The sequence below is a fragment of the Lagopus leucura genome, unplaced genomic scaffold (assembly GCF_019238085.1).
Source record: "Lagopus leucura isolate 7727_CA_CO unplaced genomic scaffold, USGS_WTPT01 Super-Scaffold_73, whole genome shotgun sequence".
Classification (NCBI taxonomy): Eukaryota; Metazoa; Chordata; class Aves; order Galliformes; family Phasianidae; genus Lagopus; species Lagopus leucura.
The window spans coordinates 60410476-60482564 of record NW_024962252.1 but is presented as its reverse complement, the minus strand read 5'-3'; the positions used below and the strand labels follow the sequence as shown (position 1 = coordinate 60482564).

Here is a 72089-nt window from a genome sequence, read left to right as displayed (position 1 = left end):
CTATCTCCCTCTTGCTTCCTATAAAGACTCCTTGCTTCTTCTTTTCTATCTTTTCTATCGCCCTCCTTCCCTTCCCCATTACCCTAATTCATAATAGTGTCCGTCCTCCCCTTCCCCATTCCCCCTGATTAAGATTTGTAATAAACTGGTCGGACCAACATTTGAACCGTTGCTTCTTAATCTCACACCGGGTATATAGATAATAAAAGAACCTCCTCTCCCTCCTATAAATTGGAGCGAGACAAACACATAATTCAGTGGAAAAGAATCATGGGAACATTCAAGTTTAGCAGAAAGCGAGACAAGTACAGAAATTTCGATGCTACATAAATGGACTACACATTCCATTTTAACCAAGGCGTGTTAGATGCTTGCAACCCGGGAAAAGTTTTGAAACAACAGCAATCAAAAAACAACCTTCCTCCACTCCCACAAAAAAAAACCGAAAACAAAACAAAAAAATGCTTTACTATCTATGTCTTACACATTGACATTTTAGAACTTCATTCCAGCTAATCCTGAAATTTTTATATCAATTTATATTTTATATTTTTATATTCTAAAATAGTCTATTTATTTATCTAATTTTTATTAATTTATTTCTTTATTTGTTTTAAACCTGTAGCTCTTTCATTATGTCTCCTGAGGAAGAGTACAATAAGAAGGAGAGTTAGGGAAATGTCTCCCTGGCACCATCTCCTACCTTGTAGTGAACAACTTTTTGTTTGAATCTGCCATCTTCCACCATCCATGGTTGAGAGCAGCCAAACAAGCCATAATGAAAAAAGAAGGAAAGTATATTATGTTCCTGATTTGCAGCCCAAGTTTTCTTTAGATGTAGTTACCAAGATTTGAGAAGGGTAGGGCTTCCTACAGGTAACAGAAGTAGTCAGAATTATAACATTTACTGTTTTAAAACAGAAAGAGAGTTGGAGGTAAGCCAGAATCTCTCAATAATATCTAACCTATGGAAAAAGAAGCGAACTTTATATAGCAACATATGGTACTGCTCACTGCTGGAGACGTCATTCTATGGAAAATGCTTTCTGAATTTGGATCCAAGGTGCCAATTCCTATGTTCTGTTTTAGGGATGGAAAATTGAGAGCTGCTGCAATTGCCCAGGAATGTACTTTAAGATGGTAAAGTAAAATATAGTAACCACAAAGCCCTAAATTCCAAATTTAATCTCTCTCCATCTCTCTCTCTCTTGTTTGGAGCCTATCTGATAATTTCAGTGGAATCATGGCAGGAGAAAAGGGTAGAAATGTGATTTGAATTTTCTTCCAGAAACAATGTATACATTAATCTCTGAATATAAAATGGCCATTGATCCAAGACTGATCTGTATTCATATATGAGTACTAGCTGGTATTCTGTGAACTACATGCACATTTTGAAATCACAAATTATTACAGCAGATTTTTAAGAATTCTCATAAGCCTTGATTTCTCTTTATTGCATTTACGAAATAAATGTAGGGACTCCCAGAAGGTGAATGTAATATTATTTTATGCTCATCTCTCATCAGAGACTCTGCCAGAAGTTTACAAACGTCAGTAAAATTTCACTGTGCTGCCACGTGGGAAATAACTTTTCTTACACCCATGTTACAGATAGGTAAACAGGAGTTAAATAACTTGGTCTGAGTCATGTAGCAAATTGGGAATCGAGTTCTGACACTGTCTCCCAGTCCCTCACTCAGGACTAACCAGAGAGCATGTTGCCTCATGTTTTATTTACACCGTGAATCTGTTTTATTGGAATAAGTTGCTGTTTCTTTCTTCTGAATCATCCAAAATTTGGCAACATTTTTTTTTTAGTAAAGCTTTCAGATACTCAGGCTGGTATTTTTAGCTTAAGATTATGTTTATTTTCACCTTTGGTTGTTTCTAACATTTGTGTACATATGCTGGAAGCTCAGAGTGATAACAAAGCACAAATAATTTTTTGTGATTCTTTTTAAGATACGCTCCCAACTGAAAACAGGACAACCATGGCTTTTGGATCAGTTCCTCATGGTTATATTTCTCCATCATACTCCTCCATTAATTTTATTTTTCCTTGCACAGTAGCCTTTCACTTTTCTAATATTTTTACAGTTGATAAGGCATGCCCAAGAGAATGAGGATCTTTCTTTTTCCTGTTGTGTATTCTTACAAGATTGTCAACTCAGGGTAGACTGACAAGTAACCAACCTAACACAATCTTCTTAGTAGCCTCTTCCAGCCCAACTATCATTCTCCTTCCAGTCCAAAGTGTGGCATCTGACAATTAAAATGCATCCATGGAGAAACTTTAAAGGTAATCTCATTTCTCTTTTATGTGTGATATTGTTTATAAAGGCAGAAGGAGCACTGCTTTTGAGGGCCTTACTTCCATGCAAAAAAATAGGTCATTATTGTCTCACTATTGGAAATTTCAGAAATTATTTCTATATTATATATATATATTTCTATTATTTCTATATTTATGGCAAAGAAAACTTGCTATGTTACTGTATCAGTGACTGTAAAAATTTAGGGAGATTCTTTCAAGAGAAAGCCGCCAGTACTAACATGGGAGACTTAGATACACCAAATGGTTTTCTCTGAATTTGGCACTGAGAGGGACAATTGTTAGAACAGATGGGAAGGTACACTATGATAATTCTCTCTGTAATAAACAGCATCATTATTTAAAATATATATCCCAATTATACTTCAAATACTTGTTTAGGGAGCAGTCAGTGGAGGTCCATTATTGAATACTTACTGTTAAGTCTGTTCCCAGATGAAATCTAGTCATATGATGCATTAATTAATACCAGTGAGGTGACTGTACAAAGCAGGATTAGCAACGTTATCTGTATATGAAGCAATGTAAATTAACAAAATGGAGAAAACATTCATAAAGACTTGAAACTACCCAGACTAGCTGTTTGCTTCACATGGTGCCTCCAGTTTCTTCATGGATTAGTCAAGCATCACAACTGTAACTAGATAACTGCTTACTATTTGGGCAAGTGAGAGTCATACCTAATATACCCAGGAGACACAAAAATTTATAAAGCATATGGGAGCAGCCAGAAGATGGGAGATTAAAGACATTTTTGAAGAAAGAAGTGAAAGGAAAAAAGTAAATCTGAAAGAGACATTCTGAGGTGTCGGAGAGAAGCAGGAAGTAGATGATCCCCAAACAATTTATCCTCAGGTTTAGAAATATGATTTCCTTTATGTTAAGTGATTAGATCATGGGATCCAACCTTATTGGTTTCTACACCGCATTGAACAAACAGGAATTGTCTTAGGCCACATATAAAACTTATAATACAGTTAAAGTATTTAAGTAACAAAACTTTATTTTTAAATGTATTTTTTTATTAAAATAAAAAAAAAACAACAGAGATCAACAAAGGTATAAAACTGAGGAGATATTTGATCTGCGAAACTAATGCATCAGTGTTCGGATTGCATATCGTAGTAAGTTCTCAAGGTGTTGTCAGAGATTTTTGATGAAATTTTACTCCTTCTGTGATTCATTCTGGACAACAATTGTTCACAAACATACGTACTACCAAAAAGCAATGAACCAAATAGGGCGTGACTGCGAGGAGAAGGATGCTTTTCTCTCTTAAGATAAGGCTGATAAACATCTGGTAAAGAGAGATGACCAAATTTTTCTTTGAGTGAATGTCTGATTGCAACTTGTACATTCCATTTGAAAATTCACAGGTAATGTATTTATGTCGAGTGAAAATGGAGACACGAGTATACAAAAGAAACGGATGATTTTTTTAGAAATGTTGAAACATATTCCCAAACTCTTTTATAAAAACAGAAAGAGTGGCTGCATATTTTTCACTGTTCACAGGACTGTGTTTAGTCAACACATCAAAATACAAAGCATTATTTGCCATCACTTGAGCTTGCCATAATTTAAGTTTCATTTCAAATGCTGCTCTGTTTTGAAACATAGAACAGATAAGTTGATTTCCGCTTTGAAGATACCTTTTAGCTCATTTAAAATAATGGTGAAATCCACAAAAAATGCTAACTCTGTGAGCCATTTTTAATCTTCACATTCTGGCACAAATTTTCCCTTTGGTTCCATAAAATACTTGATTTCAATTTGCAAATTATAAAATCTTTTTGCCATTTTACCCTGACTTAGCCACCTCTCTTCAGAAAAGTAAAGGATGTCCCCATAATTAGCATCCAGACTTTTAAGGCACTCCTAGAATTGGTAATTAATCAATCAATCCCTTGAACTTCATGAATTTCACAGTTTTGATAATGATTTGCATCACATTATTAATTTTTAAGGCTTTGCATATAAATTTTCTTTGTATACGATGCCATGATATTTCATCGAATATAAGTCAGTGGTAGCCATTGCATTGCCCTCTATTAATTTTATAAGTCCTTCTTTTTTACCAATCATCACTAGGGTGCCATCAGGAACTGTACAAAATATGTTGACAGAAGTTATAGAAAATTAATTCAATGTACTTGTTTACTGCAAATTAAGAGATTTAGTTGTGTGTTTGCACCAAAGAAGATATTTCTTCAGTAATATATTTGTTATCAATACTTCTAAAGAAAATGGCAAGTGGAGCCATATCTGTAGCATCAGTACACTCATCTATTAAAATGAACAGCTTTACTCTCTTAATATCTTTTGATTGATTTTCCCAATTCTTCTATTTACCTGTAAATAGAAGATTTTAGAAAGATCCATTTTTTAAAGTCAGGACAAATTATACCTGCCATGCTTTCCATCCATTGCTTAATAAACTCATCTTCAGTAAAAAGCTTTGAGTGTTGGGTGGTTTTGTTTGTTTGTTGTTTATTTGTTCTGCAATCAACAGAATATAACAGCATAACTAGCTTTTACAATAGAGTCTGTTTGAGTTTTAACATTTTTTAAAAAGATTTTGTTTTAACAAAATTAAGTAGGTGATACTCCCTTTTCTTATCCTTGGAAAACATATGCCAATATTTATGACATTAGATAAAGAGGGTAAGCTGAGGAAGAAAATTCTGATAAAGGTAAGAGGGGAAATATGCAGTCTGAGATGGAAGTGTGTATTGAAGACACTGCTCTGATACATTCTACCAGTAAGAAATCTATTCTAGATCTGGAAAAAGTTTAGAGGAAGAAAAAGTGAAGTCAAACATTAAACATTAAGGAACAGATGTAAAATATTCATATTTCAAAACAAAATTTTTGGAGCAATCAAAGCAAAGTAGATAGAATCTGGAATAATGACTGTTGCTTAGAATGTGAATGCATAGTAAGTCCTGTGTATTCTAGCCAACTTTTTGTTACCTTAATGGTGAATCAAGGAACTAAAAGCCACTTTTGATGTGGATGTGGCACGCTCTTTTCCTCCCGCATTTATGGTGTTTGTAATACTATTTGTAATATAGGTGCTATTTCCAGGATACCAACTTACTGTAAAATGGAAACGATGTTTCTTTTTTCATCTGCATATGCTTGTACATCTTATGAAGTATCTTTTGTTATGTTCCTGTTCGACTGTATGATTAATGCTTTCTACAAGTGAACTCTCAAGATTACAGTAGGTTTTCCCAAGGTTCTTAAAATAGAATATTTCACTATATCAAAGGAGAGCAGAACTAATGCAGGGTACTGTTGGAGCTCATGTTAAACAAAGATATTTCTGTTTAGCTGCAAAATTGTTTTCTTCTCAGGTGTATTGTTTTCCTGCATCCTGAAATATAAATATACAAATATAAGTATATAAAACACATACATGCTACGTAAATGTTATCTTATTTCTGTTCTACTCATAAAATGAGAAATCATACTGAAAGAAGGATAAAATTTTAAAGCCAATTTTATTTGCACAGCGGTGATGATGATGCAGCCTTAATATAGGTAGTTTTTTGCTTTCCCCATTCTATTGTAGTAGGGAAAACTGTCTTTATCCAACATGCCTAAACTCACAAAGACTTTAAATCAAAATAGCCAATCAGGTGCCTGAATCATACAAACATAAACCTGAACGACTGCTCATGAAACTTAACTGATCCCATTACCTTCTATCTTGTTCTTAAAATATTAAAAATATAGGGAAGTAGATTTTCACCCTCTGTGGCTTGCCTCATCATTTGTTTCATTTCCTCCACTGTTAGATAGTCAGAACAGTTTTCTCAAACGCAACTGTAAGTCTCAGGAGCACATCTGTCTAGTTTCCTTCACCAATTGCAAAAATGGAATTACTTTCCAAGAGGTTTCCATTGTGAACTTTGATGGAAGGGAGAAGACAATGTCCTTTAGGTGGAGTGTCATTTGAGTTACACAAAGTAACATGGCTTCTGAGTATTCATGAGAATACATAAACAATGGACAGTTTGCCTTGAAAACAAAACCACTTTAACTGACGAAGCTCTCACCGAATGTGCCCATAATAACAGTACAATGATTTCATTTTCAAGTTTAGTCATCATAGGCCAAATGATGCAGTCTGTGGTTGCTGCCATATTGTACACTATAACAACAACAAAAATACACACATTGAAAATGAAAAGAACAGTGGCTTCCAAGGGCAGAATCTCACATAGAGAACACTGGAATGAGGATGGCCATTCTTGCAGGGAATGAAGTCACCTTTCTTTGATATAGGATTATCAACCCATTTCCATTTTGTATCCATCTAGAAAGGAGATTTTTTTTACAAATTTTGTGTTATATAGTGCATATATTTATACAATGTCATGAGTGGTTTCTAAGTTCTGCAATTATACTCTCTTGGTCAGGAAATGTTTGTTTCCTGTTCATAAATAAAATAAAGGTTACTTCTGAGATGGCAAATTGCATCGGGGGCAAAAAAAACCTTACTCTTCTCCATTATGTTACAGTGATGTACTTTATACGAGTGAGAGTCTAGCACAACACTGCTCTCAAAGGAGTAAATAATGGGTTACTTGTTGGAAGTTGCTGAAATTTGGACACGACATACAATCAAAGCATTGCATGTATTCCTTCCATATTGTTTATCTAGTTAATTAAGCCATTATCCAAAGTAATTAAATTATTTAACATAGAACAGTTGAAATATTCAGTCTCTTTAATTTTTTTTTCAATAAACCACATGTGAGAACTGGGTCATAACATGATATTGTAATTGATAGTCATTTTGTTATCAGGAAGAAAAATAACTGAAACATGATAAAATTAGTCATAGTTACCTTAGTGAATTGGAAATAGAATGCGTAGAGATGCCTGTGTATGCAGCAAAAATCTAGTCATTAAGACAATGTGAGCTATTTGACAAAACAGTGATGTACTTTTTAATGTGGGTATAACTACACTAATATGTCTTAAACATTTGCGTATTTTTGTTGAGGAATAGATTAAAAAAAAAACATCTGGTCCACTGACTTCTGATTGGATACAAAATTTCATAATGATTCAAAATATAGAATCACAGAATCTCAGGGGTTGGAAGGGACCTCTGGAGATCATCTAGTCCAACCCCTTGCTAAAGCAGGTTTCCTACAGTAAGTTGAGCAGGAAAGCACCCAGATGGGTCTTCAATATCTCCAGAGAAGGAGATTCCACAACTTTCTGGGCAGCTTGTTCCACTGCTCTTTTGCCATCAAAATTAAGAAACTTTTCCTCATGTTTATAGGGAACCTCATGAATTTCAATTTTTGTTCATTGCCCCCTTTTTCTACTGTTGCATGTCAGTGAAAGTCTGCCATTGTTGAATTGACTCTCACACTGAGATCTCAGGGAGCTTCTCTTCTCCAGATTGAAGAGCCCCAGGTCTCTTAGTCTTTCTTCAAAAGGGAGATTTCTGCCATTAAAAAAAAACAAAAACAAAAACAAACAAACAAACAAAACAAAAAAACCTGAAAACACAAAAAAACAACTGAATCTATGAGCATGGACTTTGCCTGATACTTGTAATAGTCAGATTTTTTTGTCACAATTCTTGGAATGCAAGACTTAATACAACATCTTTAAACTATATCTCTTCAATGTTTTCCTCCACTCTGTCAACAGGTGTTTAATTCTCAAAATCTGTAGTTGTTTCCATTCTACTTTCTTCAAGTTAGGTTCCAGAGGTAAAAGCTACTGATATTTCTTCTTCCAGTAAATTTTACGCCTACACTGGATCATTTGTTTAATCAGGAGCAGATTCAAGTGTCTAAAATATCCACCATGCTAATCTCTTTTCTTTTTTTCCTAAGGTGTAGTATTTTGAGATAATGTTTCAACTAGGAAATACTACACAGGATTCAGAAATAATGCTGTATATTTTTCAGGATCCTGTGAACCAGACCTGGTTTAGCTATCTTGGAATAAGAATTACAATCTAGGCATTTCAGAACCTACAGGTGAGCAGGTAAAGGACTGGCATAGTGCAGAGGAACAGTGATAGGGGAGCAGTAGTGGTATTTCAGGAAAGGCTGAATGTTGAAAGGGTTTTAGGAGGCTGTGGACAGAAAATACACGGTTCAGTGAGACTTTCGAGGCCTCTGAGTTGTCTCCTCTTCTTCTAACTTGTTTACTTCCTTTCTCCCTTTCTCTATTTGAGGTTTTAAAACTTATATTCTACATCTTCTTGTAATCTATAAACAATTCCTTCTCCATTGGTTCTACCTTCACATGCCCTCTTCTTCCTCCTCCCTGTTTCAGAGGTCACACCAGCAGACAGTTTTCCTGATTAACTGCTGGGGTTGCCCTACCTGGGCCTGCCCTAATGAAGCTTCCTTGGCAGCAGCTGCTGGGGAAGACCATAACATAAACCAAGAGCAGTGAGGTTGCATTTAGTGTGTCCTGATATTAGGCCTGTATTGTATGTATGTGAGACTGTTATAATGGTTTCCCCTGATGCGTGTCTGGTGGATGTGATCTTGCTATAACATGGGATCAAGCTGGAGAACAACTTTGTTCTGGAGGTATGCTATTCCCACAAAAATATAATGAGGAAAATGTGCATTTGTCAAGGGTGAGTTGTGTTAATGAGAGCATTCATGGCTAGCTCGCAGCTGAAGTAATATAAATTCCAGGCATAAAGCTGTTCTTTGGAATAGGTACACTTTTTTGTTATACAGAACAGGTACAAGTAAGAAAAAGAAAACCCATATAGACAAAGTGTAATGGAAGAAGGGTGGCAGGAAGTGATGTGAGCAGAGAAGCAGAAGAGTTTATACTTCAGAGGAAAGTATAAACCCACAAAAAGTGGACAAAACCTGTTTTCTCTTTTTTTGGATTTGTATTTAAGTACTTTGGGGTTGGATGCTGGGATTTGATGCGCAGAAGTGGAATTGTGTCATTTTATGGTTGTGGGTCACATTTAGTTTGATGTGCAGTGATTCAGAGTTACTTGCGCTGTTTTTTTTCCCTCGTGTTGTCAGCTATCTGCATATTTTGGCCCTTACTTGCTACTATAGTCATCTTTGGGCAGCTGAGTAACTCTCTATGGGATGTCAAACAGACAAAGAACCTCTTGAAGTAGACTCCTGGTGCTATTTTAGGCTGTTGAATACAGGAAAGTGGTAATGCTTTTTTTTTTTTTTTTTTTTTTTTTAATAAGCATGTCTAGATGAATTTATGAATAATGTTGAATAGAAATGGAGCTTCAGAGAAAAATATCTCTTTTAAAAACTTACTGTGTCTGGTAGAAATGCTAAGTCATAGTTTGAAGTAGTGATTGGGCACCTGGTAGGAAGGCAGGGCCAATCCAGTGAAACTCAGGTGCATTCAATATGCTAGAGTGATCAGAAGGGGTGAAGCCAGAATCCACCTCTTCCCAACCCTTAAATGAATTGGCAGTAGAGGCAAGAATATTTTGCTGGAGATCCCTGCATATGTGAGGCCTTCCAAGTCTAAACAGACTTTTTTCCCTTTATTTCTGTGGCTGCTGTGTTCGGCCATGTCCTCGCTTGCTGCAGCATAGGACTTTGCTACTCTGCTCTCATTGCTGCACTTTCCATGGCATTACAGCATTGTATTATGTGATATTGGTAGTTGTCTGACACCTCTACAAGACTGTTTTGAGACTCTCATCTGCAGAGATGTTCAGAAGAGCTCTTTTTGTGAGAGGAGTTGATGCTGACGGATTAAGTTTTGCCTGTGTACGTGGAATTCCGAAATTCCTCCCTGCTTCAATGAAACTGCAATGGCAATTCTGATGAATCCTGACAATATGGTTTGTTTACCCAGTAATTGGAAATGAAGATTTAGTTTGTGTTGATAAGGCAATATCTTTTGATACATGGTGTTGCTAATTCTGTCCCTGGCTGGAAAACACCATAAACTGCTTAATTCACTCTTTTTGTAAGTCTAAGACCTGATTTCTGTTCCATGCAAATAAGCATGAGTATAGTCCTACCCATCTACACTGACATCTACAGAATCTACCAACGTAAAACCAAAGGCAGTTAGTTAATAGACTCTCTTAGCTGCTGACAGAAGTTTCCATGTTCCCACAGTCTGTCTTAAATGTTGCCTTTAGTGAACATTGGTTGTATGCAGAGGAAAGACAGGCCTTCTAAGCACAGCTATGTTTTTCCAGAACCCTACTCTGATTAAGGCAGTAAGAGCACCCGAGTATCCACAATATTAGGCAATTGGTTTATTTTCATGATTGTAAGAAAAGAGGAAAAATAGGTGTTAGGAATGTCAGAATTTAGAAAATAATGTGATAGAATAGTTTTAAAGCTATTCAGAGAAACATAAGGCTACAGAACTTCTAGATCATCCTGTTCATTCTGTGCTTTTCAGGATCTACAAGCAATGTGGGTTAAGATAAACAAGGATGAAAATATTACCATGTCCTCTGCTTGGAAAGTAGTTATCAGTACTTAATGGCAATGGGCTGTTAAGCAAACTAACAACTGTTGTTTAATATGAAGTACAATATTTCTTTTTTTTTTTTTTTTAGATGTGTGCTGTGCTTCAGTCTAGTTCTGTGTTAACATGAAAAGCACTTATTTGAAAAACAATCATGCTATTATTTTAACTAGTGTTGCTATTTGATGCAAAGTCAAAGTACATTTGGAAATAAGGGCGCTTTCAACATATTTATATCATCCTCGGGCAACAACGGGGAACTGCTAAGGCTGTGCCACCCTTCACCATGCTTAACTTCCTTTTGCAAACTTCCTTTATTAACTTCTGTGACCAGAACATGCTGGATGTGAGATGAAACACAATAAGTATTTATTGAGAATTCTCCAAACAGAATTCTTGCCTGTCTTCTTACAGGCTTTCTCTAAAAAAAACAAGGACTGGAAAGATGAGCCAGCTTGCTGGAGACTACTGGTAACACTGAAGGGGTGAAAAGAGAAGGATAGTAAAGCTGTATCTGGAAACTGTTATTCTCTGATAAGGCACCTATGTTTGCATAACAGTGTTTTAGAACCAAACTAAAAATTCTCCCTGAACTGAATCCTCAAACTAAGATGAAGTTATTTTTATGGTGAGATTCATGTATTTCAGCTGACACTTTTGTATTGCATAGATGCTGAATAAAACCTGACATTATGTCTAGAGTCAGTTGAAGTATTGGCAGTGGCATATGGAACTAGTCAAAATTCTGTTTCTGGCACTTCTGAATGTAAGATTCCAAAGTAGTTAGAGCAATTGACTATGCCACCTGATTACTAAACTGTACGATGAAGTCGCAGGACAGTGGGGGAAAGAAGAGTGATGATGCTTTTGCTGTAAGAGATGATATATGTGCATATATCTGTATATTGTTATTGACTGTAACCTTACTGGGAGTAATGTTTGCCAAGCCAGAAAGGACTGCTACACACCCAAAACTGATACTGAAGTTTTAAGTAGAACTTCAGTGGTGTCCATTTCCCCCCTGCTTCCCTTCTTCCTGAGATCTGACAACCAGATGAGTGATTTCTCTGCCCCTAGCCCACCAATACTGTTATAAAAACCATGGATGCTCTCAGGGAGAGGGAAAACCTATGTGCATGAGACCTGAATATATTTGTCTAATTCTATTTGATTTTAATTGTTTTTGACTATTACTTTTCTGTGTGTGTGAAAAGTAATTACTTTCTAGAGAAAATTTCAAACTCTCCCCAGAAAAATGAAAATACTTTATGAACTGCTTGTTGTCAGCTAAAATACTTGGCTATTCAGCTACGATGTGTTGATAAGTTGTAATTTTGCTTCTTATTCCCTTATGCGTGTGGATGTTTCCAACACAAATAAAATCCCACACTTCATAGAGGTCATAAACTTGTTAAGTATGGAGATGTTGGGGGCAATCTGGCTCAGGAGGGCAATATATCTGCTGTGAATACCCCCTAAGGCACTTAATTAAAGCTCCCAGCAGGCAACATCTGCATGCAAACAATTTCATTTTTGACATGGACTGGAAATCTCAACTTACTGATTTTTTTCTTCCCTTTGTAACACTTTATTCTCTAATGTATATGTAAACAGGCCCCAAGAATTCCATTAAAAATGTCCAAATTTCCTTTATAAATAATGCCACTGTAGTGTTCTCACTATGTCTAGCATGAGGTGTCAAAATTCTAATGCTAATCGTTTATGTAGGCACGTATGCTTTAGCATCTTAAGGGCAAGCAGCATATGCCTTTACGTGTCGTTGAAATGAGTAGCATGTAGTAGAATTGGCAATTGCCAAGTTAAAGAAATACTTTGTGATGGTGATTCAATTGCTAGTTTAAAGGTATTATGGGGACAAAAGCAAAGCTTCACAGGCAGAGTAATTACTAAATAATATTTGTATTATACTCCAAACTGCTGCTTTAAGGCACCATTCACAAGTTGTGGGTGTTCTTCCTGTTCTCACTTGGTATCCCTCTGCCCTTAGAAGTTCTTATTATTGACATGGGACTGAGTACAATTACAGTTTTTTCTTGTTTTCTGTACTCATCTTTAAGCTTGATGGGGATTCTTATTATTGGAAATTGGAGAAACGGGAGAAATTACTGTTCTGAAGTCTGGAGTAGATGATTGTATTTGCTGAAAATGAAAGAAAATACTAATTTAAGCAGCAGTAATTATTTTGAAGTATCTCCTTTTTGGATCTTACATAGCATAGACTGATATTACAGGTCTCAGAACCTGGTTTTCACATTTGTTGTGTTAAATCATTCTCCTATGACGAAGAGAGATAAAGGTCACTTAAAGAGCAGAATGCAAAAGCCTCAAAGGATTGGCATGGTTTAATAAATGCTGTGGTTTAATAAATGCTGTGGTTGGCATTGAGATCCTTTGAGTAAGAGAAGAAATATGGGAAATCTATCTGCTTACTACTGAATAGATGTACTTATCTAGAAATGAGTACAGATGAAAGCATTTTTAATCAGTGAAAACCAGAACATAAACAATGTACAGAAAGTACAAAAGATCTGTAGTTCCTACAAGTGGTTTTGTAAAGGACAAAGAAGCTGAGTTAAATTGAATGACCATGATGTTACACATGTAAAACCTGAGAAAAGTGTGAATATTCACTGGGGATCTGCTAGGAATAATCAGCATGTTTGAAAAATGTACTACCTTACTCCCTAAATTATTTCTTTGGTCTATTATTTTTGCTGACAAAAACACAATTTTGAGTTCAGTAAGTGATCACAATACAGATGCTAACATTGTATGATAAAGCATTCATCAGGCTGATCTTCTATTGTCCCCCTCACGTGAATGGCTATTATAAGGGCTATCCAGATTCTTGGACTTGTGCAGTCAAACTGTTTTAGTGAATATGTTTTCCTGCCAAGATGTGTGTGTGTGTGGGTGTGTGTGTGTGTGTATATATATAAATATACGTGAAAGTGAAGTTAGGCATAAGAGCAAGAAGATGCTTTTTCATTTATATATATGCTGAAATATCTTTCTGGTTACTGTGGGGAAAAATGTCATAGTCCCTATATAACAGGGTTGCACTTCTGTACAACTAAAGGTTTAGTGTCACTTTCTGTTTTGTAATGTGAGTTTCTGGATTAATTCAAAAGAGTATCACTTTAATTGTAATCATGCCTTCAGTATAACAAAACTTTTAAAATATTTGAGATTTAACTGTAGTAAATTCTATTCAAGGAAAGCAAAAACAACACTTTCTATGTAACAGTTTCCTTTATAGCTTTAAAATTGTTAACTTGGATAATTTAAAAGTAGACAAATGTCTTCATGTTCAAAACTGAAGGTAGTAAAAGAAGTGCTGTTTGTCTATCTTACAGCTTGCTACCTGTTTAATTAAGTAGCTGCCTATATTCACTTGTGCTTTGCAATATCATTTTTATTAATAAGTTATTTAGTATCTAATTTGGATTGAGTTTTTACTGATTGCAAAAGGTAAGAATGTAAATCTTTCAATGCAAGGTGAACTAGTAATAATCTGGGCTGAAGAAACAGAATTATATCAATAAATCATAGAATCCTTAGAGTTGGAAGGGACCATTAAAGGCCACCTAGTCCAACTCCCTTTCAATGAAGAGGGGCATCCAATGCTAGATCAGGTTACCTAGGGCCTGATCCAGATTGGCCTTGAAAGTCTCCAGGAACGGGAATCAACCACATCTCTGGGTAACATGTTCCAGTGCCTCACCACACTCACTATAAAAGACCTTTTTCCTTATATTTAACCTAAATCTACCCTCTTTAAGCTTGAAACTTGACAGTTGAATCCTTAGTAAACAAATAGTATACATCACCTAAATTGAAGAGTCTTCCATTTCTCCTTACTGCCAATAAATTCCATAAGCTGGAAACTGTTTAAGGATGACAAATATGTAAACACTGCATGGCATATGCATAAGGAGGAGCAATAAAATCATGAGTTGTGGGAAGGCAGAAGAGGATACTGTGCTTCATAGACGTCTGAAGGGAGGCATAGTACCTTTCTTCTTCCCAGGCATCTTCTTGTGGCCACAGTTGGTGACAAAAATGGACCTCTGATTTAACTGAGAATGACAATTTACATGTTTTCAGGGGTGCCAAAGTTTATGTTTGGATCTGGATCTTTGGAAACAGTTCTACCTTGCTTTGACTGAATATCGCTTAATTTCTTGCAAGTGAAGACGAACATAAGCTAAATAATAAGCAAAGGTAACTGTCCTGCTAGAAGAGCTTAAGCTGGCCTGGATGTATCTACACAGAGGGTGCAGGCAAATCCTTCAAGAGCTCTGAGGAATGGAGCAAGGAAGACACTGCTCTCACTTCTACATTTAAATACATTGACTGATTTTACTATAGAATCACTCTACTTTTCTGTGGAGGTTGGTGTTTGCATGTGCAGAAGTTAGGTTTTCTGGTATCCTTGTCTCGTTGGGAACTTTCTCATACTCATGGCAGAAAAGAAAATTCTTGACCTGGTTTCAGAGGAAATCTATCTGCTTAAGTTTGCAGGTCTTGATGCCTGGACTTAATGTAGAATAGTAAATGCAAGTGTCTGAGGGTATAGATAAGATCTGGGCTAATCTGGGAAGTTTGGGTGTATTACAGAGTTCTCAATTATACATGGGTTTTAATTATATTTCAAGATCATATTGAAGGAAAGAAAAAAGGATATTTAATTTGGATGTTAAAATACTTGAACAATCAAGGAGGCTACTCCTTGGAAATGAATGAAATACCTTCCTTTTTGGGTTTTCTGCTATTTGTAATAAAATTATCCAGTGCTTCTGTCACAATATTTCTAAACAAAGCAGGAGAAGAAACATGTTTCGATCCTAATTAGCTAACAGGAGAAATATTTTAGCTTTTGCATCAAATCAACCCAAGTAATTGACAGCTGTAGTAAAGTCTGTAGTGTATTGCTGCTGACTTGTCACTTGTGTTTTTCAGGGGAAGAAAAGCAGTGGACTCTTTTACCTGCAAAGAACATATTTCACTGTCAGTAGAACAAGTGGCACGCTTTTATTTAAGCACGGTGCTTAATTGATTGCTGGATAGGAGTTTATTTAAAAAAAAAAAAAAAAAGTTTTAAGAACTCCATCTGTTTTTAACGAAATGTTTGTCTACTTTTCTGGACTCCATACCCATGTAATCCCTGAAGCTCAGCATTTGAACAGTGTACAATGTACGTACAGCTTTAGTTAACATAAACTCCAGCCTGCTTCTGCCCAGAGACCACAATGTTTTCTAAAAATTTACCCCACAGTTCATAAAAAAAAAATCTGGTAAATTTTCTGCATATCTTAGTGAATTTTAACATAATTAATTGTTATTAATTACATTATGTTGATTTGTTTTTTATTTCTCAGAGCACGTGGAGGGGAAGCTCCTGAAAAGTCTGTTCTAAAGCAGCAGTGCTCCTGCAGCATTGCTGCATGCTCTTACTGAAATTCCAGTGCTGTAATAATTTGAAGAGCAAGGAAAAAGAGGGATTGGCTTTCATCTTGGGATAAGAAAGTTACTGCAGAACTGCTTTTTCTTTCTCTGCCTCACTTTATGCTGACATCGGTACTCCTGTGTATAGTCGTTTATTTTGATCCTTATTTCCCCAGAAAAACTTGCTTGCTTCTTTCCCCTGTACTGCTCTACCTTTTCTACTTCAAGTTATTTCCAAGGATGTGCTTTTTCCCTTCTACTGAGGACACAGCAGATATGCTGCAGTAATTATTTTTATTGCACGTTGTTTTTTCATTACTCTGTTCTTCTCTCAATCTCATGTCAAACAAAAGCCATATCTTTTCTCTTAAGGCCTAACTATCCTTGTTTGTAGCACTGAGAGCTTGGCTCTTAGCATCAGTAAGTACCTGGCACTGGTCATGGTAGGTTCCTTCAACCTGTTTTTTTTTTTTTTTTTTTTTTTTATGCTTTTGAACAAGTCCTTCCATGCTGTCTTCTGCTACTGCAGGTGCTCCTCCACCACTGAAGTGGCTCTGTTGCTCTCTTCCAAAGCCTGCTTGCAATTCTCTTTAAAATTTCTCTAACAACTACAATAATCTTGTCGTATGCCAGGCTGTGATGCTGAGCACTATTTTCTCATTGCTTCCTGAGTTTTACCTATGCACTTTGCTTGCATTCAGGCCCTAAAGCTAGGAGTGTGATGCTCAACCTCCTCAGCTGCTGCGCCACATGATTACGTGCTGCAGCTATTGAGGATCACACATTCATGTTTTTATGTATCTTGCAATTTCAGAGATGTTAGGCAATTGATTATATGTGTACATATAAAAATTTGTGTCAAGACAGAATAGTGATATGTTTGTTTTTCACTGTGACACAAACAGTAGTGGCATTCAGCTGTATGGCTTGTACTTGTCCTACAGAGACTTCTGTGGCCCCTGTGTGCTGGGTGTCCAGCATCTGCGCCTCCTATCCAAACAGGCAGCACTGCTGCAGGCTTCCTTCCTGATTTTGGAACTTTGTTTGTTCTTTACCTGTTCACTTGATTTCCTTGATATGGGATGTATTTATAAAGTATACAGAATATTAACAGCTATAGACTGGAATCGGTAGGGATAAGTGTTAACTGTTATTAGAATTCTGTTTTGACTGATATTCATTATGAATATCAAAGACATAAATATAAAAATTCCAGTGAGTTTGTCATATTTCTTTGACTGCTATTTGGGCCTAACTTGTCAGTGCAAGGAGAAAATATTTGAGTAATATATTCATAAACTAAGAAGAAAAAAATAGAAATCTTTTCTTTACACCAGACATTAGAGGTGTTTAAATAAATTGGTATGTGTCATTTTAAAATAAATTATAATTAGAAAAGCACTAATAGAAATGACTTATCATGTTCTTAAAAAAAAAAAAAAGCTAGGCTTTTTCAAAGGAATTTTGTACTTTTACCATCTAAATGTTAGTCAAGCTATTTAATTATTAATCACTGAAGGCTAGAGATATATTTTAATTATACATTTCTTAGACCACAGAAGAAAAGCTATTTAACGGGCAGAAAAATGATTTAGTACATGTAAAACTTAACATTTAATAATATCACCAAGAACATTTATTTTAAAATGTTTCCATGTTCCAGTCCTGTCTAATTAATATCTAAGTGCCAGTGCACTAGTTATATTCTTTTGCTTTGTAATCAGCTCAGCTGAAGTTTTTTTGCTTAGTTGCCCTTGGCTGGAGCTTCAGCAAGCTGCACAAAGAAGTGAATAGGATGCTGGGTGAGGGCTCTGGGATCCTGAGGTACTTCAAGAGCAAGGTTCAGATATGATAATGAGGAACTGTTTCTGCTGCAGATGAACATGAACGATTGTTCATCACTAAAAAATATGCAAAAGAGAGTTTTGAAAATACAAGTGCACTTATAAAGCTTATGTCCCTCAGTTCTACGTTTTCATGTATAACAAGAGAAGCACATAGTGCAGGCTTGCCTAGCACTTAGGAATGCTCACTTGAGCAAATTTTCTAACGCCTTCTTTAATTTTAGTTCTATTCAAGAGCTAAGCTGAAAGAGAGGCCTTCAAGCTGAGCAACTGTTATCTGTGCAAAATATTGATTCTAAGCTAGCCAATATATAATCAAAATACAGACTGAACTAGTGACGTGAACAAATAGTTTCATCTTTGAAGCTTGGCTTTATCAAAACGAGCTCATGTTGACTCTTCAGGTGAAAGGGTATTTCAAGTGCAAAATGGTGTTCTGCCAGGTGTTAATTGTTACTTCACCCTCTCTCGCTGCATGTGGGTGCTGGGTCATTTTTTTGTTGATTAGACAGTGATGTCAGATTGTGATATGACCAAGTTATATAGACCAGATCAGCATCAAGATACAAGAAATACCTATTTTATTCCTTTCTAAAATGGTTGCAAAATTTTTCTCTACTGTTCTCTAGTTTCTTGCTATGTCTTTTCTGCTCCTCTGTAAACAACATGGAAACATTGGTACAGTCCTAGATGCTTCACCAATTCATTTGTTCAGCTTCAGATGAACCTTTTGATTTAAGTAATGCACACTCCAGATGGAGCGGATTCTCCTCTGAGATGTCATCCATTTGAAAATAATTTGTTGAGGAGAAAAATATAAATAAAACTTGTGTGATGACTGTGAAATGGCAACCTCATAAATGAAATTGCAAATACAATGCCTGCTAGAATCAGAGAGAACTTGCCAAGTTTTCTAATAAGTAAACAGCTAATTTCACTTCAAGGAACTCAAGGGAGGAGGTTGTGTAAAGGATATGAAGTGTAAGCATCCCCTGTAGGTAAGCTGATCTAAATGGGGAGAGCCTGAAGAGTAGGCTTTACTTGTTTTAGTCTACTATTACAGTCTTGTAGGGTGGGGATTATATAAAGGTCTAACTCAGAAGTATATATATAAGTTATATAAAGTGTCTAACTCAAAATGTTATTGTGCAATACACTTCAAGAAAGACTGCCAGTATGAGGCTAACTCAACTGTGCCATGTGTGTTCAGTTTTCCTAACAGTATTTTGTGTGAGGACATGGAAAGGATGGGAACACCCTTGACTTGGAGTAAATCCTGTGTGTATGACCAAGTGATGCTCTGAAGCATGAAGAGAGTGGTTCAACATGGAGATAACTCATTTGATTCTCAGCTTTCTTCTTAGATCCCCAGAGCTGTCTACATTGTGTTTGGGTCTGTAGCATCATTTTGTCTTAATGTCTAGCTTCCTCAGCCCAGTGAGGACTGGCTGGAGTCTGTGCCAAGCTGTTAAACTGGAGCAGTGGAGGCACTGCTGCGTGCCCTGCTTTGCTACCATAGAGTTGGTGATTTGGGAAAGGGGTCAGTGAAAAGCTGCTGCACCTAGATGTGGCCAACTATTTGTTCCCCTTCTCCTTGGCTAAGACAAACCATAAACACTGTCTAAAGGTTTGGGATATTGGCTTCCATGAGCCACCCTTTTACCTTGCTAGTTACTGTGACACGTGGCTAGTTACTGTGGGATGGGTGTACCAGGGCTTTTTACAGTGTGTAGGATAGTTATGGTAGCTGAGTATCATAATGAGTTTTCAGTGTTAAGTAACTTCTCAAAGATCCTTGCCTTGGTATCAGCAAGATCCAAGGCAAGGGTTTAAGACCTGGCAAGGTAGCTTCTTTTAAACACAGTCTAATTTTGGATTTCAGCGTGTTATACTCTGTTTATTTTTAACCTGTTTTTCAGTCTTGGAGCTTAAGATTTGATAATTACTTTCACTTTTCCCTTAATGAAATCCATTTAGATTTGAGTGTTCATCTGCTGCTGGAGGTGTCCTCTAAGGAGTAACACATTCAGAATCTTTGTTTTCAAGAAAGAAACCATCCCAAATATAATGATAATAGGCTCTTTGGGAGTGCTGTTCTGTGAGATATGCTATGGGCTGGAAAACGTCCTTTGCCAAGCAATAAGACAAGTATAGGAACTGGTATTGTTGGATTATGATCCCAACGGCACAAAAAAAGGAGGACCCAGGTACCTTTACATTAGTAATGACACTAGACAGCCCTGGGCAACTTCCAAAATGTCTCACAAAGTGTTGACTTTGTGATCAGCACTGAGAATAACTTCTCATCTTATGAAATGCCATCAGTATGGCTGAGTCTAATCTGTGGAAGAGATCACAAATTGCATTTTTTTAAATAACAATTATCTGTGTATGAATATTGTTGTGATCAGAAGAAAGCCATCAAAATATTGAGAGAGTATCATTTTACGATGTGGATTTTGTGGGTCATTTGTTTCTTTGTTTTTTTCCATTTTCCTAATGCATCTGTATCCTTATAGAGTCTTTGGACTTAGAGTTGGTGTGGAGTTGGGGCTAAATGGGGCTGAGAGCTGGGAAGATGCTAAAAGGAGAAGTCTAGGGAAAAGGAGAAAGCTGTTGCTAAGAAGTAGTCTGAACAGGATGTGCTTTGTAGATCCAGCTTGGAGTTGCCAGCCTCTGAGTCAGTTCCGGACATGCTCAAGATTAGAAAGTATGTGTTAAGTATGGCTGTGCCCTTGAGGCAACAGATAGCAATTCAAAGTTTGATTTTTTTTTTTTTTTTTTTTTCTTCTCCTGCTGCTTTGAGATGTTTCTGACAAGAAGTACTGCCCTTCTGTATGTGCTGGTGGGGGGAGAGAGTCAGAAGGGAGACAGTTCTGCTTGAAGGTTCTGCTCTTTTGGTTCATCTCTAAATTCAATATTATTCTAATGCTTTATAATGCTCTTAAAGAAAAGCAAAGTTTAGCCACTGATAAGGTTTTATCTACAGGTAAACCATTGCCTTTCATTGTAAGAAAACTAGACTTTAGATATTAGGAGCCTATAAGAAATTGCTTTTTTCTGCTTTCCAGATTTGATGGGCTTTTAGTATGAAAGTGGTGGTGATGGGGGAATTGAAGAAGAGGGAGCAAAAAAGACAGTATCTACCTAACTGCAAATACAAAATGGATTTAGAATTTAATAATGGTAGTGAGCAAAAGGATGGGACTTGAGCAAGTGGAAAGCCTTGATGGCTTTGACAAGCCTTTTCTTTATTCTCTTGAGCTAAGTGTGTCACTTGACAGGCTGGCGTCAGGGTGCAGTTAGATTCTGACAGGCTAATTTGAGCTTGTGGTTCCAATGAAGCATGCATACAGTGCTCATTATATTTAGTGACAATCAGTGTCATTTTCTGCTTAAATGCAGACAGCTCAATACATTTATTTAGCTGCCTATCTGTAAATGATGCAAGCAACCCTATGATGAAGGTGAAGAAAAAGAGTGAGTTAGGTCAGGGGGTTTATTTGTGCTCTTTATAATGCTTGCGGTCCAGCAAGAAAGTGGGAGGTTGACAATTAAGCTGATCTGAGAAAGAATGGGAAAAGGAGAGGCAAGAGGGTAATTGCTGTGATCTGATATTTCATGTGGCAAAGTGAGAGGATTTGTCCTTTCTGCAGTAATTGGTTATAGGCTGAAAGGATTGGCAATGAAATTTTCCCTGCTTACCAGAATCTGCCTCCTGGGCTCTGAGTAAGCAGTAAACCTCTAATTGCTCTCTAATCTTAATAAAGCTGCATCCTGTGATGGTTTAAACTATGCGAAGTATGTATGTGGAAATGCTTATTGAAAAGACAACCAGATACATGTCATGGTGCAACTCTGGTAGGGCATAGGGCTGTCAGAGAAGATGCCAACGAGGATTTACTGAAATGCTAGCTGCATGGGGAATATGTCACTGTAAGGTGTCATTCCTACTACTGTTTTTACTGACTGAATGCAGATTTACTGTATCCTCCTATGTTGGTAAGCTTTTCAGGAATGCAATAACTGATGAGATGGCTGTCTCTTGTATCTGTTTGATGTCTGTAGTAGGAGACTGATAGGGTACAATGACCAGGTGGTGAAAACTCCTTTTGGGTGGGAGGGGAAGCTGCAGACAGATTTATTTTTTACTCTACAGGAAGTACTGTGGATCAGTGGATGCAAAAGATCTTTTATTTTAAGTGTCTCTGTGGTGCAGGCCTTTTTTGGGGGTTTACTGCTACAAGAGTTCAAGGTCTGATCGTGACTATCACTAAAGACAAGTGTGTTACCTCTTCCTAGTTTCCTCCTCAGGGTCAAGAAGATGAGAGAGAGTTTCTGGTTTTTATGTAAATATCATTCAGGGTAGTGGTGGGGAACAACAGAGAATATCTCCTTTTGTCTTAGAACTTCAATGATTTTTAGGTTGATCTTTGCAGCTGTGTCTGGGACTAAAGCTATAACTCTCAATACAATGGTAGGAGACATAGAATCATTATCCCACTGTCCAAATGTGAACCACCAGAGAGCAATTTCTGTTCCTGTTTGCACCAAGTAGTCTGGAAACAGAAGGTCTGTCCAAATGGAAAGTGTAAAATACTAAAAAAAATGAGTGACTTGCAGCCATTGCTGGTAGGAAGAAGGCTCAAGCTGTCTTTTCAGAGGGATGCTGGGGACAGCAGCCAGCTGTACTGGATGCTATTGGAAAATAGGAATTTGACCTGTGTGCAGGCTGTCACTTTGGAACAAATAATCATTAGTATTACAATTCTGATATTAGAAAGATAAGTGATAAACAATTAAGAGAAAAGGGTTTTTTTTTTGTTTTTTTTTTAGCGCTAGTTATTTGCATGTCCTCAATATCGCTCAAATTTATTTGGCATCAAAAATTACTACATAAATGTCTCATAGTGACATAAAGAAGAAGAAATACGACTTTTCAGTGCAGAGTTGTCTTGTTTGCTAAGTATCTATAACTTCAGTAACTTAGGGTTAGGACCTGATTTTCTGCTTTGTTACATCATATTTGGCTAGTGATCTACTCTTAGCTTTGCTCTGCTGTAAATCTAGCAGAAGGGGGACTCAATGACATTTCTTCTCTCTCTTTTCCAACTTTTAAATTCCCCTTTGAAAAGATGGACTGCAAAAAATACCTATACTATGTACTGTCTGAATCTTTATTGCTCTGAAGAAGAAGCACATTTGTAATGCTGCAATGATGTCTTCCATTTTTTTTCCTTCTGATCTTGAATGAAGTCTGTGTGTGAGACAAGTTACATAGACACTGTTCTCCTTGACTGTTGCTACATTTGTCACAATTAATGGTACTCTGGTATACTCCTAGAAATGAGAAATGAAGATGTATAAGGCCTGTGTGTCTTGGGATCCTATCAGTCCTTGTGTTACTGTAGGAGACGTATTACACACTCAGGATGGCTCTACCATTTTCTGAGTCTGGCTTTCAACTGTTGTTTTTACTAGTGGTGGATTTTCTTAAAAAATATTTTTCCAAGAGCCATTCCTCTGAAAAGTGACAATTTTATAGAAGCTGAGGAATATTTAATTTGTATCTCCAGTTACAAACAGTATCCACTGGAATCTATGAGAATATAATTCTCTATACCAGAGGAATGTGATAATTTTCTGTAGTCTTTAGTCAGTATTATATCATAAGAACTCCAAGATGTTTCTTCATCTTGCATCAACACAGTCTTGCATTTCTCTGTAAGGTTATGTTGATCATGTGCTAATGTAATTATGCTGTCATTCAAAATGGAGATCAGCATTTTAATGCTAATGCACTGATTTTAACTTTGGAAAGAAACCTCTGCTTAGCACCATCAAAGCAAATTTGTGTGACACATGTCACAGTTTGGAATTGATCCAACTAGGTGTTGAATTGTAAACACCTTGTTTCCCCTCCAGTTTTCAGAGGCTGAGATGTAATTTATTCCAATCAGGATGTACTTTGACAAGCCAGCTGAATGGGATGCAGCTGCTGTTAAAATATTTCCAACTCCACGCTTTTCAGGTTTTCCCAGATGTCATCATCTTCAGAGCTCTCCATGCTGGTTCTGCTGGCAGCTCTGACAAGGGTTAGAAGGAAGTGGGAGTGGGATGAGCTGCAAGGGGAAGAAGCCCATTATACTCACTATATAGTTAGATGGACAAAAGATTTTGATTGGAAGAGCCATCTCCACTGATGAATAACTAATTCACTCAGATGCTGAATCTAGTACTTACTGTGAGTTTGATGAACACTTGAAAATTCTGTATGTGGAAAGACTTTCATAACAATGACTAAGACACTGTGAAGTAATAAGCCTTTAAAAACTGCAGATGTTACCTGAGATGAAATCTATTTTTGTTTCAGAATATGAAAACTTTGAAGACCAAAATATTTTCCTCTATTTCACAATCCTAACAGGTAATATGCACTGCAGTAGACTTCATGTATAAATAAATACGCCTGTCTCCTAAACCAGTCCTCCCAGTTCAGCTTGATTTTTGCTTCATAACTTTTAAAGGAAGGTTTTTACAGATTGTCATTGTCCTTCTGCTCTGGCACTGTCATAGAATTATCTTCACTTTGACAACATCATTTCAGTTTGGATAACTGGATTGGAAAATGTATATGGGTTCAGTTGGTTAATGTTTGTCCTCTTCTGGAAAGATTCTCAGTTTGTTGTAGAAGCAGGTTCTAAAACAGGTTCCATCTTGAAATGTCATAGCTTGTTAAAAGATGAGATCAGAATTATTCCATGAGACTTGTAGGAAGGGTATAAATCTGAAATGTTCTATGAAGCTGTGTGCATTTTCTGAAACTGTATCATTGGACTCGCAAGGCTGAATAAGTTAAGGACTACCCCACCCTTGGCCAAAGACACATGCTTAGGGGGTCTTTTGCTCTAAGGATTATCTGGCTATGTAGTTGACTTCAGTGGAGCTCAGATTTCCTTGCTCTATTAAAATGATAGCACTCATCTTGGCTATTTGTTTTCCCTTAAAATGGCTTATTTTCTTCATAACCTAATCTTCTGTTGTCAGTATTTCTATTCCAATAGTGATGTAAAATGGGAGGGAATGAGATGGAGTTACATTTTTGTCAAAGCAGAGAAGTGAAGTTAGAACTGGCTCTTGAGTTTTATTGACTCTTGTAGCCTTTTTTTGCCCTGAATGCTAAAAGATAGGAAATTTCAGTCCCTTATCTATGCTTCATGTATAAAGCATTTTTTTCTTGGGAGTAAATTGTCAACTGTTATTCCTCTGCTCTTTAATAGGAGGGAAAAGTGAAGATCGTAATAAAGAGATAAATTATTTTCCTCTTGGCGATCAAGTTGCAAGGAGGAAACAAGCAGTCTATAAGTAAAGAGATGTTTCTGAACAGAGCTAGGGGGTTAGATTAGGTTAAACTTGCAACCCGTTCTGTATGAATGCTCCACTTATGCAGAAGGTCTTCCAAACTCCAGCACACATTGTATGCTGCTTTGGGACTTGGTCTGGAAAAATCTTCCATGAATGACTTTTAGGTATTCATGGTTCTTACTATCTAAGGTAGTAGAATAGAAGAGTAACTGCTGTTTTTATGTTAAGAAAAATACAGTTTGACTGTGAAGTCTGAGTAGACGCAGCAAAACAAACTCTAACGGATAATTCTTCAGCTGAGATGGAAAATTTTCCTTATATCCGAAGGAGCCTGCTACTAAAGTTTTAAAGTATGTAACAGTACTTTTTGTGTTAGAGCCATCTGGATTGCTAAACTGCCAATTAATGTGATTTTTAGCAGTGGCTGCTGTGATTCATACTCCAGTTTGAAGAGCTGATATACACTAGCTGTTGATTTCACATAAATGGAAAATAGAGTCTTGCTAGTAACTTACGATAACTTTCAGGCCGTAGGGGTCCTATTCAGAGCAGAACATTAGTAATCACTAGCAAGTCTTTGGTCCAGCTGTACTACTTAAGATCTCATGAAATAGATCTTTCAAGTTTGCTAGTATGCATACCTTTCTTGAGAAATACAAATCTGTGACTATTTTTTTTCCCCAAAAAGCCTTTTTATGAGTTCTGCTCCAAAAGGAACGCCACCTTTTTTATTTTGCAGATTCATGACACTAAAGGTGGATATAGATGGTATGAGAATAAAGGTTGAACCTTCCCACAAATATTCTATTATATTTTTGTTGCTGTGTGACAGCTGGCAGCAGAGAGGCATCTGATGTGGAAGTGTGCATGAAGCAAAGGTGTCTCACTGAATTCCTCCATGTGGGAAAATTCTCCCCCATTGATCTCCATCAATGTTTGATGAGCACTTGTGGAGACTAAACAGATTTGAGCACAGTGTGGCATTTCAGGTGGTGGTATATTTCAGTGAGTGGTGACAGTGATGTGAAAGACAGGCCACATTCTGTACAGCCATACACAACTACCACACCACAAAATGAGAAGCATCTCAATGAGCTCATCTGTGCAAATCATCGGATTACAACCAGGGAACTGTGTCTGGAGCTGAGTATCAACTTTGATTTAAGGAAAGTAAGGTAGGTTGAAAGTTATGTGTTTTCATGAGGTATTGAATCAGCAGCTGCAGATTTGACCTTGCTAAGCCAGATTCTTGCTGCCAATAACAGATGCTTTTCTACAGACTTAGATAATTAGTGCAGAGAGTGGGTCTCCTGTTTTTCCAAATAACATCATTAGCTATCCTATCTCTGGAATGCGAAGTAGCAGACATGAACACTAAGACCACAAATTAATAAAGAAGCAGCGGATTGGTGAATGGAGTTGTGGCCAACGACATGACAAACCACAGCCAACCAAATGTCCTCCATCCTAACCTAAGCCAAAGAAAATAAGATGATGAACTTCATCAGAAAGACCACTAAGAGATACGTGTGTGTAAAGAAGCTGAGACTTGGGCAAGGGGGCGGATGTCGATCATTTTGGTGACTCACTGTAATAACCCACCCTTTTTTTGGACATCTGATGCATATGTAAACAGCTTGCTCTTTAAGTATGTGCCTTTCTTGCCGTTTAGTATGCAGGCTAGGTGGGATTATCCCCCCTGCATCCAGTGTGTGTGCAGTGCTGATTAGACATACCTGCTTTATGATTACTCTGTGGTTATAGCGTTTGATTCTTGCATGTCAACTTCAGTGTGTTGAAAACCATGATGGGAATGTTGGAATACTGCAGAGTTTATGCTAGGTGGGTCCCATAAATGACCAGGAAAAGGAAGAAAACCTCATGCAAATTCAGCAGGTTTTACTGAGCCAATACAAGGCTGAAGGTTGCATCATTACTAGTGACGAAATGTGATGTCTCCTCTACAACCTGGAACAAAAATGGCAGTTCATGGAGAGGTGAGATGTAAATTCCCCATTGAAGAAAAAAGTTCAAGATGCAGCTCTCAGTGAGTAAAGTGAGATGCACTATCTGTTTTACCATGATCTGTCTTGAGTTTTCCCTACGTTGTGCCCAATGAAGTTTTCAGACTTAATAGAATTGGAACTGAAGTCTTCATCTTGTTTGTTTCAAGACAATTCTACTTTTGAATCTGTGGATCAAAATATAAATATTTTTGGTGGATGTCTTATTTATATTATTATTCAAATGGTGTCCCCCAGGGGTTGGTGCTGGGGCCCATCCTGTTTAATATCTTCATTGATGACTTAGATGAAGGGATTGAGTGTACCCTGAGTACGTTTGCAGATGACACCAAGTTGGGAGGTGGTGTTGATCTGCCTGAGGGCAGAGAGGCCCTGCAGAGGGATATAGATAAGCTGGATCACTGGGCTGAGGTGAATTGGATGAGGTATAACAAGGCCAAGTGTCGGGTCCTGCACTTTGGCCACAATAACCCCATGCAGTGTTACAGGCTTGGGGATGAGTGGTTGGATAACTGTGAGGAGGAAAGGGACCTGGGGGTGTTGGTTGATGCTTGGCTGAACATGAACTGACAGTGTGCCCAGGTGGCCAAGAGGGCCAATGGTATCCTGGCCTGCATTAGAAATAGTGTGGCCAGCAGGAGCAGGGAGGTGATCATCTCCCTGTACTCAGCACTGGTGAGGCTGCACCTCAAGTACTGCGTTCAGTTTTGGGCCCCTCACTACAAGAAAGACATTGAGGACCTGGAACGTGTCCAGAGAAGGGCAACGCAACTGGTGAGGGGTCTGGAGCACAAGTCTTATGAGGAGCAGCTGAGGGAGCTGGGATTGTTCAGTCTGGAGAAGAGGAGGCTCAGGGGAGACCTCATTGCACTCTACAACTTCCTGAAGGGAGGTTGTGGTGCAAAAGGGTCTGGCCTCTTCTCCCAGGCAAATAGTAGGACCCGAGGAAACAGCCAGAAGTTGTACCAGAGGAGGCTTAGGTTGGATATTAGGAGAAACTTTTTCTCTCAAAGGGTGGTCAGGCACTGGAATGGCTGCCCAGGGAGGTGGTGGAGTCGCCGTTCCTGGCAGTGTTCAAGAGGTGCCTGGATGAGGAGCTACGAGAGATGGTTTAGTAACTTGTACTAATAGGAATGGGAGGGTAGTTGGACTGGATGATCTTGCAGGTCTTTTCCAACCTTGTGATTCTATGATTCTTTTTTTTTTCCCCTTGCAATTACAGTAATGTAAGCTTTTGTTATGGAAAATCAGAACGTTTTGGAGTTAATATAGAAATAGGCAAAGTAGGCATTCCTGTGAAGGAATGCAATTATTAATTATTTGAGGCAAGGGAAAAAAATCTTTTCTTCACAATCTCTAGTTCAATTTGCAAGTTAAATGGTGTGTTAGGAATTGTCATGTGCTTTAGCACATCCTTGTAATTATTTGACAATCATACAACATTTTAGAAGAAGGCCAGTAAATATGAACAATTCAACCAGGATTTGATGACATTTCTGCTGTAAATACATTATGTGAGTAATATTCTCAAGGAGTTGTCTCTGAGTTAATAGTACACCCCACTGCTCTCTTCAAGGGCACATGGCAATTGGTGACCTTTTTAGCACTTTCTCCTGACTTAATTTGATCAGAGTGGACTACTGGTTTCTTCTTGACATCTTGTGTAGGCAGATGCCAATGTGGAGTGCTCCCTTTTCCCCTTTCTATATTAAATTCCACCAGTGGGCCTAAAGAGTAGTTTTTAATGGGTCTGTATTCCTGTTAACATAAATTTCACTTCTGAACAAGATACATAATCTTCTGCTACCATTCGAAGGTATTTCATACTCCGAAATACCTTTTGGTGTGAAAAGGAAATACTTAGATCAAAAAGCACGTTTCTTATGTGACAACTTCATGCCTTGCACAGCTAGAATCTATTTTAAACAAGGGGAAAAAAATGTGCTGAGAAGTGACTGCTATTGTAAGCTTTTAAGTTGTAAAGCAGAATGAGGTCAGTTTTGATTTAATACTTTTTACAATCAGAACCTTGATTTTTAAAATATTTTCGGAATGACCTGCATCATTTTCTTTCTTCACCTTTAGGTAATGGCTAAGCTACTTCACTAGATCTGTGCTTCACTGTTATAACTGTATTATAATCAGAAGTTGAGTTAAAGATTTTTATTTTTTTTACATGAAAAAATATTTTATTTTTCATCAGCTCTTCCTGTCTGCTAGGAATGTAAGAATTTTTCCAGCATCTCCTAAGATTTTAAACTATCTTCTTTTTTTTGGAGAACAGTCTAGATTTAATATGCTGATTATTTTTTTTAATTTTTTTTTTTTGTGAAGCCTGTATATGTTTGTGCTCAGTCGAGTTAGAGAGCATCAGAATAGATCTCCTTTATTGTGTTCAACATACATCTTGCATACCATTCACTTACAAACAATAATTTCCTGGAACAGTTAATTGGCCCTAAGTTCTCCCAAACGACAGTGATAAAGGATGAAAGGTTTCTCATTTGTAACAAGACTAATAGCGCATAAGAAAGAACCTCCTGCTTATCCTTTGAGTCCCTTTGCTCTTTGTCTTACATTCCAGTCTCCCAACACTTCACAGTAATAAGGTCCATCAAGGAGTTTGTTAAGCTCTTTGATAACTTGCTCACAGTTGCATATTCCCCCACATGTATGACTGGCAGATGAACAATTCCATGCAATCCCACTGACCTGTTTCTTTTGTTGCATTCCACACTGCAGTTCCAGCATGCCTCATTCATCAAGGGAGGCTTATGGCCATGATATAAATGAGTGGAAACAATATAGATATCGACAGCTGTTAATCAGTGAAGCTCAGCTTTCCTTGTTTATAGCAGAAATATCAACCTTAGGTAGATTAAAAAAAGTGTACTGTTGTGTACGCAGATGTTGCATTTTTGTCTACGGGCAAACAAACTGAAAAACAGGATGTCTTCTTTCCTTTAGGCTCTCCCTTCTCAGTCTTTTATGCCCACCCAATATTGTGTCTTGAATATAAGAAAGTTGATATAACTGAAGTGTTTCTGCTGACTGACTTGGAACTACAGTGCTTAAAGTTTACTGGTGTTCTGTCTACTTTATTTCTCATACACATCTCAGTTTCATGTTTCTTCTGTTCATAGTTTTCCCCCTTTTTTATTTGTTGACAATCTCTTCAATCCTCAAGCAATGCAGTGACTAATTTATATGAGGAATATTTTGCATACAAAGGAAAAACTGGAAAGAGAACCTTATCCATTACTTCTTTCCTATGTTATTTTGGATCATCAGTGTTTTCTTAATTTTTTTTTTCTTTTCTCTTAGTGACCCCACCTGCCAAGTGACAATTTTTTTTTTTACCCTTTAGATGTTAGTTACCACAAGCAGAGATTTTACTGAAGCTTTGTCATAGCAGTGGGGGAAAAAAATTGAGGTGGAATGTAAGTTTGCACCTTCTACAAAAAAAATTTAATGATATGAGTATAAATGTACGGGTGTTCTGTGTTGTGGAGATGTCATTAGAAAAATTGTGATCAAAGAGCTTACACAAGGAGGGCTGTATCTGAACACAGACTTTTGCTGCATGGGAATAATGGGAATGGAAATGGGAGTAAACGATCTGTTCAAAAGATGCAAAAATGTTAGGACTGAGTAGGGAGAGAGAATACTGCTTGGTATTCTGAGAAAAATATGAGGATGTGATATTTATATCTAGGCCAGGTTTTGCATGGTGTTTCCCAGAGCTGTTGTCTGAGACAATGCACTCACTTCCAAGTTAACATCTAAATACGTACTGAAACAGGTCTCTGTTCTTAGAATTTCTCCTTATGTTGCTCTGAGGCTGGGATTGCTAAGACTGTGTTAACACATGTTTTTACTACACTACATGTATCTCGGTGGAATTTAATGATGCTGGATAGAAAAGGGCTAGCAAGATGGGTAAATGCCACTGGTAGATGATGTGAAAGCTATTTTACTATGCAGAGTGGATTCTGCACAATACGCAATGACATAAGTAGACATAAAAGAGTAAGTTGTTGATCCACAAATTGCAGATTTTTTTTTTTTTTAAAGAGAGGATTCAATGATTTTTGTGTGGTTACACAGAATCTTGTCACTTGCTGATTACTATGTGTGATCTTGGGGGCTGTTAGCATGGTATGAGCACACACATTGAAGTCACAATGGATATAAGTTTACAGAGCAGGCAAATATGTTGCGGAAATGCAAACAGGAAATTAATGAATGAACATTTTTGCAACATAATAGGTTTACTTTTGAACCTTGAGTAGCTCTTCTGTACGCTCACCTGCTAATAAAACTAAGCCAAATCTAAGTTCATTTGTAGTTCAAAACTGCCACATTTAGGCCTTTAGAAGGGGACCAGATTCATTCAGTGGAATGAATTCATCTTTATGTTAAATTACCGACTAAATAGCATAAGCTGTGATTTTAAGATAGATGTTTTAAATTCCACTAGGCTCATTGGTTAGAAATTCTAGAGCTTAAAATCAGATGTTGTGCTTGGAGATGGTCTGTAATACATTTGTCAAAATCTGTGTGGGAATTCACAGAAATGGTGAGGGGAGAAGATACTGACACAAATATTGGAGTGCAGAGGAAGGAAGGCATTCAGTTGAAATCATGTTTCATTCTTCCAGATTTGGTACATTAGAATGCAACTGAATAGTGCTGCACAATCAAATGCTTTGCAAATGTCATTTGCTCAAAACACCACTTCCCCGTTTAATGACTGGCTGTTGAGTACTTTGTATATCTAGCATTTTCTCTTCTGCTATTTTGAGAATACCATGCTAGTGCTCAAACTATCTACTTCTATCAGTATTGTAATAACCTGAGTCCAAAAGACTGTAATTGAAGATTCTTTTCTGATACCACTCAGCAACTATAGGAGGAAAAAAAAAAGAAAAAACACAAATATTTTGATTGCCTTTTTTGTACTATTTCATGGAGTGAGAAAGTGTAAAAAGTATCAGCCTTTAACACTCCCTTTTTCTAGTTTATTTTTGTGTCATTTTGAATTGTTTAGTGTGATTATCAGTTTAGTTTCTTTTTTAGCTTATTTCTAAAGTTCCTCTTCTGGTCTTTGCAGTTGTGGTTTTTTTTTTTTTCCTGTAAAAGCTACAGCAATCCATGGAAGTCTGAGAAGGAGTAAGTATACAGAATAAGTGTAAGATATATTTTGGGAAGAGTTATTACATTCTTTTTTATAGGTTAACACAAGTAGTCAGGTTAAGTCTGAGGAGGACAATGAGAATATGAAAGAAAGATGTTTTAATATCCTTGGGTAGGAAGTTATTCATCTCTGATTAACTTCCAATGTTGACTACTGCATGACAGTTTGAGAAATATACTACTGCTGTTGATTCTCTTTTGTGAAAATTTTCAGTGTGAAGCAAAATGTAATTTCTTCAGAGAAGAGCATTAACCTTGTATTTCTACACTTCTGTCAATTTACTTCTATGCTTCTGCCTTTATTTATTAGGTCTCTTGTATTCAGCAGCACTACAGCTAGTGTTTAAATGTCCAGACTGCAGTGTGGAAGAGCATCCATGTTATGGAAGAGTATTTAGGCCCAGTGATTCTAGTTATTTAGGATGAAAGTTATGCTGAGATAAGTGCTCTTGAGTGAGGTATGGTGTTTATGGACTAAGAGCATAACTGACCAACACAGTGGCAGAATTCGTCAAAGCTACTTGAGCAACAAATTCTTAGCTATTGATCTTTGCTATTGTCTGAAGGTAATGTTTAGTGCTTTCTGTTATTGAAACAGTGGAACATGCTAACGTATATATCTAATTTAAAAACAAAAACAAAATGCAAAACCCTCAAAAACATGCGAATCCAATTTGGGTGGAAATGTGCAAAGAAGAAAAGCACTATAGGAAGAAAGGAACAAGAGTCTATGATGCCTTCACCTCTGTTCATGGAGAATATTGGAAATACTCACAAAAGGGACAAGCATTTCATTCATCATTAAATTTGCTCAGCCTTTGTTCTTGCTCAGAATTCCAGAATATGGAAGTGATCTTCATCTTCCACTGTGTATGTTGCCACTGGCTTTTCTGGAGCCACGGTTCATTCAAAAAGCTTTATTGTCCTAATTAATAATTGTGCTGACCCAACATAACCAGAACTGACCTACATCTGCACCAAATGTCAAGGTAGAAATATGACTGCCGCAAGCAGTCAGAGCTGAGGACTGGGGCAGAATATTCCTTTCATAAAGGGATGGCATTTGTAGAAGAGTGGCCAAAGTGCGAAACTGGGGTCACAGAGTAAACAGCTGAATCTAGCAAAACAAAATCTAGCATGGATTGGTCGTTGGCATTTATGCAGCTCTTCTTCCAAGCTCAGGATCAGTGCATCCCTGTGAGCAAGAAATCAGGAAAGGGTGGCAGGAGACCTGTGTGGATGAGCAAGGAGCTCGTGCACAAACTCAAAGGAAAGAAGGTCCATGAAGTATGGAAAAAGGGTCTGACCACTTGGGAAGAATATAGAAATGTTGTCAGGGCCTGCAGGGATGCGATGAGGAAAGCTAAGCCTGCCTGGAACTGAATCTGACAAAGGTGATAAAGGATAATAAAAAAGGCTTTTTAAAGTATGTTAACAGTAAAAGGAAGACTAGGGAGAATGTGGCTCTAGTAAGTGAGTGGGGTGTTCTGGTAATGAGGGATGCTGAGAAAGCGGGGATAATGAATGCCTTCTTTGCTTCTGTCTTCAGTGAAAAACTCTCCCTCGGGACCTTGGAGGTTAGTGAGAGGGTCTGGAGAAAGGAAGACTTTCCTTTAGTCAGGGAAGAGGTGGTCCGAGAGTGCCTAGGCAACACCAATGTTCATAAATCCATGGAACCCAATGGGATGCATCCACAGGTGCTGAGGGAGCTGGTGGAGGTGACTGCTGAACTGCTCTCTGTCATCTTTGAGAGGTCTTGGAGAATGGGGGAGGTGCCTGAAGACTGGAGGATAGCCAATGTCACTCTGGTCTTCAAAAAAGGCAAGAAGGAAGATCCAGGCAATTATAGGCCAGTCAGCCTCACCTCTGTCCCTGGAAAGGTGATGCAACAGCTTGTGTTGGATGCCATCTCCAGACAACTGGAAGAAAAGGAGGTTATCAGGAGTAGTCAGCACGGGTTCACAAGGGGGAGGTCATGCTTGACCAACCTGGTAGCCTTCTATGATGTTGTCACATGCTGGGTGGATGGGGAGAGAGGATTGGATGTAGTCTACCTTGATTTCAGCAAGGCATTTGATATTCTCTCCCACGACATTCTTATAACAAAGCTGAGGAAGTGTGGGATGAGTGGACAGTGAGGTGGGTTGAGAACTGGCTGACTGGCAGAGCGCAGAGGGTCATTGTTGGCAGTGCAGAGTCCGGTTGGAGGCCTGTAACTAGCGGTGTTCCTCAGGGGTCGCTTCTGGGTCTGGTCTTGTTCAACATCTTCATCAATGACCTTGATGAGGGGATAGGGGCCACCCTCAGCAAGTTTGCTGATGATATGAAGTTGGGAGGATTGGCTGACATGCCTGAAGGCTGTGCTGCCATTCAGCGAGACCTGGACAGGCTGGAGAGCTGGGCAGAAAAAAACCGGATGAAGTTTAACAAAAGCAAGTGTAGAATCTTGCATCTAGGGAGGAATAATTTCATGCACCAGTACAGGTTGGGGGATGACCTGCTGGAGAGGAGCTCTGCAGAGAGGGACCTGGGCGTCCTGGTGGACAACAGGTTGGCCATGAGCCAGCAGTGTGCCCTCGTGGCCAAAAAGGCCAATGGCATTCTGGGGTGCATTAAAAAGAGCGTGGCCAGCAGGTCGAGAGAGGTGATCCTCCCCCTCTACTCCGCCCTGGTAAGGCCTCATCTGGAATACTGTGTCCAGTTCTGGGCTCCCCAGTACAAAAAAAGACAGAGATCTCTTGGAAAGAGTCCAGCGGAGGGCCACAAAGATGGTGAGGGGCCTGGAGCATCTCTCCTATGAAGAAAGGCTGAGTGAACTGGGTCTGTTCAGCCTTGAGAAAAGGAGACTGAGAGGGGACCTGATTCAGGCAAGCAGAGTGGCGAGGCCAGACTGTTTTCAGCAGTGTGTGGAGACAGGATAAGGGGAAACAGCTGGAAACTGCAGCATAGGAAGTTCCACACAAATGTGCGTAAGAACTTCTTTATGGTGAGGGTGACGGAGCACTGGAACAGGCTGCCTAGGGGGGGTTGTGGAGTCTCCTTCTCTGGAGATATTCAAGACCCACCTGGACACCTACCTGTGTGACCTGGTGTAGGGAACCTGCTTTGGCAGGGGGGTTGGACTCTATGATCTCTGGAGGTCCCTTCCAACACCTATGATTCTGAGATTCTGTACCTGAGTTTTGCCTGAATAAAGCAGAAGTGTTCTTGCTGCTCTAAGAAAAGTTACTGAATTTAAAAATAATAATAGACATTATGAAGTCACGCTCTTATTTTCAGTTTGCATACATTAAGTGCCCAGATTACATGAAACCATGCCCTTTTGTTGCACATGCTTCTTTGGAATAAAAAGAGATAACCCTGTGTAGATTGTAACATTTCATTATTAAAGTATGAATTTAATGCTCAGGACATAGCATTTCGCCTAAACTGATACTGTGCTTTTGCTTAATTGAATAGCTGTTGGGTCAGCAAGGGTAGATATTTAATTTACTACATGGGACTTTCCAACAGAATTGGACTTGCATGTGAGATGCTCTAAATAACCTGCACTTATGGCTTAATACTTTTTCCAGTTATAATGGATTTCTTCCAAAAGAGAACTGGAAAAAATGAGTAAGTCCTATTGCCATTTGGTTCCTAGAAGAGGTCTCTGATTTTGAGCTTAGTCTTTGCAGGCACTACCCTGCATATAACTGGCAGTCACTGCTGCAAATTGTCATTGCTGTGGGGATCTTCAGGTCTGTTGTCCTGGAACAATAAATCTTATAAAGATGCCACAGTGGGCAATCTGTTTTTCAGTCATAGGGTCAGGTGTGGTGTATTACCTGGTGCAGGTAAATCATTTAGTACCACACAGCTGTCATATGGTGTAATGAGAAGAGAAAGTTCAGAAGGTCTTCTGTTGTCAGGTAAAAAGTTTTGTCAGTTTTGCTTTTGTTGCTCACAGTTAAAGCACGAATAAAGAAGTAAGAAAGAGGCCTATGTAGCTATTCAACACATTCAGGAAGCTCCTGATTCAGCAATTGCTATAGTTATGTTTGTCAAATTGTTAGGCACTTGAGTAGGCCATTCTTACTGATATGTATGTATTAGATCTATGGAATTGCATGGCATTATTACTAGCAGGAGGGTTTAATGATTTAGCAAAAGGTATACTTTTGACAGGTACAGAACTGAACATTGTCTTTCATGTTGCCAGCTGGTGGCTTTCAGTTAACACTGCTGATTTGCCAAGTTAGATTTTAATCTTCTAAACAGTCTCCTCAGCCAAGGTGAGCTGACACTTCCTTCAAGCTACACAGTACACTATGAGAAACCTAGCCCTTTAACTGCTCAGTTTCTCTACTTACTCCGTTTGTGAAATGTTTTATGATACTTCCTTGGAAACGGAAAGCTTGACTGTTTTATTGAACTCTTGCTAGCAATTGGCTCTGTATTAAAAAATAAAAATAAAAAAATAAAAAAATCTTCCCTGCCAGAGCTCAAAAATATTTTACTGTTGCAAGAAAGCATATGAATACTGAAGTGAATGAGGATATTTTGTCAACAAATCTAGAATTTTAAAGGTTTTTTTTTTTTTTTTTAAGAGGATGGAGGATGATTCTGTCCTGCTCAATGAGGCTTTCAAGGGATGTATATAACTATAGCCACACAAGAAAAGGAGCATCTGATGAGGCAATTTAACTAAGGAGATTGAAAAAACTGCCACTGCAATATGTACACACATCTTATTTCTTCTTTAGAGTAATTAGCACTGTTGTAACTGTCGCATTAACTTGAACTAAATGCCTGAGTCCTAACTTTCAAAACCGTTGTTCATTTTTTTTTCTCTTCTTGAAGGATTCCCCCCAATTTTTCATCTTGGGCAGTAGTTTTTTTGCTATAGAAAAGCACATGTAGTCCTCCTTCAGAGTGCTAGATGGACAGTATTTGGACTGAGTGTTGTGTGGGGATTGTAAAAATAAGTTGTGTAGAAAGGATGTAGGATTACTGGATTGACTGTGAGAGGTTTTTGGACAGATTTCTCTCTTCTCAGAAGCCTATTACAGAGAATAGTAAGGAGCTGTAGCTCACTATCACATATAAGATTACTAAAACTTCTGGTGTTTGTTTGTTTGTTTGTTTTTGATACAGTTATGAATTTGACCTTAGTTGCTCATGCAGATAGAGAAAATTCCATTTACTAACTTCTTACTAAAGTTCACTCCTCTGTATTTCCAGATATTAAAAAAACAATAAATAACAAGACAATACAACATCACCACAAACAAAACAAAACCAGAAAACTCAGTGTTCTATTTCTCCTTTCCATTGTGTATGCTTTTGTCTCTTCCTCAGACTCCTGTTGATATTTCCCTCTTTATATGCTTTTATAGCTGCTTATTTCTCAACCACCCACATGGTGGTTCTGAATCACTTAGTTATTTTGGTTATTATTTTCTTGAAAGACTTCCTTTTGTTATCTCTATTTTTAAAATTTATTTTTCTTTTTTCTTGCTACCATTAGTCAATTCTTCAGTAAATTGGAGAAGGATGTGTCCCCCTGTGATTGTGAAGAAATCTGGGACTGCTTAGAGTTCAATTTGTCATAGCCTGTGAATCCATTAAGGTTTGTACCTGCAGTTGGACCTGCAGGAAGATCCAGGAACAGTAACTTTTTTCAGAAGTTACTCCTTAATCTCATCATCTACCTCAAGAAGTTGTGCTTTCTCTTTGGAGAGAGGGAATTTTATGATTCTATAGTGTCTTTTTGTTAGAAGTTTCTAGATCAGCTGCAAGTGGATGATGCAGAGGCTCCATGCAATTCCTGTAATATGTGTTTTGACCACTTTTTCCACAAAATGGAGAGCTGTGCAGTCAGGAGTATTCATGAGATTGAACTTACAAGCTGGTGATCCAGATCTCTACTGTTTCACATCTTTGCAAATTATTCCCTTGTGCATTAGCTTCCTATGATATCATCTTTATTAAACAATGAGAGCAGTATTTCATGATATCATGCATTTTTTCTGAAGACTTGGCATGTTCTCTAAAGTCAGGGTGAATCTCGTGAAGATACTTCAGAAGTATGTGTTTTTTCCTTGATATTTGTTTAGACTTTGAACTTGCCCTTGAAATGCTTGGTTTCTTAACACCTTTTATCTGTATATTTCTTCTTCCTTTGTTAGATTTAGGGACTTTCTGCAGAATTAAGGTTTAATCAAAATAAGAACTTTTAAAATATGAGAAATTGAGTGCACTTTGGCTTGATAAGATATTAAGCTTACCTTCAAGTGATCAAAATCCGAAATCAGGTATAAGTTAATGCTGTATCTACAAAAAGTTTCTTCAGTGATTGCAGTTGGTCTAACTCTAGCACTGGTCAAGATTTTTGTTTCTTTTTCTTTTTCCATATAGTAATTATCATGATAGTAGAAGTTTTAAAGTAAGAAACTGTGATCTAAAAGAAAGCTTTGATTTTATTTATTTTTTTTCCTTCAGAGACAAACAGGGAGATCTTTCATATGACTATACATGCAATTGTGAGAGAAACTATCCAATCAGAAAATGCTGGTTTGTGAGAGAAAACAAGATACTTATGATTGAATGTCTCATTGAAAATCTTCTTTGTGGCTCAGGATGCAAGATTCTGTGATGCTATTGGAGTGAAAATTCTTGATTTATTTTGCTTTGAATAGTCTGTCCAGCAAGTAGGGATGTGACCTTTGGTCAGAATTCTTTCTTCCATCCCTGACAATGAAAAGTAATGGAAACTAATGAAAAGTAATGAAAATACCAGTGCATTTTCACACGAACTGAGTGTTCTACTTCTGTCTCAGCTTTATGTTAATGGCTGATTATTGAGAGTTAATTCTGCTACCCCATTTACAAGATGAAATGCTTCTCATTATGAGTGAATCCCAAACAATGCTGTAATCAATACAAATGAAAAGTTGGTCTGTCGCACTGGTGGCTAATACTCACATGATAGCGATTCAAAGTATATTCTTGTGTATTTTGGTCAGATCTTCAGCTGCTGATTTCTCTCTGATTTAGTTATGTTCTTGTATAATGGTATTCATCAGAACATCTGAGTTCATTAAACAATGTGATTTGTGTCATGAGTTGAATTTTTTTTTCTTTTTTTATCTTATCTTTACCCAAGGGAGAAAATTGCTTGTGGAGAAGATTGCCTTTGAACGTTCTGATCCTTTATTATATTTATGGTACTACTCTGTGTATTACTGTGTATTTTAGTCTTCTCTGTATCTGGACAATCTGCACCAGTTTTCATTGCTGGTTGTTATGTTGTTGAAGACCTTATTTCTTTGTATCTCCCCAGCTGAGGTGCTTTATGAGTGTTTTATTTTTCTTTTGTACAAAAGTAAACTACTACAACTTCTTATATGAGGTTCAATGCAGTATAAGCACAGATTTAGGAGTTAATCCCATTCAATGTCGTATTGAAAGAAATGAATGAAGAGCTCTGTTTTTTAGCTAGTTTGGAATGATACCATAGTACTTGAATGGAGTATTGCATCCCAAATATTATATTCACAAAATTCAGTGTGTTTACACATGATTTCTACTAATTGAGTTCTTTGGAAGAAGCTACTGATACTTAGACTCTGGGATTAATTTGGAGCTGGGGCTTGTCATGTTTCAGTTTGTCTTGAGGTTTCTAAAAAGATCACAGCCTGAAATAGGAGTGGAAATAGAAGGATGCTTATGTGACTATGAATGAACATATTCCTCTGAATAAAGTTAGCACCAGTATTCATGAAAACAAATTTCAATATCACTTGAATGAATAAAGTATAATGAGGACCAGGAGTTTCTGCCTTTATTGATACAATCCATTTTAAAGACATTAAAATAAGTACTCTGCTGTTTGTGTAAAAATAGTAACTGTGTTGTACAGTGTACAACTTATGGAATTCTTGTATGGAAACTCTCAGCATCCTCCTGCAACTTCCAGTGTACATCTATGTAACAAAATTTTGGATTCATAATGTGGTCATGTGAAAGAGATCAAAAATATGGTTTTAATATCTAAAGGATAGACTGGTCGTGAGTCTCAGATGCGTTTATATCCATGGCTACTCTGCCCAAAATCTCAGTTACTTAAAATAAATAAAATAAAATCTGAGTTATTTTAGGCTCTCAAGATTTAGATTCCTAGGACGAAATAAAAACCATTTCTGTGAAATGGAAAATGAGGGAAGAAGTATGGCATTGGAAAAAGTTGATGGACAACAAGAAGGGATCATTTTGATTTATTCTCATTTCATGAAGCATAGATTTTACAAATGTATGGATTTATTTTGTGGTATTAAAGAAGAGCCCATTAGCTACAGCTGATCTAAATCTCAAACATTCTGATGCTATCAGTGAAAAAAAAATACTTTGGTTTTTTTTTTTTTTTGCTATTAACATTATAGAAATCTTCATTTATGGGTGTGAAATCTTTTTAATTAGAGGTACTAAATGTTCAAAAAATAAAAGCTGCTTCATGTCCTATTCTCAGGTACCTTTCTTCATTATCTTTACTCTCTGTAAGGCAGTAATGAAAATGAATGATTCCTATACAAACTCTGTTTTTGCCTGATGTCACACTTGGCTTCACATATGTACAGGATATGAATCTTAGCAAATATTGTGTTTAGTAGAATTTATAAGAAAAGAAAAAAACATACATAAGTAAAAGGTAAAGAGCAGTTTTCAGTAGTAAACTAAAGTATATTGCTTTTTGTTCTTTGTTTTAACCATCTGTATTCTTTCACACAAGGCTTTAAAGGAATTCCTATATGTATGTGTCCAGGGCATCAAACATTAAATGATGTCTTCTCTATGAGAAATCTACTAAGTGTTCTCAACAAAGAGATAATCATATAGAAATACTGGGGAAATTGAGAAACAAAAACATGCATTCTTTAAGATTTTGTTCTTCTTTCCTTTACGCTCAGGGAAGATGTAAGTTTTGTCCATTTAATTGCCCTAAACCTTGACAGTTAACTAAAGATGTATTGTAGGATGGTTCTGTGTTGCGTATTGTTTGGGTGACAGCTACAGCATACAACTGGGGAAAATTGCTGTATGTGAAGTCAACTGCTTTTTTGTTGCTCGCTCTGTGTTTTAATACTCTTGCTTAGGTATTGGGAAATATTTTTTAATTTTTTTTTTTTTCAAGGTTTAGGTGGGGAGCATGAAGGCGTGTTATCTGACCCTGTTGTACTGTAAATATCAATGAAAATGACATAATCGGGTCTTGGTAGGCGATGGGCTGAGGAGCACAGATTACCAGAGATGCAGGCCTTCATTATCAAAGAAGCAGCAGTCTCTCAGAGTGGTGTCGGTAAAGCAAAAAGTCTGTTTTAGTGGGCCAATTTGCTATGTTAGGCATAAAAAGCATATGATTGCATCTGACAGTGCATCTATTCAAGAACAGGGATGCATACAGGATCCAGTTATATCCCATATATTGCTGTACCAATCAGAGACAGCTCCTGAGGCTGCACCTCCTAACTTCTGTGTAAAGTGCGGGCATGGGAGAAGCTTTGACTGATTTCACTGAAGCCATCAGACAATGATGAACATTCTTTCTGCTGTTAGAAAGCTACATAGGAAACTGTTGCAATGGGCATGCACAAATCATACTCTATAGTCAGTTATGACAGCACTTGCCTTCTTCAGGGATGTATCAGCTTTCATTTGCTCTTTTCATAAACAAAGAAGAACCAGAGTAGCGCCTGTTTTTTAATAGAAGAGAATTTTTCCACTGCATTTTACCTCATTTCTAAATCTACCACAATGCTGCCACAACGTCCACTCTAGAGCTGACTTTTATTAACAGAGTTGTTTCTGATCCCAGAGGAGAGACTCAGATCAGCAAAATATCCCATTCTAGGAAAACTGTGTCTTCAGCTCTGGGTTATGATGCACAAGTGTCTTCACTGCTTAGCTACAGGAAAAGCAAATTTCTGCTGTGACATTTCTGTTAAGGATCATGGCCAGCTGGAGAATGTAATAGATGTAATTACAGCTTTTTTTTTTTTTTTTTTTTAACTCCCCTCCCATTTAATGAACTACCGTGGTTGTACGTGAGCTCTTAATTTTTTTTTTTGTTTGTTTTCTGGGGAGGGGTGGGAGCGCATGCAGTGAACAGATGGACTAAATATGGTTGTTATAGGGTAAATGAGAAGCAATGAAAATGCAGGTTTTTTCTTACAGCAACCTGCCCTAGTTGTGGTGCCACAGTATGGCAGATTGTTGCTTCTAGTGCAGTATCTTGGTCTCACACTGTATTAATGACTACGGGCAACTAAAACTCTCCAAATTCTTCAGAAACTACAAAATACAAAAAATGCATGTAAGGTGAAGTGGACTGCTTTTTTTGTTTGTTTGTTTGTTGTTTTTTTTTTTTTTTTTTGAGAGAGAGATAGTTGGATACTTTATTGGTGTAGGCTTCTAAAGATCTCTTAGATGTCTTTCAGGGAACAGATCAGAAAAGGTATTACAAAAGGATGACTAAAAACAATCTTAATTTCCCTGCATACAGGAACAAAATAGTGGCGCATATCCACTTCTAAATAGAATCTAAAATGCAGTCTCTGATTGAATTTCTGGAAGAGGACAAACAGACAAAATAACCATGGAGTTCACATTTGTGCCAGTGCTTAAACTGAGAGCTGCATTTTTTTGTTGTTTTAGTTTCTCCTGTCTTGAGAGAGAGTATTCTTTTGTACTTCTCTCTTTTCTAATTGTTGGATCATTGAGAGATGTTTTAAGAACATCTATTTTTCTGATTTTTAAGCTCCTTCATAGCCATTTGAGGAAAAACTCTGGACTAGATGGATGTCTACTCTGATTTGGTAGCCACGTTTGTGTTACTGTAGTGAAATGAAAATACAGAACTTCCACAGTTTGGAGGTTTTTCTTTATTAGGACATATCAGCAAAAGAAAAATGTGATTTAACTAAAACATCCTAAATAATATTAGTATTATCCATAACACAAATTTTTGAAACTATATCTAAGAAAATCTGGAAAAATAAAGTATGCTTATATTGTTAGCTTTCTTATGGATGAGCTTAATACGATCTCTAATGCAAGACAAAGAAGAAATATGTTTAATATAAATTATACAAAGATTTTTAAAGAAAAAAATCTGCCTGAAATTCTTAGTCTTATTTCTGTGAGAATGGAAGTCTGGATAAATGGGAAACTGTCTTCTGAAACAAGATGACAGGCATTGCCTTGCATATTGATTTAACATTATATGCCGTGGGATTTCTATAGCTCAGAAAAATACCTGAATGTATTTCTGCCTAAATTTCTCTCCTCAGAATCTGTAACAATGGAGGGAGGGAAGAAATGTCAGTAGAACTTGCAGAAGATACTCTAGCGTGCAGTAGCTGAAGCAATGTGAATGAAAGATGTGGGATGTGAATGCAGTTCCTTGCTCTGAACTAACGCGCAAAAAGGCTACGATCTTTGCCTGCCACAGAGCATGAACTGTGTGGGCTGTCAGTTCCAGAAGCATGGTCAGCTTTGACCAGAATTGCTGTATTGTATCTCATGAGTGGGTTTAGCAGTTGCTGTACTTCAATTTTTTAGTACTTTACTTGCATGCCTGACAGATTGCAAAGGAAAAGCCATCACAGCTTTAAGGAAAGGAAACTAACTTTCCAAAGGGCTCTGTGTATAAAAATACTGACACTGTTTCCTACTTTCACCTATTCTTTTACTGAGTTGGAGCTGAAGCTTACATGTGAAAAAAACGTATGCAAAAGAGCAGTGTCTATGCCCTTCTTCAGGATTGGATCAGGAAAGCCTGTGTCAGAAGATATGATTGGAAGTTGTCTTTCTCAGATTTAAACTACTTTGTCATTTACTGTAATAGATGATATACAATAGCTTCCAGATGTTCTGCTCACTTGCACTGCCCAGCTACAGAGCTGAGGCTGTTCCTCCTAGCACTAGAATTAGGCATGATGATGAGAGCTCCTGCTGGGTCAAAGAGCACCTGTTCACTGAGGGCTATCTTTTATTCATCCTCCTTGGGACTGCTGTCTTGGCTTCAGTATTTGTAGGCCATCTGTAGCCTTTACATTTTTTTTAATCAGCTGCTTTCTGCTTGAGAAGCACTAATTTTGTCTTATGCACCACTGTCCCCTCTATGAGAGCAGCTGACATTGGCTGCCCTTCAGCAGCAATGGTCCTAGGCTTCCGTCACTGCTTTGTTGGTCTCTGTGCTGCCAGAGCTGTTACTGGACCTTCAAACTGTCAACATTGTATTTGTTTTTCTGAACCTGGCAGCTGATAACAGGCAGGTTGCTCTGGAGAAGGAGGGGCTATCACTGCAGCAGCTCTCCCCACCTGGTGTCTCTTTTCCCTCCAACTTCTTGGAGAGGTGCACTTTTCTACATACATGCATGGCTAAGCCATGGGGAATGAGGTGAGGGGCAGTCTGTTCTTGTGTGGTGGGCGTCACATGTGGTAACATGGCAATTTGGGGAAAACTGTACAGTGCTTTCCATTGTAAGCAACTGAACGTGGTTGTTTGGTTGATACTTTTAAGCTGCATGTACTATGTGCTGCTCTATGTGCTGCTATCTGCTGCGAAGAGAGCTTCCATTGAAGGAGTTGTAATGCAGGTCCAATAATATATAGTGGAGTTCCAAAACCAGAAGCTCACAATTTGAGGAGAACCACTTTGGTTTCACTGGATTATTTTTCAGTGTCTTGTATATTCTGGTTAGCACGTTTCCCCGTTTCTTTCTTTTTTATTTATTTATTTATTTTTCTTATCCCCTCCATTGCCTTTTGCAGAAGAATATGGTGAGTCAGATTCCTCTGACTTCAATTATTCTCCAAGTATTGTTTCTGGCCAGTTCGTAGTTCTCATGTTGTTGTTGATAACCCTGCAATTTTTTAGGTTAGATAACGTGCAGTTGGGGAATTTTGCAAGTTTCTGCTTTGAAATAAATCGCTGCTAATAAATGAAAGTAGTCAGAATGCACAACGTAGTTTTGAAAAGGCACCTAACAGGCTAAGGGAATACAGGTGAAGTGAGTTTGGTGTCATTTTTCCTTCTTTCTGTGAGCTAGAGGCAGTGGCAGGTTCATTAGCTGTTTTGATAAGAAACAATACAAACAAGTCTTTCTAAATCTCTTCTGCCAGTAAAGCTCCTGCTCCTCCTTGCTTTGGAAACAATCTTGCTTTACTACCTGTTGTTTTACTCTGTGCCATTACACCCTGTTCATTTCCCTCTTTTTTGTCACCTTATCTGTCCCAGGGAACTGTACCTTTTCGTTTTATTACATCAAATGGGAATATTTCCAGGATATGTACAGCTGTACTCTTGAACTTGTGACATTTAAAGGGCAATAGAATGCTAATGTGACTAATAAAACAGAAAAATGGCTTTATATAAGTCAGTGCAAAAATGGCTCAACCTGTCTTCTAAACGGACTAATTTCAACAACATTTGCTGATAGGGGCCTGGAGGGACACTGCAAAGCTCAAGGAATTGAGATAGAACTGTAAAAACAAAGAAAGCTGTTGTCATTCTCTTTTGCACCTTTAAAAGAGATCCATCCAATGTTTCCTATTATGGGAGCTCTACCAGCTATTTTCTGCAGATGATAATTCAGAAGGGTAAAAGGCTGCATATTTATGTGATTCTTTTGTTGTTTTTGTAGTTGTTCTGTTTTTGATTATTCAGTGAAACATTGTAATCTGGAAGAAATTTTATTATTTTTCTTTAACATTGATTTGTGGATTTCTGTTTGAGCACATAAAATAAGAGCTTCACATTTTAGAGTTCATTTTTTTTTCTGGCTAATGCTATGAGGCCTAGAAGGATTGCGGGTCACTTCCTTTCTGAATAGTAGTAAGGCTGCACTGATTCTCAGTATATGCCACGTAGCCACTGAGTCATGAGTTGATGTGGATGGATAGACAGTAAAAGAAAACATCTATCATTTTTACTTTTCTGATCTTATTGTTTTACCATTTTTGACCTTATCCTTCCTATGTTAATCGAGGTTTCTCAGTTAACATGAAAACCATAAGTTTTTCTAGGTTATACCAACAGTAAAAGGGCATTAAATAACAGTTTGTGATTATAACCCACAGTTATACTGAGTTATACTGAGTTGTGTTGTAATTCTGAATAGGGTGGGGTTGTTTATTTAGTGATATGATTAAAAAGGAAATTTGGGGATTGGAAGTTAGGAGTTGTATGTTAGCTAAAATTTGCTACTTTCAGTAAAAGAATGATAGTTTTCTTTCTATTTCTTTAATAACAGTAACAACAGAAAAACCCACAGTTATCCAGGGAATACACAGATACAGATCTTTTGTGACAGCTGTTTAAAAGTACTTTTGACTAATTACTATTAAAAGCTTATTAAAATATTTCTTTCTTTAAAGCAAGCTATGTTCTTTCATCTTTTTTCTTTTTCAGTAATGTGTCATCTATTAAGATGTTTTGATGTGGAAAATTAGTGCTTCAGGTTTGAAGAGAATGACAAGAATAATGTTTCAGTTATAATTTCAGAATTAGTAACACCAATTCACCCTTCCTAGTGGAAAAGAAACTTGGTCGCCTCATGAACTTTCCATGCTAGAAGTGAAGTTTTATCTCCACTCAAACAATCAGTCACACTGATGTTTTCTAAAACTTGATTTTTAGATATATAAGAAGCTAAATTCTAGTTTCTGTTTGCTGATGTACCTCAATTTTTTCTTCCTTTTCTCTCTGAGTGCCATGTTCTTGTTTTAATCTAGCCCAGCTTCCTGCTACTGTGAAGGAGGTTTTCTTGGGTGCAGTGTGTTACTGGAAGAATGAGTTAGCCCAACACGTCTACGCTGACTGTCTGACTGCATAAGCTAATGTAGGTACTGGGGTTCCAGAACTCAAGACTATGGAGCACTGTATAGGCTTATTTAAGGAGAAATATATGGAGGTAAATCTTTTCATGCTATTGTGAGAAGTCTTTCTTAACAGACTAGTATTTCCACAGCACATAAGATGATATAAATGACATTGGACAACTTTTCACTGAATAGCCATGTATGTAGGCATATCTTTCAAGAGCCTCCTATAGGTCAGAAACTAGATATGTTAACACAGTAATAGAATGTTTTTTTTTTTTTTTTTTTTCACTCTATTTGCTGCTGTTTATGATTTTACTCAGTATTAGTTACAAAATAAGTCTTTTCTTTGTCTGGACTAATGTCTCAATTTCTCCCATCAGCTTTTGACACCTATGCGTGGATTGTTTCACATTCTCACAGCAGTTCTGTTTTCCTTCTCTCCCTTTGACTCTAGATTTTCTCTGGGTATAGAAAGGACTTGTGAGTATGATTTTCCTTTGCTTACTTTCCAAATTTAACGTACTTCGGGAGATTTTTACCACAATCTGATCTCCAGTTGGGAATGGTTGGGGTCCACTCTTTGTAGATGTAGTGGTAATTTCAAGACTGCTCATAGTTAGGCTTGAAGATTGAAAAATTCTTCAGACTTACGCAGAAAATACGATTTGAACAAAAGTTAAGAAAAGCTAAGAAAAATTTGACATTGTTCAATAATATTTATCTAGCAAGACTGAATGTAATTCCTCAGATGGGTGGTACTATAAGAGGAAAGGATGTTTTCTCTCTATTGTGTTACAGAGGGGTGAAATATGTTCTAAATGAATAAGTGGCCTCTCAATTTAAATCCTACTTTTCATTGTCACTAATAGTTTTTTTAGTATTTTCTGGCAATTTCCATGAAATGTTTTCTCTCTATATGCTTTCCATCTTAATATGCCACACAGTATCTTCCCACAACTGCAGCTTTGTGATAGTCCATCACAATGCAGTTCTTTTGAAAGGATTTTTGATTTGTCTGTAATACTACAACATTTCTATTCGTGTCAGATACATGGCTCAAATAAAGACAGCTCTGAAAGATCCCTCTGATTTTTATCTTGCTGGAAATTTGCATGAGAACAGTTGTTCTTCCTTTCCCATAGTAAAAATTCAAAGGATGTCTATTTAAAGTGAGCTACGAAGAGTCCAAGGCATGAAGAAATTAACAAGCTGGTGTTTACCTGCTTTTTTTGGCTCTGTGATCATCTGGTCTTAAGTGGAACTGTTCATCTTTCTCACCTTTCTCTATCTGTTGCTCAAAGAGTATTGTTGTCTCTGGAACCTTTGTGAGAGGTAATACTGGATGTTTTATCCGTTGTTTATGTAGCTGTAGACACAACAGGCAAAGGGCAAACTCACGCTATAATAAATGTGTAGAATTTTGTAGTCTTTAATCTTAAGTTAATATGAACTTCAGTTTTACAACGTAATATGTGACCACAAGTGGTTATTATATTTGCAGTATATATCTTTTTCATCTGTGTAGTCAATATTAATGGGCTTGAGATCATAACCCATGGGCGATTATTCATTTTGGCAACACCTTTGCTTGAGACCTATAATGTTTCTCAAAAAATGTCAGAAATATTAGGATTTGCTAATGGTCTCCTATAGATGATGGTAGCCTTTCAAAATAAAAATCTATTTTTTTTTTTTTTTTTTTGTTTCTCACTAAATTTGTCAAAGAAGGTATATTTTAAAAAAGGTGTACTAGTACTACTTATAGGATTTGAACATTGATGCTAGAGCAGTTATCACACTGGAATAGGCTAGTGATAAAAACAATTTCTTTGTCTGACAACTGTAAGGATCTAGAGTTCTGTAGGAAAGTCCACAAAGGCATACAATAACTGTGTATACAAGCATGGCTGTGCTTAAAAAAGGTTAGTCTGGTTGGCAAGATCTACTAGGTTGTGCACTAAGAGCAACAGTGCTTTCCTGAGACTGTGAGTTGCCCTTGGCTCTCAGCCCTGCCAAATTCAACATGGTCCAGGCTGAGAGCTGGATTGATAACCATTGCATGCGTTTGTTTGCTTCCCTTACTGGTGATTGAGGTGCATATTTTTGTTTATTTCAGTCACTCAAGAAGGAAACTATCAGGGATGTGTGATAGTTGGGTAAACCCAGTCTTTTTTTTTCCTGGGAAATCACATTATGGGGCTTGGCTATTTTTTTCTGACTCTATAATTTGGTGGATATTTTCAGTCAGTTTTGACAAAATTTTGTTGAAAGAGGGATGGGGCAGTCTTTTCCTTTCAATGCTGTGTTTCTTTTTTTTTTTCTTTTTTTTTCTTTTTTTTTCCCCTTAACAAAACTTACATTGTGCTCTAAATTTTAGTTAAAAAAGTAGCTTCTCAGCTTGGCTCAGCAATCCAAAGACAATCCATACTACAGAATACTTACTTCCCCCTGTTGTTCTGCTATTAGAAATGCATCTCATAGTTCTTAGTTTCTACTCTGGGTAGAGCTGCTATTGGAGTCAAGGGCTTTCTAGCTCCAAATATTCCTCTATTCCTTCTTCTCTTCCTGTATGGACTTTGCTTTTTGGTGATTTATTCAGTGTACAATTTGTCTTTAGTCAGGGTGTTTACCCATGTACAGTAATTTCAGAACCAGAGAAAGTCTCAGTGTCCTTGTAGGATTTGGGATCCCAGTCCACGATCAGAAGATGCACAGTTTGAGTGGAAACTTACATTGTGTAAGCATCATACAAGATGTTTTTTTGGCCAACTTTTCTTTGTCTGCCTTTAATGACATCAAAATCTCACAAATATTCCATAAAACAGTGATCTTGCTTAGGTTTTATTAAAATACTAGTCTACCTCAGGCATCAAACAGATTTATTATGAAATTTTTGGGTTTTGAATAGGAAGAGCTGTAAGACATCACCTTCTTCCTCTGCCTGCCCTGACACCAGACTGGCTGTACCTAAGCTGACTCTGGGACCTATTTTTCTACCTTTGGTTAAAAGGCTGCAGTGATGCAGGTTCCACGGCCTCACTTTCCAGCCTGATTTATCACTTGGTTAGTTTTGTAGTTAAAGACTCTTTCATACTATCTGTTATACTTTTTCTTTGTAAACATTTTTCTATTTATCATCACAGGAAACTCTGTCTTTCTCTCTCTCTCTCCAGACAAACCAGTTTATTTATCTTTCCTATCAGGATGTATCTCCATATTTCTGAATCATGTTATTTCCACTGTGTTCTCTCCAATCTATCTCTATGTCTCTTACTGTTTGGTTTTCCAGACCTGTACTCAGAGTTGAGTCCATTTGAGGTTTCACAAGGAACAACCAGAGAAAATTCATGTCTTTCAAATGGCATGTATGTAAGCCTTTCAGTATTAGAAATACTGATGCCTTGCTAGTTATTTCCAAATTTTTATTTTCACATTTGGCTACTTTTTTGTGGATTTAAACACTTAGCTTTTTTACTATATTTTTATTTACCAGGATTTAAGGGGTGGGGGCTGAAGTGCAGTATTGGATAGAGGGGAGCAATATGGGAATGGCAACACTTTTTTAACTGGGCTAAGAGAGGGATTGTGGGTTACCTAATAGCTATGCCCAAACACAAGAAGAGAAGATCCACATGCTTCACAGAGGTGGGAGGATGACAGACAGTGGACGTGAGTGTAACTAAGAGAAACTGAGACTAGGTATAAGAGAAAAACAGTCGATCAGTGGAATAGATTGCCCATTGCAGGTTATGACTGCAGGTTATGCTGTCTCCACCCCTGGCTTTAACCAGTCAGATCTTGAAAATCTTTCGGAGCAGCCTGGTCTGATTCTTTGAGCAGAATGTTGGGCTAAAGATCTCTTGAGGTCCATTCCAACATGAATGTTCCTGTTATTGTTTCTTTGGTTCTTCTGGTCCTTTTCAGAAGGATATTGTACTAAATACTTTAAACATAATCCTGTTTCATTTTCAGTCATTACTGAAGATACTTCCAAACACTGGACTCACAGAAGTTCTCTCGGAAGTTCCATTTCAATCTTTGGAAAATTCCTAATAAGTTATTGAGTGTGTTTTAAAATCAGGTATTCATACACTGACATTTCTTTTGGATTGTATTTTGCTGATGTGACAACATAATGTGGGCGCATCAAAAAAATTTAAGTAGAATACGAATGTCATATATTTTCTACTTATCATTTATGCTAATCATTCTTACAAATATACCATATGAAACTGTTATGAGTTATGCTTGTTTTATCATTGGTTTTTATTAGCCAATTATCTTCTTAGTACTTGCAACCAATGATTTAGTTGTTACTTGATGGAGTTCTTCTAGTGGAGGTAATTTGAGTAACATACATAGGAATATTATTTTCAAGCAAGCACTACTCATTTGCTTCTTGGAGACATCTTTGTCTTCTGAATTATTAGAAATGTCTTTAGATCATTCCTGAGATGCTGTAAGGTGTACTTCATTATGTCTAGTTGTGTTAAAAATATCTGGCTTCCCTTCATTCTTTTAAGATATTCTTTCCTTATTCTAGACCATGCTTTGCTTCTCTTTGATGTCAGTTGTGTGATTCTAAAAAAAGGATGGAAAGGTCAGTATTTCAGTCTTATCTATGTCCTGTAGTATTTGCTCTCTTTCCACAACACACTGTGCATCTAAATTTTCTATTTTTTTCCTTATATTCAGTAAATAAGATTGAAGTGATAGAATTGTTTTTGATGGAATCACTGAACTTTTTCTTTGAAGCTTTTTATGTTCCTTGCTAGTTGTAACTCATTTTGTGTTTTACTTTTTGGCATCTTATCCTTACAGACTGTTTCACCCTAAATCATTCTAAGTCATGTGTCTGTGTGATTCCTCTCTGATTTTTAGGTTTATTAAAGAGTTATGTGAAAGTTGCAGAGCAAATTGGAAGGGATTTGGGAACAATGCACAAGATAAAGATTTACAATTACTAGTGTGCATCATTTTCTCTGCACTGTACAACAGCTAGGATAAACCCCACCTGTCTTTCAAGGTTACTAGAAATATCAAGATGATTTGAGTGTGGTGGCATATATAAAGACAGTTGAGTCATAATGCCTAGATTGCTGTGAACTTTTTTTTCACCCAGGGGTATGTATGACTGTTCTGAAATCAAAGCTGGCCTTAGGAAATCCTGAGGGGCCTTATGCTGATCATACTTGACTGTCTTTTGCAGATCTTAGAATTAATCCAATTGGAATTAAATTAAATTGCAATTACCATTTGATTTAATTGCAGTTAAATTATATGTAGGTTAAGTAGCAAAAATGAGGTAATGTCATTCTCAACAGACCTTGGGGAAAAAAGTTGGAAATGAGCCTTCCCACTGTGAATGATACAAGCTACCTCGTTATTACAGTCTGCTTCATAGACTTCTGGGAGATTACTGACTTCTTGGAAAGAAGAAATTTTGAGTATGAAGAACCTATTTTGGATCAGGAATGGAGTATCAAATTGTGTAAGTTAAGTGAATGGATCTTAGTATATTCGCAGTGAGTCTGTACTAATTGCCATAAAACATAAGCTGTATCTTACCAACATGTAATAGTAGTGATTCGCACCACTGTTAAACTATGAGTTAAAGCTGTTAAGGCTTTATTAAAGAAAATTGCAAATAGTGAAGAAAATATACAGCAAGCTATTCATTCTGTGAGTGAAAAGAGACAGTACTGACAGTTTGTTTAGCAGAGTGGTCATTACTGTTTCCCAGGTGTTCCAGGGCTGCAAAGAACATTAGGAGGAGCTACAGCAAAGAAAGTATGAAAGGCCAAAGCTTGCTGCTGCTGCTTCTACTAGACTTGCATAAATAGACATAGATGTTATTTGAAAGAAAATAAAACAAAAAGACAATCAGAAATGCAAAATAGAAATGTAATCTTGAAATTTTTCAAATTACTAGGAAAGAAAAAGCTCTTTCTATAGCCTGAGATTGTAAATTTTTTTTTTTCTCTTCATGTGGCTAATATAAAAATTTAAACCATGTAATAGAACAATGATTATGTAAGTAGGGCATGGCATTCCTGTTTAATTACCCCATATTGAACAGATATTCAACAGGTAAGGTTCTGGTGGATAGCTCCTCAATAGAGGAATTGTAGTGTGATTGCATATTTATATGTGAGATGACGTTGAGAAAGTGCTTAACAAGAGGGGACATTCAGTGGAGGAAGAAACAAATTGTCAGTGTTACAGTGGGTTGCTTGTCATCCTCATTTATGCTTGAGCACTGAGTTCTATCTCTGCCATGCTTTAGATGTAATGGCAGCTTTGCCAGTTTTTATGCACGAGCAGCTTGGTGAAAAGGATCCACACCCAATGGAAAGCTTCTCTGTCTTGAGCTCAGTGTCACTGCTGCCTTGTTCCATTGAGATTGCTGCTGGAGTTCCAGATGCAGGTCTGGTTATTGTTGTGTTCCTGCACTTCATTATTTTGAGGTGGTGCTGGTGCATGCAAGCTTGGTTCACAATCTGGCTGTGTGCAGCTGGATACTGGTATTGTATTTGGCAGCACTGTGTAAACCTCATCCACTTGGTGAAGTCATCTAAAATAATTATACTTTTAAATCTACAGAGCTGTTGCCAAACCATGTACTCATGAAATACAGATGCTGTAAATTTTCCATTCAGTTTTGCAGCTAATCTGCGATGCACAGAAGGGGAGCGAGTTGCATTATGAAACTTCCCCCTTGTCTTTTATAACACAGGAAAGCTTTAATTAGACATAAATGAGTTTGATCAATGAATCATTAACTTCCATTAAACTTTAAGTACATTGCCTGACCTGGCTACTTCATTCTGAATTTAATCTAGTACTTGATAATTAGAGTTAAAGGGACAAGGGCTGGAGGCAATCCTCAATCCTTCATGCAAAATGGAGTTGAGTCAGCTAATAAGTTAATTTTATAGTCAGTGTGTAAGGACAGAATTGATTGTAAAGCATAATTTTCCTAGAAAAGCAGATCAGGAAGCAGATTGTCGCTTTATTTTGTTTTCAGACTTACCTCAAGAATTACCTGTTCAAAGTCTTTCAGAGTCTTCACAGATCCTATCCTTATCACAGCAGCTGGAGGATTAAGTTGCATGAATGTGCAGTCGAGAAGCCTGTCTTCAGGGCACAAGAGCCTCTTATAGCTTTGTGAAAGCAGTGGTAGCTCTCCTTGTGGTTAAGCAAATTATTATGGCCTGTCTAGATCCACAGGAGCTGCATGGAGTGAAGGGATGGGACCTTCTTGTAGTTTTCAAACTTAGGAAAGATAGAGTCACTCTGCCAGTTTTGCCAGCACCTGTATCCAGAAGATCAATTTGTGTTCATTGTGTGTATTTGCTGTTTATATTTTTTACATTTATAAATTGCAGACTTGGTCACTTAGGTATCTCTACATGATGGTGCTGTGCAATAGAGATGTTCTTTGGGAGATCTCTATCATGCTAATCTTATATGAGGAACATTTGAATAATCAAAAGAATAGGCAATAGTCTGTCATTTAAAAGGAATAGATGAAATTCACAAAATCACAGAGTGGCCAGTGTTGCAAAGGACTTCAAGAATTGTGAATCTCCAAACCCCCACCACATGCAGTGCCACCAATCTCCCCATTTAATACTAGATTAGGCTGTCCAGAGCCCCATCCAGTCTGGCCTTGAACACCTCTAAGGATGGGGCATCCACAACCTCTCTGGGCAGCCTATTCCAGCACCTCACCATACTCATAGTAAAGAACTTCTCCCTGACATCCAATCTAAATCTTCCCTCCCTCAACTTAAAACCATTTCCCCTTGTCCTGCTGTTATCAACCCTTTCAAAGAGTTGATTTCCCTCCTGTCCGTAGGCTCCCTTTAGGTCCTGAAAGGCTGCAATGAGGTCACCCCATAGCCTTCTTTTCTCCAGGCTGAACAAGCCCAGCTTCTCAGCCTGTCTTCCTAGGGGAGGTACTCCAATCCCCTGATCATCTTTGTGGCTCTCCTCTGGACCCTCTCCAACAACTCTCTGTCTTTCTTGTACTCGGGGCTCCAGGCCTGGACGCAGTACTCCAGATGGGGCCTCACAAGAGTAGAGTAGAGGAGGACAATCACCTCCCTGACTCTGCTGGCCACCCCTCTTCTGATGGAGCCCAGGATACCATTTGCTTTCTGAGATGCAAGAGCACACTGCTGGCTCACGTTAAGCTTTTCATCCATCAGGACCCCCAGGTCCTCCTCTGCAGGGCTGCTCTCAAGGACTGCTCATTCTCGTCTGTATGGATACCTGGGATTCCTCCGGCCCAAGAGCAAAACTCTGCACTTTGCTGTGTTAAACCTCATTTGGTTCACCCAGGCCCACCTTTCAAGCCTGTTGAGGTCCCTCTGAATGGCATTCCTTCCTTCCACTGTGTCAGCCGTACCACTCAGCTTGGTGGCATCAGCAAACTTGCTGAGGGTGCACTCCATTCTGTCATCAATGTCATTGATAAAGATGTTAAAGAGCACTGGTCTCAAGACAGACCCCTGGAAGACTCTGCTCGTTACCAGCCTCCACGTGGATATAGAACCATTAATCACCACCCTCTGTCTGTGGCCTTTCAACAGATTTCTTATCCATTGAGCGGTCCACCCATCAAATCCACATCCCTCCAATTCAATTCTTCTCTTGCTTTTACACAAGTGAGTTCTCTTATGTCTCTTATCTGAGCTATAGTGTTCTCCTTTTCCTGGGCTCAGAGCAGTGCGTGCTGAAGGATGCTGGATGACCCAAATGTGGACTCCTTTTATCTTGTTTAGTGTTTGCTTTGTGCAACCTGAAGTATGTATCTGAATGTACTTCAGAAAATATTATATTGTCTGTGTAGAGTGCTGTTGAAACAGATAAAACACTGTAATATCTAAATCTCCAGTCTTTCTGTTGGGTTATTATCCTGTTGCTGGTGTCTATGACTGCTCACAAAATGCTGCTTTGATGGAACGGAAATTTTCACCAGAGATATGCTCAAATGCGTTTGAGAAAAATGTGCATGGAAGCTCAGGGTTCTTAAGATCTGACTAGTGTGATAAAGAGGAGGGTGGACGCATTGTCTCCCCCTCAAACCTTTGTTGGTGTGCAGGCTGCCCTGAAAATAATGTTTCTTATTTATTTTGATGGAAACAACAGAAAGAAGGAGCACAACAACACTACTTGATAGAGCAAATTATCATCTACAAATCACTAATTTTCAACATAGTCACCACCATTAGCTGTTCATTTTTGCCAGCAATTAACAAGAGCTGTATACCGTGCTCATCAAAATCTGCACGTGACCTGAAATCTGCTATTTCACAGCTGTCAAGTTGCTAAGAAAATGTTATCCATCTGTACTCAGACCCATCTTTCATTGGCCAAAACAGATGGGAGTCAGAAGGCACTAAATCCAGATTATATGGTGAGTGTGGTAGGACAATCTAGCAAAGATTGGTAATGTGCTCCAAGGTCTTCAAACTGGTACAGGGCCTGGTATTATCATGTTGCAAAAGGAAAGTTGTCTTCTTCTCTAGTTTGACTCAGGAAGTGAAAGCCTTGAGCTTAGTCAACATTGAGATGTAGTGATTTGGTTGGTGATTTGTCCAGGTTCAAGAAATCCAGAAAGACCTCTCCTTTCCTATCCCACAAGACAGCGCATCTCACTTTTTTCACTGAGGGCTGCATCTTGAACTTTTTTTTTCAGTGGGGAACAAATTGTCATTTTCATTCCAACTTCCAGTGGTGATATCACGTCACTAGTAAAGATGCAACCTAGGAAACTGTCACTGTTAGTGAATCCTGCTGAACTTGCATGCAGTGTTCTTTCTGTTCCTGTGTGAGCATTTATGGGACACACCTGGCACAAACTCTGAAATATTTCAACATTTCCATTATGGTTACCAAAGCACTGAAGTTGATATTTATCTTCAGACACAGTTCTCTGGTCATAATCTGATAATTTGATCAGAGGAGTTCATTGAGTCACTCTTTATTTTGTGGCTTAATTTTGCTTCATCTGCGCTTCCACATCAGGTGCCCCTCTGCTGCATTCTGTCACGTGGCAACAAAATGTAATGGAACATTTTTGGGAAGGTTCATCCTTTACTGCCATGCCACTGACAACTGATTTTATATCTTGGGCCAACACAATGAAAAAGGAAGAAGTTACTTTCAGATCAGGTCTTATATTTATATTACAACCGTGGATAACAGAGGTCAGAAAAGAGCAAACATTGTTTTGTGTGTATCCAGAAGAAGGTTCTTTTTTTCTTCTTTTTTTCCTTTTTTTTCTTCTTTTTTTTTTTTTTTTTTTTTTTTTTTTTTTTTTTTTTTGCAGGCACAAGAAACTAAAAGGGATGTTGCAGAAGTTCTAAGTGTTGGACAGACACTTCAAATGATGATCAAGTTTTGTAAAGGGCTCTAAACATTCTGACCCATGCCTTTCACATTTCTTCAGTCTCTGCATTGAGATACTGTCTCTAAATCCCTTGAGAGTGCTGCAGCTTGGGGTCACTGAAGCTCTGCTCTAGGCCTATAATGAGCTATAAAATGACAGGCATTTTTGGGGCTGAGTTTATGTGCTGTGTGTTCACTGCTGCCCTGGAGATATCAGCTGAGTAAAGATGAAAGTGGTTGCTGATTAGGTACCCATTTAAGAAAACCTGTCCATTCTGTGCAGTCACATAATGCTACGCAGAGGGGGGCTGAATTAAGGTCATACAGGCAACCTTAATACTGCCATTTTGAGACTTTTGAATGCTGAATTATGTGACCTTAATAGTACTATTTCAGAAGTATTTTATTTGGATGTGATTTTATATATTTAGGTCAGACAAAATTGCTAGCAATGTTCTCTGGTTCTAAAATCCACAAATCTAATCTTTTTTAATAGCACCGTGTCATGGTTTTGTGATTTTTGGTTTTTGGTATTCCACATCATAACATCATGTGGGGCACTGGGAGTTTAACTGTTAATGTTCAAGTTCTGGGTACCTGTTCAGAAGAGAAGAAGAATTACATTCCCCAGGGGACTATGCGGTCACAGAAAGGAGATATAACTCCCGGCAAAGTCACCTGATGTGCTCTTTTTTCATCCACTCTTCTTCGTTGGCTCTTTTTCGTCTCCCTCCTGCTCCACTGGACTTGTGCATCTCACTTCAGCGTTGTCGTGAGCCCTATCCACCTTTCAGACATTCTCTCTCTCACTATATTTGTTTTATTAGCTTCAATTCTGATTATATTGTATTATAGTGTGTTATCATGCATTCCGATACTGTATTTAGTAAATTAGTTTGTTTCTCCTCAGATCGTTGCCGCTGTTTTTAATTATTTTGGGGTACCCTGTTTCCCCTTTCTGGAGGCACAGATTTTATGAAATCCCTCTGCCCCGCTGGTCACGTAACTGGGCCGAACCAGCCCATAAACCATGAACATCCTGTCAGTATGCAAGAGAGAATTCTGATAGAGCTGATGAAGACCTCTAAAAATGAGTCCCTTTTGAGTGTTTTAATGACGACATTGGAAAATCCTTGTTGGTATGCTCTTAATTTATCTTTTAGATTCTCTACTGCTGGGCTCCCACTGTAAGTGACAACAATTTTGAGGATCATAGAGTGTCCTATTTTCCTGCTCCCTGAATCACCTCTAGTCCAAGATAAGACAGACCAGCAATTTTGCTGTTAACTGATGTATTGCCCGTATAGTGTGAAGAGTCTAGTTCCAGGTTTCTGTAAAACAAAATTCCCAGTGCAGCCTGGTATAGAAAAAAAAAACAGCTTTTCCATCAAAAGAATGCCTAACTTTTGCTGTAGTAAACAATGGCTTCTGGTGACCTTTTTTTTTTCTTGTATGAGAGATTCTTCCAGGTGGATGTTTGCAGTATATTTTGAAGAATGTTGTGGTGAAAATGCTCTACTGATGATGACTGTTTTTTGCCATACTGAGCTAGAAATATGAAATCTTAATTTCTGTCAGTGAAGAATTGCTCATAGCAGTGCTCACAAGGTGATGCAAGTGAGTAGCTGTTTGCTATTGTCAGTAAGGGCTTTACAGCCTGCCTTTCTGGGAATTGAGAAACTTGTTCTCTCTCAGGGTATTCCAACCTGAGCCTTTTTGTAATCATTTAGAAGACAATTCAAGTGATAAAACCTGTTATTTATTTTGGAGAAAACATGTTTTAAGGCATCAAAACTGCTTCATTATTTGAAAATACATTTAAAAAGTATACTTGCTTTCCATAGAACTCAAAAGACAACTTTCAAGTAACAAAAGGCTTCCTAGCAGGTGGTGGATAAACATTTTGCATTTCCAATAGAAGTTGGGCTCATCTCTTGCTGCTGTAAGCAGTCTGAAAATACAGTTGTTTACCAAAAAGATACAGCAGAAGTTGCTACAAGCCAAATCTAACAATCAGCTGCATCTGTCAGAATGTAACTAAGGAATTTCATAGCTCTGGCTAATAAAACAAAACTTTTCTGAACTATATTTAACTATCCGTAACTATCTTTCATCCTGTCATCTCAAACTTGAAAACTTTGTCTCACAGGACTCCTCTTCTTTTGAGTTCATGACATTTTTTCTCCTTCAGGCCTGCAAAACAGAGGAACAGAAAGGTTTCCAGAAATTATTTACTCAAAACTCAGCCTCTACAAGAGCAATGCCTCAAACACACTCTCACCAGAAGCTGCTACTAAGTGGATCTCCATAGCAGCAGTATCCAGCTGCTCTATGCTTGTACAGTCTGCGGAGTACTAAGCTTTGCAAGAAAATGAAGCGTGTCCAGTTCAGACAGAACCCTCAGAGATTTTTCCTTGCTAGGTTTTTATCTGAGCAAACGTGAACTGTGACATTTTGAAGACTTGTAACTCACCCAGACTTTAGCAGTCTCAGCAGGATAAGAAAAGTTTTGTTTTGATTTAGTTTTCCAGTGTTGATTGTTGTTTTTTTTTTTTTTTTTGTTCTTTGTTTGTTTGTTTGTTTTACCCAAAGTAGACCTTGTTGATTTTTTTTTTTTCCCTCAGATTGGTTGAAATACAGTTTCTCATTTGTATTCTTGTAAATAGCTGAATCATTTTGACTGAAATTTTCCGAAGTTCAGACTAAGATGAATACTGATAGGCAGAAACTAGCCCAAGTACTGTCAAACAGTAACAAACTGGAGGAAAAGAGGAAGAAAAAACAACAAAAAAAAAAGAGAGAAAGAAGATATGACACATGGGGCAGGAGGCAGCCTTAAGAGGTGGTAGCAGTACTCCCAGCTACAACTTGTGTGAGACATGGTAAATACTGGCAAGTTCTAAAACCACTATTTCAGACTTCTTGTAGGTCAAAAAAATACAGGCAGATAGATCGTAGTCAGAATGCCAAAATAAGGGATTTGTTCCCCTCTCTTTATTACTTGTGAGGCTGCATCTGGAATTATGTGTTTGGCACTGGATTCTCTGGCACTTTAGGAAACTGGAAGTCTGGTAAATGGCCAAAAAGATCGTTGGAGGCTGCATGTGTGATGGCAGGCTGAGGGTGTGAGTTAGGTTTGTAGCAGTCAGAACATACCTGTTGAACAAGTGGTGATGCCCATGTGGTCCTTGATATGACCTGGGAGAAAAAATCCTATGTACAAAAGGCTTTTATTATTATAAAATATATATTATAACATAATCTATAATATATTCTGCAGTATAATTATATACTAATATGTAATATATAAATATATTTATATACTATATACAATATAAATATAAATATTTATATTTATATATTTATATATAATATATAATATTTATTATTTATATATTTTATATATTAATATATTATATATTAATATTATATGTATAATATATTATAATTACATATAATATATAAAAATATTATAATATAAAAATTATAAATTAAAAATATAATTATAAATATAATACAATTATATAATATAATACAATTATATATATGAGCTTGCCTGCTCTGTAATGCCTTAATTTCTAGCTGCCAGTTAGTTGTAATAGCATCTCACATACATGTATGCTTTGAATGCTATTTAAAGGACACTGGAAGATGATGAATAACCAAGGCATGTACAGCTTTTGTTTCTACTGTATATATAGACAAGACAGCTTGGCTCAGGCTGCAGTAAACATCTATTGAGGGACATGGCCTTCCTGGAGTCTCACCTATTCAGGTTGTTATAGCTGCCACACAGTGGATGTGGGACTTCATATTTGGTCCGCCAGAATGGCTGGAGGCTTCTGGCTCCAAGCTCTTCATCATCTTTGTGGACCTCTGCTGGACTCTCTTCATCAGGGTCAGCCCTTGTGTAACCAGAGTGATTTCTTCTGTGAAACACTTTCCACTAGAAGTGCAATATCAAGGAGGGGAGGAAGTTTAGTAGGTGCATATCTCAAGACATAAGATTGGAGGGGCTATCAGGCAGAGTTGGAAGCAGAAACAATGTATCTTAGTTCTTAATTCAGGGGCTTAGACCTCAAAGCATCCTTCCTGATTTGGACATGACGCTGTGTTTTCCATTTCCTCCTCCTCATCTTTTCTCCTTATGAAAGGCATCTTCTTCTGTCTTTTATTGTGTCTTTTCTCCTTGGGTGGACTGCTCTCTCCTACTTTCTGGCTCTGTAATACATATTTGCAGCAAACAGCCTGGCAGAGTAGCTCTGGCAGAGCCTTCCCATTTGAAAATCATCCAAAGTAGATACAGCAATGGTCACAAGTGATAAGTAGAAAACAGACAACACACCAGAGGTTAGAGATCCCTATTTCCTTATTTTTTCTTCCTGTCCACCTGGCTCTATCCATAAAAGTTAACGAATACCATCACTGGTAAAATCTTTCCTCACATACAGTATGTTGTCGGGGGAAGAGACAGATGTTCTGTAGCTACTAGTATGAACCTGTACAATGTGCTCACTCAAGGAGGTAAGCATCACGGAGCACCTGTACATCTTCTGCTCACATGCAAAACTTCTCCCTTTTTCCCTCATCTGAACTAATATTAGCTTGTAATAATGTGGGGCTTTCCTAAAGGAAACCATAGTTCTCCCTTTCCTTCCTTAGCAAACATTGTGTTTTTTTCTTGCACACAAGGATGCTGTATGCTTATATAATAGCACAACTATGAATTTGTAAGATAAGAAAGATGAGGGAGCCTCTGGGACTGCAGGTCAGGAGACCACTGGTCACAACGAAACAAGAGGTACCATGCTCTAAGCGTGTTCTCCTGTGATGCTGGAGGTGGCTGAGGTGACAGGTTGAGACAGCTGTGTTCCCCTTCCTGTCTGATTTTAGCAGTGCTGGAGGCAGGAACATGGAAAATAGAATTGTGCACACAGTGTTGTCAGATTATTTTTATTTCTTACCTTCCAGACCCCTTGCCATCATGTACTAGCAATGCATTTGACTAGCCTCTCTCTTATCCTTTCTTTTAATTTAGCTGAAAATGCTATATTAGGTGTATCTGTGTGCCTTGAAAGGGCGGAAGTGTCTTGGTGGTTGGTGACAGTCCCAGGGTATTCTTGGGGTTGGAGTAGAAGGGCTCTGTTCTGTCTTGATCCTTTTCCTTTCCAGTCAGTATGTGCTATATGGTAACAATTTGGCAGTTCAAAAGCTGCTGCTGCTTTTATGGCTCTGCACAGTTTGAAGCCTGCTTGTAGGCCTACTGGCATAGAAATCCTGGTAGCTGTATTGTTCATTGACATGAGGAAGATTTGTAGGCCACGCTGTTATTGTAAATTATGTGATGTACTGATTGTCTGTGCATGTAAACCAGTGCTCCTATTGAGTTTCTTTGGAAGGAGACAAGGCATGTTCTAGAGAAACTGAGAGAGTAAATGCAAGAAGCTATGAGGAGTCCTTCAGCTAACTTAAAATTGATAGGTTAGAGCTTTTGAAAATATGTATTCTTCGTGGGGCAGAGCCAGGACAAGTGCATGAATTATGCCAAGGTTTATTCCATCCCACCTGACACAATGCAGAAGCTGAGGGGAGTTGGCTCTGGGTCAGCTGCATCTTGGGTGTTGTGTGGGCATCAGCTGGTTGGGGTGAGATGTGTTGCTAGTCAGATGTTTGTCAGTGGGCAGTTGCATTGTTGGATACATAATGCGGTTTCTGTTAAAAGTCAGAGAATGTTACAGGAAAGATTGATAATAGGGAGGAGGGGAAAATTAGAGGCAGATGTGGAGGTCTGGTTTTTATTTACTTTTTTTTTTTAAGAGAACTGGTGGAGTTTAGTGACAACTTAGAGCTTAGAGATAATGGACTAACATGGGGAAGCACCATTTTAGATGACTCCTTATGAAAGATCTCTCTTGAAAACAGCTTCAGAATATTTTCTTCACTGAATTTAGTTATTATCTAGACTTTGTTTTGCTCATTAAGTCTAACAGAAAAGTCTGACCTCCTGGAATTCAGGCCAAAATCTTCCAGATCTATGAAAACACCAGGAGACTTTAATAAATGGTGACCTTACTGGTCTCCTGCAGTGGTTGAAATTGTAACTCTCGGCATTGTCAGCAGAGAAGAAAGTGCATGCTAACCATGTTAGAACAAATTTGGAAATAGTAATTTCCAGCTTTTACTCCTAGCAGTTACTAGTGTTCTCTAGCCTTGGGAATATCCATGCTGCTTCAGTTTCCCCACCTGCAAAATCAATGCTTGGAAATGCCTGAAAGGGATTTTGTGGAACTTGGTGATCATAAACTAATTAAAGATGGGGGTATTTGCTAGCCTGTAGCCTGCAAAGATAGCTTTTCATTTTTAATATATTGACACTGGTTTCCTGAGGAAATATATCTTAGGCATACTTTGTTGCTTTACATCTTTTGCTTACTAACTACTGATTCTGTTGAACAATTTTAACTCAGCTCTTGAGTTGGAAAGAAAAAGAAAAATTAAGGATTTGTGAGAAAATAGATATTTGAATGGAGAAGGTGCGTGGTGTTGACACTAAATTGAGTATTAAAGTAGTGGAAGCCATGTACAGTCAGCATATATATAGATTCTCCAACATGGAAAAAACGTCAACTGCGTATTTTGCTTTTGCACCTTAGAAAATTTAGACATGAAACATACGTCCATAGGAATCTTGACATTTTCAGTCTTGCTGCTCTCAAGATGTGTCCTAATGTCCATTCTGTTACAAGTGTGACTTGTGGCTGTAGTAGCTATCAAGCACTTCAGAAAATGCATCTGGAACCTTAGTTCTGTCTTGTGTCCCTCTTTTGTCTTTTCTCCCAAGGATTCCTCATTCACCTTGTAGTCAGTGTTTGCACTGCTCACTCAAGAGCCCATTCCCCTCTCCACTCTAGCTTCTTTAATCTGAAGGGAATGCTATATAAAGGAGTAACTGTTTTTTTAATGTGGTCTAGGAAAAAAAAAGAAGAGATGATTACAAGGGAAGCTACAAGTTCAGACAGGGTATTGCCAAGACTGGCATCTTAATCCCAAAATGTAGAGAAATGGTATTGCAGTGCAAGAGGCTGAAACAGCTATCCAGTGGGGAAAAAAAAAATAATAAAATCATTTTATTGCATGTGAGGAGCTTCCAGTTTCTCCCTGCTTAGAAATGTTAGTTTAAAAGCAGTATCCAGATGATATGCGGGAAACATTGGCATCACAATGTCATACTTTATTACATGATGGAAAAGGAGAAAAAGAATTGAAAAGCAAGTTCCCTCTTTAAACCCTCTATTTTCCCCAGCAGTCATAGTAATGCCATTGGTGCGGAAGGCCCTGACCACATCACCCTGCCTGAGGAAAAAGAGAATGGCACGTACCTGCTTCTGCTGGTTTTCTGCTTGAGGGCATAAAATGCAAGAGGATGTGTGGAACCAAAGCAGCTGCTGCTGGGCACTAAGGGTCTAAGTGATGCTCCTGAAAATGTCTGAGCTCTGTGCATAGCAGCACCACATCTGGAAATACTATATTATTTTTTGCTCTTTGGATTTATCACTGCTGTGTAAAGAGACAGTTGCACCAGATTCATTAAGGTAATGTACTTCTTTGAGGTATAGTTTTGCCTCGGGATCCAAAATGTTTATGAATTGTGCGTTGCTTGCATAGATGTTCCACTCAGGGCTATGCTGTAGTGTCTACAGACACATATGCCTTGTTCACAGGTAGATCGGAAATATTTTACCTTCTCACTTAGACTTTGGATAACTATCCTCACTAATCTTGTATTGTAGCAACTCCAGGTAATTGTGTGACCTTCAAGTACAAGAGAAGCTTTGACACACAGTGAACTGGCAAACCTGCAGATGTGTTTTCTTGACTAAGATTTCCCACACAGAAACTGCAAATCTTGTAGCTTTTCAGAAGATGAGATACAGTCAGTCTTAGGATCTTTGTAATGTTGTTCATACATCCCTAGAGCAGCTAGTTCTATAGACCATGCACTGTAGTGCTATATGATAATCAAGCTGTGAAATATATTAACTTTTTACATGATATTATGTATATTTTTTAATGTTTATTTATATATTTTTATATTTTTATGTATATATTTTTGCATGACAACACATGGTATTGTGATCTTCATGGCATTTTTTAACTTTCATACTAAGGTGAGGCAAAGCTGCCAGATTATTGTATGCTGTGATGAAAAGTAGAAAAGGTCTCTTTCCACAGCTCTGGGCAACAAGTCCTTCCTCTCTTTCTCACCCCTTTTCACCATTACCAGAGTATTGCCTTTCTAGGACTTTCTTAGTCAAAGGAGAATTTTCCTCAGCCAGTATTTGGAACTCTGCTGGGTGTCATTTTGTTGGTGGTCTTTGCCTTTGTTTCTACTAGCTGGAAACAAGTAATTCATACCTAGGTTTGTGGAATGGTCTTGCAAAAGAAACAGGAGATGGGAGTGGGTTATGTGAGACTCCATGTTTGAAAAGAAGCAGCAGAGATCTTCAAAGGGTAACTTCTAATATACTCATTCCACAAAGAAGATTAAGCACCTTGATGAGATCAGAAGGAAATGTAGTTAAAATAATTCATTACTGCTTAGTGAATGAATGAGAACAGGTAACTTAATTTCTGTTCATGCTCAGTGAGGAATTTTGCAGGATTAACTGTAGGTGAATCAGTATGTGGCATTAGCAATAAAAAATGAAACAGTGGTTTAGGAAATGTCCCTGAGAAAATGATTCCATAGCCAGACCTTATCCCATGATGTATGTTTCTGGCAATGTCACAGGACTCATGGAAACTATATACAATCAGGGAACCAAGCCCAGCTTTAAATGATTAAATTGCATCGTAGAATCTCTTTGATTGCCATACTTGGTACCCTTGTAATCAGGATGCAAGACAATTTAAAACTGGGCATAGGTCCATAGATGCAGAGAAGTGTGTGAAAACATGCCAATATTCTTGATTAGCATGCACTTGTTGCCAATGGCAAGTAATGTAGAACATCCTTCAAGGTGGTTTGATCAGGGGAAAAAATCAGCTGTTAGATTTCGCTTTTGTGAAAGTCTAATTTCTGTTGCATTCTGTAAAGGAAAATTTATGTCATGCTAGTTTTCATTTGATAATAATAAACTTTACTATTATAGTTGTACACAAAATGAATGCATAGGTCAACTGAATTACTGGGTTTTACTGATCATTTCATTGATATTTTTATCTGTAGAAAGCAGAATATATATAAATATAATTTAATATATATATAAATATAATTTTTTTTCCTAAAAAATTCATGATCGTAAAACTTTGAAAGTGACCTAATGCTTTATTCAATGTAGCTGTTATTAAATATTTTCTTTGTTGGTTACACATCTAGTGGAGTTTGTTTTCTAATGCACCTGATTTTTTTGCTGTGAACAACAAAGTGACCATCAAGAAAGCCAGCAACTGATCCTCAGATTCTGCTTCAACCTTAGCCCAGACAAGATAAATCTGCTATAATATTTGTAAGCTTTATATGATCTCCAAGGAACCATGTACTTGTCAAGGGTTACAACATATACTTTATCAAGCCCTTCACACACCCTTCTGAACATTTTCTTGAATTCATACATATTTCTCTATCATGATGGAGTTATCTATTTCTTTCTACCAGCTGCCATAGCATGGAAAATATAAAAATAAGCCCTGATGTGTTTGTGTCTTTTTCTACGCAATTCCTTGAGGACTAGAATTTTTTATTTTTTTAATTTTTTTTTTTTCAGCAGGACAGGTTTTGTTATGTAGGTTTTAATGTGGCATTCAGATAAAATGATGAAACTTGGTAGTTTCCATTATGGGAATGAACACTTCTATACGTCTTTTTTTTTTTTTTTTTTTCTTCCTGTCTTTCATTCATAACTGCAAGTTTGGCTAAAGATTTTCTAGGCTACAGAACTGAAATTTCTGCTCTGAAAGTACCAGTTCACTGCATAAAATTCAATGATTTTCAATTGATCTCTGATTCTGATATTGAAACCGAGAAATTAAATATTTTAGATTAGTTCCCTTCCTAGTGCTTTTAATGCTTGGAAAGTATCAGGAAAAAAAGAAAAAAAAATAATAAACCAACACAAAATACAAAAATGTTTCTTTTGATATGTATTATTAAATAACATGATTTTCAGGGCAAGGAAATTGAGTCCTTATTATCTGCTTATCATGTGATCTACAAGATCAAAATGTCTTCAGATAAGCAATGGGTAAAGTTATGTAAGACAATTAATTGGGGCATGTACTTCAATGCCTAAAAACCATGGCTTTAGGTAGCTGTTAATTTCACTGCATTGTGCTGTGCTACGCTATCTGCGACTTGCTTTCTGATCATAAGCTTAGTAGGGGAGCTGGTAGTGTACATGTTTTAATCAGCCTTGATTAGCTACTAGTTTTTCCCACTGTGAATAGCCTGTCCATCTAGTGAGAACAGGATGGAAATTTAACTAAGGTTTATGGTTGAAGGTGTCAAATCGTTGGATATGGCAGCATGATTTTATAGAGCATCGAAAGAGAAGGAATAAGGCAAGTGGTTCTTATCTAATGTTATGCTTACAAGGGTCAAATGATTAAATGAAGCAATAAATGAGGTGCTTAAGTGAGGGGTTTTTATTATCTTTTTTTGATGAGGAACAGTGGAGGACTAATTTCCCTGGCTATATCTAAGATCTTGGAAACACTTTATAGGACCAACTAAATATATTCTGCTGAGACTCCTTCAGAACTGACCTGAAGGCAATCCAGCTTTTCTGACAGTCCTAGATGTCCCCTTTGCTGATAGGATCACGCTATCCCTGTGGTGCCTGTTTGTCTTCAGGACAACACTCTGACACAAGTAGAGCAGAACTCTTCTAGGGGCTGACAGGTATGCTGCAAACCAATATTCACTTGTAGGAGGCAATGACAGGATGGCATATGTATGCAAATTAATCTGGTGAAGAAAGTTGCTGATGGAAGTTGAATGCTTGTGGCTCTCTGCTCCTGAGGCAGGTGAATTAAAACCATTCTACTAGCTTTTGTCTGCATAAGCAGCACAAGACAGATATACGATAGTCAGCAAGACAAACAAACACGATAACAACGGAAGTGCAGAATAAACAGAGAAGTTGTAAAAACTAGGATTTTGTCTTGGCACCACGTTTTGCTCTGGGCACATAAGGGATTACTTCTAGAGAAAAGCACTGTTGTAGCTATTGTGCGCAAACAACCTTTAGTCTGCTGCTGTTCCTGAAGAGTGGCAGCTGCTGCTGTTTGGATGTTCCTCCCCTGGAAGCTACAGTGCTTTAGGATATTATAGGTTCTTCTACAACTGCCTTTGCTTGGCACCTATAGCCTACCTGGAACCACAAATCTTAAATAAGCTTAAAGAAATGAATCTTCTTTTTGCTTTTTTACTTTTTTGATTCCAGATTTATATTGGTGGAAAAATACTCCATCTGATTCCCTCATGCAGCTGGAGAACAAGCTTTGGATGGGGAATGTGTGATAAGAGGAAGGAAAAAAGTGGGTATTGCTAATAATGGACTTCTCTCACACCTTGTCACTTTTTGTGTTGCACGGACCAACTGGTGATGTACAGTCTCTATCCTAACAGTATTTTCATCCTGTTAACAGGAACTCATTCCACTTTTAATTTCTATTTTCCCCCCCTTCCTGATCAGCAGAAAATCAATGTGAGAAAATGTCTTTTGTCATACTTAATTTCTAAAGAGATGTGATAGAAGATTCAAACTGTGTGGTGCTCAGACCAACAGAATATTTTGACTTTTGCTTATTACTGTTTTTTCTTATGTATTTCAAGTTCATTTTTCTTGTTTCTTTCTTAGATGAATGCTTAACATTGGTGCTTATCTCCCCGGTCGCACCATTAAAGGAAAAAAAATCATTTACATGAAATACAATATATTGAAGTATCCTCTAGCTTTGAAACTGGCTTTAATCTTTTTTTTCTAGTAAGGAATGTTTGGTAGTGTGAGAGAGTTAGAAGTGAAAACATATGATGTCTAAATACTGTAAATATAAGGATAATAAAGGATACTATTCCCAGCTTGTAACAGTCTGCTCTTTGATATTTCTAAACATAGAAGAGCTGTTCTTGCTATTTAACATCTTAATTTGTTCCAGGTTGAGAATTGTAACTTCAGATTTCACAGCAAAAATATAATTCATGAATAATGAATCAGTATTTCTATGCTCATGGTTAAGTAAAAATGGATTTCATATCAGTAAGCAGATCAGATTAATGCTTACATTTGTAGTTTCATAGCTTCCAGGACTGCAGTTTTAATTGACAGTAGTATCTACAGTGAATGGCTACTGATCTATCATATAAACCTGCAAGCATGAAGTTAATAGGTGAGTTTCTGGGTTGACAGACGATAACAAATACAAAAAGCTCGTTTCTGTATTAGAGATAAATTTATACAGAGATATATATGCACTGCTTTAAAAAAATAACTTAAAAAATTACCCTAAAGCTTTGAGTACAATGTGGAAGGGTAACAACTCAGCACCATAGTAGAAAACATCACAACGAGACTGATAATTTCTCACTGTGGAGAACGAACACTTTTGCAGATGTTAGTTCCTGCTTGCAATTTTTTAAAATAGTGTTGACAATCAACTTCACTGACTCCAGCTCCCATCTTGCTTCAGCAGATTCTGACATAGTGCAGCTGTTACTGTGCATTTTATATTAATTTATCTTAATTTTTAAAACACCAATGAAATATTCTTTGAATGTTTCAATTGTTCATGTGTATTCTGTTGTGAAAGCAAAATTATATGTTCTGTGCTATTTTAGGGTAATGCAATTGACAGAACAGGGGCATATTTTGTATTGGTTGAGTAACATTGCTTATTTATGTGGTAGAACAAAATTAAAGTTGCTAGAGGACAATCCATATGTGCTTGTATGGGCATGGAATATATTGTTTATACTAAATAATATTCAACTACGTGGTTTTAATTTTCACTATTTTAATGATGAAGATGTAGGGAGGACAGCATGCACATTTTCATTTATCCTTAGAAGTCCAGATGAAGCCTGTGTGTGGGACTGTCAGCTAGGCACTTTGCTTTTCTACTGCTATGTTAGATGACTTGGAAAAAAAGTCTAGGAGAGCTGTCAAATGTTGTGGGGGAAAAAAAAAAGAGTACAACAGGTTTAGAAAGCCGCATTACATAAATATATATATATATATATATATATATATATATATACATACATACAAAAATAAATAAATAAAAATGATTCCAGGACAATGTGCTTAATAAATGCTTTTAATATTTTCTGCATAACTACAGTAGCAAAAGTCCTTTGTTGGAGGAGACTTTAGGACATGAACTACCTGAAAGGAAGTTGTAGTGAAGAGAATGTTGGTCTCTTTTCTCAGTGATAGGACATGAGGAAACAGTTTCAAGTTGCACCAGGGGAAGCTTAGGTTGTATATTATGAAGAATTTATTCATGAAGAGTGTTAAATATTGGGGCAAGTTGCTCAGGAAAGTGTTAGAGTTCCTATCCCTATTGGTATGTGGATGTGATATTAAAGGAAAGGGTTTAGCAATGAGACTAAGATTGGATTAAGCTCAATGATAGTTGATGGCTGAACTTGATGAGTTATATATCTTTTCCACTGTAAATAATTCCCTGTTTTTATGAAAAGTGGGGCTCTTTAATAATTTCTTGGTTCCCAGAAGCTGTTTCTCGAGATTAACATAAAATATCTCTGGAGTAATTTTAAGGGAAGAACTGCTCACAAATGATGTTTACAAAGAGTAAATCAGGGTGCTAAGCATGGTCTCTTCTTTACATCCTAAAATGGGTTTGCAAGATCTAAACAATAAGTGTGTCTCCCATGAAAGAAGTGGCTAAGTAGTGTCTATTACCTCAAGGATTTGAATACTAGAAACATAGGTACAGCACTGTTACAAGTTCTGATGTCCACTGAAAGATTATGAGCTTTATACTGGCTTCACAAAGTACCTTATCTGACCTTCCAGCACCCTTTCAATGTGAAAATGAATTTAGGCAGCTAAATGACTTTACATGTGTGAAAAGTATTGCCGTTTAGCCTCAGGG

General features: G+C 37.5%; 1 long non-coding RNA gene across 1 annotated transcript; it reads left to right on the top strand.

The window, feature by feature from the left end:
- The first annotated feature begins 47568 nt into the window (after window positions 1-47568).
- On the top strand, window positions 47569-52173 carry LOC122182259. Its single transcript, XR_006179756.1, has 4 exons — window positions 47569-47590; window positions 48028-48053; window positions 51546-51654; window positions 52117-52173. It is a non-coding gene; the product is annotated as an uncharacterized LOC122182259 (long non-coding RNA).
- Window positions 52174-72089: the final 19916 nt, after the last annotated feature.